The 72,089-nt window shown below is 35.4% G+C and overlaps 2 protein-coding genes across 2 annotated transcripts; both read left to right on the forward strand.

Moving 5' to 3' along the window:
- Positions 1-12,007: 12,007 nt before the first annotated feature.
- On the forward strand, positions 12,008-39,202 carry LOC127097408 (L-gulonolactone oxidase 3). Its single transcript, XM_051035904.1, has 3 exons — positions 12,008-12,869; positions 13,275-13,530; positions 38,288-39,202. The coding sequence occupies exons 1-3, from the start codon at positions 12,198-12,200 to the stop codon at positions 39,109-39,111; spliced, it is 1,752 nt and encodes a 583-aa protein (XP_050891861.1). The 5' UTR covers positions 12,008-12,197; the 3' UTR covers positions 39,112-39,202.
- Positions 39,203-48,393: 9,191 nt separating this feature from the next.
- Positions 48,394-63,583, forward strand: LOC127097409 (L-gulonolactone oxidase 3). Its single transcript, XM_051035905.1, has 3 exons — positions 48,394-49,222; positions 49,670-49,925; positions 62,669-63,583. Exons 1-3 carry the CDS (start codon positions 48,560-48,562, stop codon positions 63,490-63,492), a joined length of 1,743 nt encoding a protein of 580 aa, XP_050891862.1. The 5' UTR covers positions 48,394-48,559; the 3' UTR covers positions 63,493-63,583.
- Positions 63,584-72,089: the final 8,506 nt, after the last annotated feature.

A 72,089-nucleotide genomic window follows, 5' to 3' on the forward strand; every position in this document is an offset into this window, starting at 1 on the left:
AATTATCTTCCTTTCTTCCCTGGTATGAGCATCCACTAGCAAGTGGGTATCGATGAGGCACTTCAAGCATTTCCGATCGGCCTTATCCTAAGGAATACCACCCCAAGATAACCTAAGTATTTTAATACAACTCTTCCTGAGAAAGATCCCCCTACTTGTATACATACACCCCACAACCCAATAGGAAATGACTCTCGGTTTAGTACTTAAGAAACAACTTGACAGATTTACCCTCTATTCCATTCACAAAAGCGCAAATTATTGCACGAGCCTTTGGGTGGATAAGGGTATATAGAAAGAACCAGTCTCCAAAATCCTGCAAATTCTTAGAAAAATCCTCGAAGCCCCGAAGGGTCGGCAGTAGAGAAACTAAGCCTATACCCTGCGTACAGGTCACAAAGCCACATTGAACTTTAAAAAGATGAAAGAAAAGGGTCAGAGAAGGTTTCAACTTCAAGTATTCACACAAATTCTAGAAGAATTTCACATAAGCCTAACTCGCAGGATGAAGTTGTGAAGCAGCCATTACTAGATGCTAAAGAACTTCCATCTCAAAATCATTAAGAGGCAACCGAATGCCTAGGATTGAGAAGGGACATTTGTAAAAAGGTATGGCACAATCGCCATATTTGCTGCATATTCAGTCATTTTCTCTAGGGGTCAAGACACCCCAATTCGAAGAGGGGCTTACATCAAGAAAATCTCCATCAAATTTATCCTCTTTGGAAAAGACAAAAATAGTTGGAGAATAAGTAGAGTCCACCCACAAAGATCGAGCATTCTTCTAGGATTTTTGAGCATTCTTTTGTGATTTTTGAAATTCGGCTACGCAGATACCAGATGTCGTATACAATGTCACGACACCAGGATCAGGATATTGTCACACCAGAAACAATTACACTATTAGAGTAAATAGTAGGAAGTAAATAACACAGGTCAATTGTTAACCCAGTTCGGTGTAATGTCCCTTACATCTAGGGGCATCCAAGCCAAGAAGGAAATCCACTATAATAGTATTAGTTTGAAGTTCTCAACAACCTCTAGTTTTACAAACTTCTCCCCTAATCACTACCCTTGGAATTTCTATCTAAGACACTCCTAGATATGAAACCTTTCTTACTTCCCTTCAATCACACAATAGTGATAACAACTTCTAACAATAAACAGAAGACACACTTCCAATGAAATATAATTCACTCTTGCTTAAAAGCTTATGTCTGATTCACAAATACAACTCAGTCCAATTCAAGTATCTAAGTGATATAAGAATGACTCACAAAAACAATGAACAAACTAAACCCTAACAAAGACTATCTCATGTGCACCTTTGTTGTCTTCTTAGGTTTAGAACCGTCCTTTTATAGCCTCAGAATAGCATGGGCTTCAGACTAAATAATCAGCAGATCTGATCAAATCAAATCAAATCAAATCAAATTTGACATCTCCTTAAATGTTTTGACATATATTCTGCATAATCTTCTGCACAATCAAATCTAATGTTTCCTTAAATGTTTTGACAATCATTTTTAGGAAACAATGCACAACTGGAACCGATCTTTGAGCTTTAAAATAAGCACTTTGAACCACAAAATGCATGGAACACATTATCAAAGAATCTTCACTAAACACACACTGAAAACCAAATCTTCCAAGAAACTGATACAACAACGCGCCACGATGTCGTACAAGCATGTCAAGACATCTTGTCCAACATCTAGCTATTTCACTTGTTTTAATTAAATGCTGCCAATCACATAACCTAACAATCTCCCCCTTTGGCAAATTTTGACTAAAACAACCTTTGCAAAAAAAAATCTTGTAAACTCCAATAAACACACGAGAGCTTCTTAAAAAAACAATAAATAAACTTGGAACTTCTCTAAGATACATCAAAGACATACGCAGCAGAATAAGATAAAACCATCCTCACGGAGAATGTCCCATCAGATAGAAGTGAACTCTCACAACATAAACTTTCTACAGAGAAAAATAAAATCTCACAGCCAGGATGTCAAGACATTTGGTATGACTTCACAACAACACACATGGTCTATCACTAAGTAAGCATGTCACCATTAAGCTATATGAGAAAACATAAATTCTCCCCCTAAATATCACAATAGAGGCAAGAACTACTCTACCTTCATTAGTACTCCCCCTCAAGGGACAAAAGAAAAAAAAAAGAGCAACATACCAAACCAAACTATACCACTGCTCCCCCTTTTTAGCCAAAAAATGAAGAAAAAAATAGAATGATGCCATTCATTAGGAAAGTCATTCATTAGAACATATTAAAGACCAATAAAAAATGCACACATGGTGCACAAAATATCAAAGGCATAACCTACACAAAACAAATACTGAAGCAACAAACAAAACATATCAGATGTCAAAACTGGCATTTGTTTCTTCATCAGTAGCAGCATCTGCATTAACATTCTCATCCTCCTCATTTTCTTCTTCTTCCACACCATTATCCGTATTACCTTAAGTACCCTCCTCGGTTAAATCTTTGATCAGGCTTTCCAGTCCGATTTTCTTTTCAGTGCAAGTTTTGATGGTTTCATCCAAAGCCTTGCAGGTATCTTTCAGTTCAACAATTATTCCATCCTTTGAGGTTAAGCTAGAAGTTTCCTTACAAGATGTCATGAAAATGTATGGGACATGTTTCCTTGTAAACAGTCTATAATGAAAAGAAAGAGGAGATTCTCTCTTCTAGGTAACATCTGAACTGGTCAAAATCCTAGGGTGCTGACTCAGAATCACACCACAAATTAAGGAGGGAAATTCTATAAGTATCTTCACAGAAAAAGAGGTAGCATGCTTCATGGTTTGGTAAAAAACATAGGACCCAAAGTCAAACTTGGTTTTGGTTCCTACAACGTAAATGAACATACCCAACCCTGTAGCGATGTTGGGAGTATGATTTGTTAGAACCCAATTAGTAACTCCAATTCTATGAAGTACTGCATACTTCACATTGAGGAAACCAACTGACAACTTCTCTTTTCTTGGCCATTCCTTTACCTGTTTTGCAGTGATTTCCCTGCAAATGACATTGTCAGATACCTCCACTTCAGCTTGTTCCTCTTCACTTCTTCCAATGAACCCTATTAATGACTTTTGTAGAAAAATCCACACTCTCTCCTTTCACATACACTTTTCTGAAATCCTTACTCCTCTTGTTATCATATTCCTTAGAAATATTCATAATGAACTCTTTTACAAGCATCTCATAACACTAGTTAAATTCAATCACACTTTTCATCAACCCAACTTCTTTAATCAAATTCATCACTTCTTTGCACTCAAAGGCATCCTTGCCAAGTTCCCTTTCCAAAGCCAACCTTCTTTGGTACACAAACTTCCATTTTTCAACATTCTCAACAGAGTGAGAAGAGATGTTGTCAATGGGAACTTCAGGCACATTTGCATGGACCTTTTTCCCACCAGATTTCTTTAGAGGCGTGATGTCTTGAACATTTTGTTCGACATCATGCTCAGAGTCACTAGAAATAGAGGGGACTTTTTTCCTCTTTAGAGATCTTTTCTTGGTGGTAGGGGTTACAACCTTGATCCACCTTTTAGCAGGACCAACACTTGTACTTTTCTTAGGAACCTTGGGAGACTTGCTTGTAGACTCAACAACCTTCCCTTTTCTACTCTTTAACCTCTTAGATATCCCTGAAGCCAACCTCTTACCAACAGGCTCATCATCAGAATCCAGATCTTCTACATTTACAATGTCTATATATTGATTCTTATTCGCACCAACATTATCTTCTTTATTAGATATCTCAACAGACATACCATCAAAATCATCTTTCTCTTCAGATTTTTCATGGGACTTAACTGGAACAGGCTCACTATCAGACTTTCCATCAGATTTTTCAGGAGGGGTTTCAATAGAATGATCAGTTTGGGCCAATGATGTCGTGACATCCGGCACAACATCAGAATTAGATTCAATACCCAAAATTTGAGAGATTAACACACAAATACTTTTATCAACAATATTTTCAGCAACGTCATTCATACTAGATTGGCATACACTACACCAAAAACTGGAATAGACAGCGCACCTTAGAGGGCGCTTTATTACAAAAGCGCACTCTAAAGTGAAGCGAAAAAATAAGGAGCGAACAACTGGAATAGACAGTGCACTTTAGAGGGCGCTTTTGTAATAAAGCGCCCTCTAAGGTGAAGCGAAAAAATAAGGAGGAGATAGAGGGACAACAATACAGGGCGCTTTTTAGAAAGCGCCCTCTAAGGTTACCCTTAGAGGGCGCTTTTAAAAAAGCGCTCTATAAGTCCATGTGCATTTCCAGTTTATAAAGCGCTTTTGGAAAGCCTTAGAGAGCGCTTTCATAAGCGCCCTCTTAGGCCCCCTTTAGAGGGCGCTTTTTTTCCACAAGCGCCCTCTAAGGTCCCCTTTAGTAAACATTAAAATTATAACATACTGCACGTTTTGTTATTTCACTCTCTGTTATTTTCGTTCTTTTTCACGTTAGGGTTCTCACTGCTACGATTTTTGCTACTTCTAAGGCGTTCTCCTTCCACCTCTGTTAGATCTACGACGTTTCCTCCTTCTATTAATTCGTTGTTAGTTGTTCGATTTTGACACCATAGGTATTTTTCTAATCTTCATATTACTTGGTTTCTCTTCTGACGTTCGCTATTGTTCATTTTTGGTTTCATTTTTCTTGGTTCATACATTTATTGAGTATTCTCAACAATAATTATTGTGTTGCAATGCTAGCAATGGAGACTAGGCATTATGGGTTAAATTTCACCAACTGTTCCATTTGTTTCTCGATGTAGAAAAAGGAGGCAGCAATATCTAAAACACCTTCTACCAATCAAAGGTACACTATGCAGCTTATGAGTGTATTTATTCTAGCATACATAGCGTAGCTAGTAACTTAAGAAGTTTAGGTATGGATGTTATTTGATAGAGTAAATTAGAGTCGACTATTCTTCTGTTAGCTTTCAGTTAGACCATTATACAATTCTACATATATATTTTCTAGTCAATGTTTATCTTTTGTAAAAACTATATGATGATATATAACTATGCTACAAATTAGTGCATACCACTAATGCTTAATACATGGTTCATACATTCTCATGCTATTGAAGTCAGAGATATCTGAAAATGTTGAGAAACTAACTCAATAAACCAAAATTGTTTTGGTTTTGGGTTGTTGTTGGAGACATGAATGCCCTGCACAGAGACTAACTCAATAAAGCGAAATTGTTTTGTCTCATCCCATTTTTGGTTTCTCTTCTGAAATTGTTTTTTGTTTATTCTAATTAGTAATGGATAATACATGGATGTCTTCCAATCGATTGTCGAGAGAGTACGAGAATGGGGTATCAGAATTCGTTAAGTTTACCGTTGCGCACGCCGAAGACCCCAGTAGAATGATATGTCCTTGCTTTGGTTGTTGTTATGGGAAACGGGTTGACGCAGTTCAGTTGACATCGCATCTAATGAGGCATGGAATTGATCGAAGTTATACATGTTGGAATTTGCATGGTAGGAAAAGTAACGAGAATGTTGAACCGGGGGATAGTACGACCTATGCCTCAAACTATAGTGGCGCAGATACATACGATTGTGATCGAGTTGAAGAGATTGCAGAAGCACTTGAAGGAGATCTTAAGGATTGTCCCGAAATGTTTGAGAGGTTGGTAAGTGATGCAGAGAAACCTTTGTATGATGGTTGCACTAAATTCACAAGATTGTCTGCGGTATTAAAAGTACTATGCAGAATAGTGGTGTCACCGTGGTAGCTGAAGCAATGCACATATCAAGTGTGAAGGACTTAAACCCCAAATTTGCAAATCTGTCGTATTTTGGTGTTATCGAGCGCATTTGGGTGTTTGATTATGAGAAGTTTCAGATTCCTATATTTGGTTGCAAGTGGGTTGAAAATAATAACGACATTCGAATGGATAAGTCAGGATTTTTGCAAGTGGATCTTAATAGGGTGGGATACAAAGATGAGTCTTTTATTCTAGCCTCTAAAGCTAGACAAGTGTTCTATGTCAATGATCTGAAAAGTACAAAATGGTCTATAGTTCTTTTTTCCAACAAAGTAATTGATGAAAACACTGGAGATCAAGGTGATATTGATGTTGAGATTGAATCGTTTACCAGAAATGATCAAGATGAGAATATTATATCAAATGATTCATATATTAGAAATGATCATAATGAGGGTATTTGGATCAATCCAACCGTCCGTGTTGTTAAGAGACATGTAGAACATATTCCAACCAAGAAAAGAAAGAGAACTTAGTGAAAAAGGTACAGGTCAAATGATTTTAATTGTTTTCTTTATTACAGGTAAAATGACTTTTATTACAGCAAATCGAGTCAGTTGCATAAAAAAAAAGGTATAAGCACAAATATATGATATTTATGCATAGAAAATGTTAATTCTTGATCTTATACTTCACCTAACTAATTTTATGATATTTTAGGTTCATGCTATTGATATTGAACAAAAAGAGGTTGTTGCTAAGAAGAATGCGGCTAGCAAAAAAAACATACATCTCAGAGATGCTTTTGCTACTTAGTTTTATTTCTTTTTAAGTTATGAATTGGTTGTATATTTAGAATCTTTAGAAGTAAAACGATTATATATCAGTGGATTGTTGTATATGTATGGATTGTTGTATATAAGGCTTGTTGAATGCAATGTGTGCAAAAGGGCTTCAAATTATACAGTTTTAGGTGTACTGCTTCAATATACAGGTTGTCTAAAATAAATAAATAAATATAGCGTTTTTTAAAAAAAAAATTTAAATAACCACCCACTTTAGAGGGCGCTTTCCAAAATAAGTGCCCTCTAAACCCTTTAAATTTCCACTTTAGAGGGCGCTTTCCAGTAAAAGCGCCCTCTAAACCCTTAAAAGTTTCCACTTTAGAGGGCGCTTTCTTTAAAAAGCACCCTCTAAAGTGGCCCTTAAAGGGCTTAAAGAGCCACTTTAGAGAGCGCTTTTACCAGGAAAAAAAGCGCTGTCTTTACCTATGCCAGCGCCAGATTAGAGGGCGCTTTAAAGCGCTGTTATAGGCCAAAAAAAGCGCCCTCTTTTCCTTTATTTGGCGTAGTGATAGGGTCTTATCAGATCTAGGGTTATCTATACTTACAATACCATAGTCAGATTCTTATTTTTCAAAGCTTGGTTTTTCAGTTGATTCAACATTACCCACTGCTTTTGGAACAACATAGCCTTTAACTGATGCAACAACATCAGGTTCAACATCTGTGGGTTTAATCAGATCAAGATATAAGCTAGTCATAGAGTGAGGTTTCTTGACCGCAACAGAGGGCTCAATATTCCCAATCTCGCTAGAAGGAATTTGGATCGACCTAAAGGGGTTAGAATATTTGCTTATACCTAAAGGCCTATCCTTTTCCCCAGTAGGTGTTCTAGCCCTCCTCTTAGTAGGAACGTGTCTTGGAACCATGGAGAGAGGAACGATATCAGTTATAACATCTGAATAATCCATATATAAGTAGATAGGGATACCCAGTTTTTCTTCTTGATGAACCAAAATATAAGATTATTTCCTAAAAAGAAGCATCTTATATAAGTAATTTTTCTATCATTAGCATTACTTTCCCAATCTGCATCACAATACCCTATGATAATATAACATGCCATACTCACTAGTGCCATTGATGTATTTCAAGATCCTCTTCACTTGAGTAATGTGACTGATTTTAGGCTTAGCCTGATATCTAGCACATACTCCTACAATAAAAGTGATGTATGGTCTGCTAGTTGTAAGATACAAAAGACTACCAATCACACTCTTGTACAAACTTTGATCCAAATCAACACCTTTTGCATCCTTAGTTAATTTCAAGTGAGTTGTTGCAGGTGTCCTTTTGTGATTGGCACTTTCTAGGCCAAACTTCTTCACTATATTCTTAGCATACTTACTTTGAGAAATGAAGATAGTGTTATCCATTTTTTTAACTTGAAGACCAAGAAAATATGTTAAGTCACCAACAAGACTCATCTCAAATTCAGATTGCATTTGCTTGATAAAATGTTGAACAATCTGATTCGACATCCCACCAAACACAATGTCATCAACATATATTTGGGCTATCATGAGTTTCCATGCTCTTCTTTAACAAATAAGGTCTTGTCTGTTCCCCCTTTCTTGCAGCCATTATTGACAAGAAACTCAGTTAATCTTTCATACCAAGCTCGGGGTGCTTGCTTCAATCCATAGAGAGCCTTTCTTAGTTTGTAAACATGATATGGAAAACTAGGATCTATGAACCCTCTGGGTTGTTCAACACACACTTCTTCATTCAAGTACCCATTCAAGAAGGCACTTTTCACATCCATTTGAAATAGATTGAATTTTATCATACATGCCACTCCTAAGAGCAATCTTATGTATTCAAGATGAGCAACAGGTACAAAAGTCTCATCAAAATCAATCCCTTCAATTTGAGTGTATCCTTGAGCAACAAGCCTAGCCTTGTTTCTAGTCACAATTCCATTCTCATCAGATTTCTTCTTGTAAATCCATTTTGTGCCAATAACACTTATCCCTTCAGGCCTAGAAACTAGGTCCCATAATTCATTCCTTTTGAACTTCCCTAATTCTTCTTGAATAGAATTTATCCAGAATTCATCAGTCAAGGCCTCCTTCACATTTTTAGGTTTAACCTTTGATACAAAGCAATCATTGGATATCACATCTCTAGATCTAATGGTGATCCATTCATTAAGATTTCCAATAATAAGTTCCTTTAGATGATCTTTCTGAATTCTGATAGAGGTACCTTTATTGGCTGACGGTTATCTGATTTAGCCTTTGCTGGATCAATGTTGGACTCAATGTCTTCCATATTTTCTGAAGCATCAGTCTGCTGAGATTATGTTCCAACATCTTCATCGACATCAGTCCCTTTTACAAATAATTGAATCATCAACCACAACATTAATAGATTCCATCATGACCTTGGTTCTGGAGTTAAATACCTTGTAAGCTCTGTTGTTTGTAGAGTAACCAAGAAATATCCCTTCATCACTTTTGGGATCCATTTTTCTCCTCTGATCACGATCAACCCAAATATGCAATTTACTCCCAAACACATGAAAATATTTAACAGTAGGTTTCCTTCCTTTCCATATTTCATAGAGAGTAGATGAAGTACCAGCTCTCAGAGTAACACGATTGTGGATATAGTAAGCAATGTTCATTTCTTCAGCCCAAAAATGATAAGGAAGATTTTTTGCATGAAGCATGACTTTAGCTGATTCTTGTAATGTTCTGTTCTTGCTTTCAACAACTCTATTTTGCTGAGGAGTAATGGGAGATGAGAACTCATGACCAATACCTTCAGAAGAACAAAATTCAGAAAATTTTGTATTTTCAAACTCCTTACCATGCTCACTTCTGATTCTGACAATCATGTTTTCCTTCTCTCTTTGAAGGCGTTGACAAAGATTTTTGAATACCTCAAAAGTGTCTGATTTTTCTCTAATAAAATTCACCCAAGTAAACCTTGAAAAATCATCAACAACCACATAGACATACCTCTTCCCACCAAGACTTTCGACTTGCATAGGCCTTATTAAGTCCATATGAAGAAGTTCTAAAACTTTGGAAATAGTCTGATGTTACAACTTCGAATGTGACATCTTGGTTTGCTTCCCATGTTGAAACTCACCACATACTTTAACCTCCTCAATTTTGAGCTTTGGTATAACTCTAATAGCTTCTTCAGACATAATCTTCTTCATACCTTTGAGATTCAGATGCCCAAGCTTCTGGTGCCATAACTTGACTTCATCTTCCTTGGACATTAAGCATGTGGAATAACAAGTATTCTCTTGTGGTATCCATAAATAACAATTGTCTTTAGACTTAACTCCTCTCATCAGAACATTATTCTTTTCATTTGTAATCAAACATTCTGACTTGGTGAAATTGACTTTTAAACCTTGATCACATAACTGACTAATACTGATGAGATTTGCACTCATTCCTTTCACAAGCAGAACATCATCTAGTCTAGAAAGACCAGTGCAACCTATCTTTCATATACCCTTGATTTCACCTTTAGATCCATCATCAAACGTGACAAAACTAGAGGAATAATATTTAATGTCCACCAAATACTTCTTGACCCCTGTCATGTGTCTTGAACAACCACTGCCAAAGTATCAGTCTTCTCTAGATGAAGCTGTTAGAGAAGTATGGGCTATAAGACTAGAGACAACAATCTTAGGTTTCCACTCCTTTCTAGTTTTAATCATCATATGGTTAGTCCTAGGATACGTTGGATGTTTTGGATAACCATACAGTCTATAGCATAAGGGTTTTATATGTCCATATTTACCACATTAATGACATTCCCAAGGCAAAAACTTGACTTTAGTTTGAGTTCCTGATGTTTGGCAGGATGTTATAACATTTGATCGGACATCATGGACTCATACTTCCTTTTTGGAAGAATAAATTTTATCACATGGGTTTTTCCTTTCAGAGATTGATAATCAAAACCTATACCTTTTAAGTTTACAGTCCATTTTCCAGCTTGAAGAATCTCATCTAACAGATCAAACTCATTGTTCAACATTCTTACATATTTGGTCATGTTTTCAAGTTTAGAATTCAATAGGGTTACTTCATCTTGAAGATCAAAGATAGTAGGCAAAAGATTCTCTTTCTCAGCCTATAGTTGAGCTATGATTCTCTTATGCTTTTCTCATATCTTACACACCTTTTCACTTCTGACACATAGCTCTCTGTATGAAATAGCCAATTCTTCATAAGAAACATCCCCATCACATGAATCTTCATCAGATTCATATCTACTTGTGAAGGCTGTAACATGCTTAGCAGTTTCATCATCAATTTCACCTTCAGAATCCTCATCAGACCAAGTAACAGACAAACCCTTTTTTTATTTCATGAGGTACGTGGGACATTCTGATCTAATGTGACCAAAGCCCTTCACATCCATGACACTGAATACCTTTTCCTTGATCGAGCTTTTCCTTTGTTCTTACTTTTCTCTGAAAGTCATTGTTCTTACTGATGTCGAATGACATGTTCTTGACATTAGGTCTTGGCTTCTTATCTATTCTCTTCAAGACCTTATTGAATTTTCTCCCAAGAAGCACAATAGCATTAGAAATTCCTTCATCAGTCTCCATGTCACATTGAGCTTCTTCATCATCAGTGTTGGAGATAAAGGCTATGCTTTTATTCTTCTTTTCATATCTATCACTGATAGCCAATTCAAAGGTTTGAAGTGACCCAATAAGCTCATTCACTTTCATGTTGCAGATGTCTTGTGCTCCTTCAATAGTTGTGACCTTCATGTCAAACTTCTTAGGTAAATACCTAAGGATCTTTCTAACAAGATTCTCCTCTGACATCTTCTCTTCCAAGGTACTAGATGAATTGGCAATATCAAGGATATTCATGTGAAAATTATGAATACACTCATCATCTTTCATCCTGAGATACTCAAATTTGGTGGTGAGAAGTTGTAATCTTGACATTTTAACTTTTGATGTGCCTTCATGAGTGGTTCGGAGAATTTCCTACGCATTGTTTTTGCCACAATACAAGTATTTATTAACCTGAATACGATTTTGTTCAAATACTTTGTATTTCTCTAGAAATCGACATCATCTAGTTTAGGTAGCTTATCATATTGTTTTCTTTTTTCTATATACTACATGATTCTTCATGATTTTGCTAACCTTCATTTTATCGAGGTATTGTAATCCATAATATTGTTCAAATACTTTTAATTTGCTCGGGGTGTATTAAAAGAAATCAAAATCAATTTACTTTTTAAATCTACAGTCTCAATCAATTAGTAGTAGTTACTAATGTGCAGATGGCGTGAAAACTCAAAATTGTGATATTGGACAATCCAAATCCTAAATAACACACCATGCCACATGTTGGTATTAGTCTTGTTTTCCAAATCAAGAATCATTTTACTTCTATTGTATTGTTTATTCAACTTTTTGTCTTTAGAACTTTCATACTTGCACTCCACCCCACTCCACACATGTAATGCACCCCACACTCATATTGCTGTAACCAACTCAAAAGATTAAAAAAAAAAACTCATCAAATTCATAATCACAATTTCTCCATTTCAATACCTTTCACCACCATTATCATAACCCAAATGGGTAACACTAGCTACTATTTCATATTGTGGATTTTATGCATAGTTCCACTAATCCATAGCCTAACCCCAAAGTCACCAATCCAATGCAACAAAACAATCTGCACTCTTGAAAACTCCTACGGAACATGGAACGACCGCAAAACATGTTACGCTCTCAATGTAACATACCCAACCACAGAACAACAGCTTCGTTTAGCAGTTTCCTACGTTGTTCAAAACAACCTTAAAGCCAAAATCGTCACCAAATTCTCACACACAATCCCAGCACTCTCATGCCCACAACAGAATACTAACAATAATCATGCTTTTTTTATAAGCACGGAAAAATACGATTCAGGAATCGAAATTGATGCAGAAAATTTGGCAGTAACAGTTGATTCAGGTGTGAGACTTCGTGAGTTGATTGATGAGGTTGAGAAAAATGGGTTCAGTTTGGTTGCTGCACCTTATTGGGAGGGTGTTACAATAGGGGGTGTTATTAGCACTGGTGCACATGGGAGTTCTTGGTGGGGTAAAGGTGGTGCTTTTCATGAACAAGTTTTGGAAATTACTGTTGTTGTTCCTGCTTCTAAATCTGAAGGGTATGCCAAAATTCTGAAGTTGGATTCACATCATCCTCTCTTTAATGCTGCTAAAGTTTCTCTTGGTGTTTTGGGTGCTATCTCCAAGGTAAACTTTGTTTCTATTTTATTTCATTTTTTCACTATTTTGAATTCAAATTACTATCTCTTTTTTTTTTATATAAAATTTTTCTTAAAAAAAGTTAAAACAAACTCGTCTTATATCATTAAAAAAAACAAAAAAGGAAAGAGATATTCAAAATCGAATGTAATAAGGTGGGGTCAAGCCCCAGTGATCATTAAGCAACCACACACAGTCTAATTAATTTTAAGTGGCCCACCTTTTAAATTAAATTTTGGTCCATTTATAAATTAAAATCTAAATCTCCAACGTGACTCCTTCAAAGTCACTATACAAAATGATTAGAGTTTAATCACATATTATTCACGTGTTTGACATGATTGTAGGATTTGAACTATTTCTCAATAACTAAGTACTAATTGATGTATACAGGTGAAGTTATCAATTGAGCATAGATTTAAAAGAAGCGTAACATTCAATTTCACAGATGATAATGATATTGAAAATGTGTACATGGATCATGCAAACAAGTATGAGTTTGCAGACATAACATGGTATCCATCAAGACATACAGCTGTTTATAGATATGATTTTAGGGCTTCCTTAAATGCCTCCGGTGATGGAGTTTTTGATTTCTTTGGATTTCAAGTCAATTCCATTTTGATCCCTGAATCTGTCAGAGGAGCAGGTAAATAATCTTGACCTTATCCCATACTCTTCTAAAGTTAGTACTCCTTACTAAAGATAATGTTTTAAATTGAATGTGCGGTAGCAATTGTCTGACTATGTATCAGATGCTTTCATGCCATATCAATTGCAAATTTGTTGTCTAAGAACATTGTCATAGGCTTTCTCACTTCTATTTTTAGCTCTTTCAAAATTTAGACTATCCATATTGCTTGAAATGCAAATAGTGAGCCTAATATGTACTCAGACTCAGAAGTAGGCAATGCAACTACTGGTTGCTTTTTAGAGTACCACGATATTTGAGCATAGGAGAACTTGAACAAGTAGTTTGGGGTGCTTTTACTATCTTGTTTATCTCCACATCAATCTGCATTTGAGAAGCCAACTATATACATACAAGTCTGACCTGAATTTGCACGGAATATTACTCCATAGCTTAGTGTTCCTTTAATGTACCTCATGATTCTTTTTGGTGCAAGCAAATATGAGGTTCTAAACTCACTCATGAACTTACTAACGATTCCAATTGCATATAGGACAACTGACATGTCATGACATAAATACCTTAAGGATCATGTGATTTGTTTGAACAAATAGAATCCATTACCTCTTCATTTGCATCTTTCTCAAGTTTTGAATTGGTTTCTACAGGGGTTAATGTTGAATTGCACTCAATCATGTTGAACCTTTTTAGCACATCAAGACATACTTCTTTTGATCCATGGCCAAACCTTTTTTATGTTTCAAAAAATTCTATCCTTAGGAAGTAATTCAATTTTCTAAGATCATCTATGTCAAATTCAATCATCAGTTGCTCCTTGAAATTTGTAATTTTAACCATATTGTTGTCTGCCAATGATCAACAAATCATCCACAAAAGAGTAGATTAGAAAAATTCCTAACATCTTCACATTCTTCATGTGCACACCATATTCTGAGGCGCATTTCACAAACTTTTGGTGTATCGAGAGTCCATCTATCCTATTATTCCAAGTTGTCAGTGCTTTCTAAAGTCTTTATAGTGCCTTGTTTAGCTAGAATATCATTTCTTCCTTGTCGTTGATTTCAAATCCCGTAAGTTGTGTCACATACACATCTTTCTCCAAAGGTTCATTAAGAAAATCAGATTTCACATCTAAATAAAATAGAGGCCAAACTCTTCTATATGCAATTGATCACAATTAGCCTTACAGTCTAAAGCATTTTAACGTGAGGATACTTCATACTTCATCATAGTCCAAACCAGTTTTCTACATAAATCCTCTTGCAACTAATCTGACTTTGTGCTTGTCTATCTCTTCATTTGGCTTCAACTTCTACTTAAACACCTATTTCACATTTATGGCTCTTTTATTTATTGGTAACTTTGTCATCTCCCCATTGTTATTCTTTTCTATGACCTTCAATTCTTCAATCATTTCATCTTTCTATAGGTAACTAGTTCTGCAACAACAAGAAGGGAAAAGTTTACAAACTCACCTTCATCATTTATCTCATTATCCTGAAGAGTTTCATTGTTTGCCAACCTTGTTGACACAAACTTTTGTCTATGCGTGGTCCTTCTTTCTTAAACAAATTTTGTACCTGATACTTCAGTCCTCCCTTCATCTTGATCTTCTTATTCCTCATAAATCATAATTGGAACAATTAGAGTTGTACAACCTTGATAGTTGCTCAAATCCCAAGATTTTGACTCACACACTATTACATATATGCTCACTATGATTGTGTATTTGGTTGGATTGTATAGTCTATAAGCATTTGTTTCATGATACCCTACAAGTATCATAGGTTCACTCCTATCATCTGGCTACTTCTTTCTTTCCTCAGGTACACCTCTATAGCACAACGAAAGAAACACTCTTAGATGCTTAACAGACATTTGTTGAGCATATAGGTTGTAGTAGACATAACTTCTTCCCAAAATGTGCTTGGTATTTTCTTCTACTTGAGCAAACTCCTTGTCATGTCAAGCAAGGTTCTATTTCTTCTTTCTGCAAGTCCATTGTGACGTGGTGTATAAGGGGAACTCGCCTCTTTTACTATACCATTTGAATCACAATAGGCTTTAAATTCATTTGAGAAGTGTTACCTCCACCATCTTTTCTAAGAATTTTCAGAGTTCTGTCACATTACTTCTCTGCTAGAACTCTGAATTTCTTGAACATTGCAAATGCTTCACTTTTGGCTTTGATAGAAAACAACTAAATCTTCCTGCTGAGCTCATCCACAAATGTGATAAAGTACCTGTTTCCACCAAGTGGTGGAACTTCAAGAGGGTCACACACATATGAATGAACAAAATCTAGCACATCAACTAATCTATGTGCTACAAGTGACTTAAAGGAGTTCCTAAGCTACTCTCTCATATGAGGTTATTTTAGGCAAACCAAACACTACTTCCTCATCAACTAATTGAGAAAAAAATCCTAAATATAAATGGCCAAACTTGATATGCCATAACTAGCTATCTCAAGTGGACATTGTTGCATAGAGACACTTCATATCAATTACTCTCATGGATGTTTTAAATGTTATATCCTTGGCTTATGGTGACTTCAACACGAATATTTGATTCTTATCAAACTTTTCCAATGCATTATTCATCATTATAATTGAATAGTATTTTTGCACAAGTTGACAAACACTTAATAAATTGCATAACATACTTGAGATATATAGTGTAACACCCTTCTAAAATACCCCAATAATTAATTATCACAACAAAATATGAATCAGAGTAGATATGCAATTTCAGGGTGTCACACTTGACACTTCACACCATTCACCAAAATAACTTGTCATGCTCATTTATTAATCAAAATAAAACATTGCACAATTCGCAGCGGATAGAAATCTAACAACATGCAAACCATGTAACACATTTCATGTAAAATTGTTCAACAACCAACAATAAAACAAAGTAAAACATCCCATCCCGATGTTACATATACCAGAGCATGACCCACTAAGGAACTACACTAGACTCCAAGCACTAGCTTCTACTCAATCACTGCTCGTTACCTGAAACATAGTTGTAAGGGTGAGTTCCTCAATCGATATAATAAGCATTATAAAATATCATGTAATGCTAAGTAAATTAACACATTCATCACCCTAATCATATCACACATTCAGCAACGGCAACATCAACTCATAATCATACTCAACACAAACACAAAACACACGTATAATATTGGAATACATCCATTCATATTATACGCCATACATACATTATGAAATGAGACTCCATGCATGCGGTACCGACTATTCGTGAACACATAGTTCAACCTCACCGATCAAACCCAGATACGGCTACCAAGCTCACTAGTCCCACTCATTTGAGACCTAGTGACTCACTCACTAATTCCTCACCATGGGAATTAGCTACCACCATAAAGGCTATGCTATGCACGCTAAATCACCTAGCATGCAAACATCAACAACAATCCAAAATGGACATATGCTCACACTCTAAGCCATAAACAGTCCATCCACAATTGCATACATAATAGATATATTCACAGCATTATGCATACCATCATACATCATCAGCATATTTATCACAGAATCATATCATGTCATGCCAAATAATAAATCACAGTATTAGCACACTCTACTAATACCTATACTGCTCAAAACAACGGGAAATGATCCCTACTATATCATACATCAGCTAAATTACATCACTCAGCTGAAACGACCAAAACTGCACAACATTTAAATATCAATTTTTCACTTTTCAAACAGTGTTAACCGGTTAACGCCCTGGGTTAATCGGTTAACGCAAAACAGAACGCGCTTCTTGGCAATTTTTAACAGTGTTAACCGGTTAACACCCTGGGTTAACCGGTTAACGCAAGACAGAATTTAATTATTTTAATTATCATAACAGTGTTAACCGGTTAACGCCCTGGGTTAACCGGTTAACGCAAGACAGAAAGCTGTTCCTGCGCTAACAACGAACAGAATGCAGAATTACCTGCATTTTTCGCCGTTGGAGGACTTCCGGACCTCTGATTTCGATTCCGTAAAAAGCTACACGTCCAGAAAATTACGACTCATCCAAATATAGATTCATTCACGGTTTTAACGTAATTTATTCATCACAATTTGCAGCATTCATCATCCTGATTAGGGTTAATTCAATGGCTTATTACTACCCATTACATGTTAACCCATAATGCCCATTAAACGACGATAAACCCCCCTTACCTGAGTTAATCCGGCAAATCCTCAATCTTCAAGCTTTTCCCTTCTTCAACCCTTTTTCTCTTGCTCTTCCCTTTTGCCCTTTTTCCACTTTTTAGCCGCTTCTCTGTTTTCACGTGTAAAAACCCTTTTTACTAAATGGGACTCTTTACCGATTCCAACAATCGTTCCAATTCCAACTTTATTATTCCAATAATAATAATCCAATAATATTCCAATTATTTAATTAAATTAATAAATATACTAATAATAATATATATGAAGGGTTTATCTTTTATTTTGAAAAATAATACCCTCTCATTCATATTATCATCATAATATACTATTAAACTTAAATTAAATAATTATCATATTTTATCGGGGTGTTACAACTCTCCCCCACTAAAAGAGTTTTCGTCCTCGAAAACATACCTCAAGCGAATAACTCTGGATAAGACTCCTTCATCTGACTCTCAAGTTCCCAAGTCACATTGCCACCTGCTGGTCCTCCCCAAGCTACCTTTACCAAAGCAATCTCTTTACCCCGCAACTGCTTCAACTCTCGATCCTCGATCCTCATAGGTGATGTTTCAACAGTCAGGTTATCTCTCACCTGTACATCATCTACTTGGACCACATGCGACGGATCAGGAATGTACCTCCTCAACTGAGACACATGAAAAACCTCATGCAAATTCGCAAGTGACGGCGGTAAAGCGATACGATAGGCTACCTCCCCTATCCTCTCCAAAATCTGATAAGGACCAATAAATCGAGGTGTCAACTTCTTCGACTTCAAAGCTCGACCAACCCCAGTTATCGGAGTAACACGAAGAAACACATGATCTCCCTCTTGAAACTCAAGTGACTTCCTCCTCTTGTCGTGATAACTCTTCTGACGACTCTGAGCAATCCTCATCTTCTCCTGAATCATCTTAATCTTTTCTGTAGTTTGTTGAACAATCTCCGGTCCAACCACAGCACTCTCACCGGACTCATACCAACATAAAGGTGTCCGACATCTCCTACCATACAAAGCTTCAAACGGTGCCATACCAATGCTCGAATGAAAACTATTGTTGTAGGTAAACTCAATCAAAGGTAAATAACAATCCCAAGCACCTCCCTTTTCCAAAACACAAGCCCTCAAAAGATCCTCCAGTGACTGAATCGTCCTCTCAGTCTGACCATCAGTCTGCGGATGATATGCAGAACTCAATCTCAACTTAGTTCCCAAAGCCCTCTGCAAACCTTCCCAGAACTTCAATGTAAATCTAGGATCTCTGTCCGAAACAATACTCGACGGAATACCATGCAAACTTACAATTTTCTCAATATACAACTCAGCTAATCTCTCTAACGGATAATCCATTCTGATCGGAATGAAATGAGCCGATTTTGTCAATCTGTCAACAATCACCCAAATAGCTTCAAAATTCTTAATTGTCCTCGGTAAACCAGAAACAAAATCCATACTGATACTATCCCACTTCCACTCTAGAATAGCCAACGGTTGCATTAGCCCAGACGGCTTCTGATGCTCAATCTTTGACTTCTGACAAGTCAAACAAGAATAAACAAAACTCGCAATTTCTCTTTTCATTCCCGGCCACCAAAATAACTTTTTCAAATCATGATACATCTTCGTAGCCCCAGGATGAATACTCAGGCCACTACGATGTCCTTCCTCAAGAATACTCTTCTTAAGTTCGGTAACATCCGGAATACACACCCGATTACCAAATTTGAAAACACCATTCTCATCAACTCTGAATTCACCACCTTGACCTTGATTCACTAGAGTCAACTTATCAACCAAAAGCACATCGGATTTCTGACCCTCTCTAATCTCATCCAGAATACCACTCGTTAACTTCAACATTCCCAATTTAACACTATTGTGAGTACTCTCACACACCAAACTCAAGTCTCTAAACTGCTCAATTAAATCCAATTCCTTAACCATTAACATAGACATATGCAATGATTTCCGACTCAATGCATCAGCCACTACGTTTGCTTTACCCGGATGGTAATTCAAACCAAAGTCATAATCCTTCAGAAACTCTAACCATCTCCTCTGTCTCATATTCAGCTCTTTCTGATCAAACAAATACTTTAAACTTTTATGGTCACTGAAAACCTCAAATCTTGACCCGTACAAGTAATGCCTCCATAACTTCAGAACAAATACCACAGCTGCCAACTCCAAATCGTGTGTCGGATAGTTCCTCTCATGAACCTTCAGTTGTCTCGAAGCATAAGCTACAACCTGCTTATTCTGCATCAAAACACCACCCAAACCCAACAATGAAGCATCACAGTAAACCTCAAATGGTTCCGACGGACTTGGTAATATCAGAATAGGAGCAGTAGTTAACCTTCTCTTTAACTCTTGGAAACCTTCTTCACATTTTGAGTCCCAAACAAACGCTTGCCCCTTTCTAGTCAACATCGTCAACGGTAACGCCAACTTAGAAAATCCCTCAATGAATTTCCTATAATAACCTGCAAGTCCAAGAAAACTCCTTATCTCAGAAACTGACTTCGGAGCTTCCCACTTAGATACCGCTTCTATCTTAGAAGGATCAACAGCAATACCACCTCTTGAAACCACATGACCAAGAAAACTAACCTCTTCTAACCAAAATTCACACTTGGATAGTTTAGCAAATAACTTCTTTTCTCGTAGAACTCCTAAAACCACTCTCAAATGTTCAACATGCTCTTCTTCAGATTTCAAATACACCAAAATATCGTCAATAAACACCACAACAAACTTGTCTAGGTACGGATGGAAAATCCTATTCATATACTCCATAAATACCCCAGGCGCATTAGTCACACCAAAAGGCATTACAGAATACTCATAATGTCCATACCTTGTTCTGAAAGCAGTCTTCTGAATATCCTCAGTTTTCACACGTATCTGATGATACCCCGATCTCAAATCTATTTTGCTGAACACACTCGCACCAACCAACTGATCCATCAAATCATCAATCCTCGGTAAAGGATACCGATTCTTGATCGTCACTTTATTCAGTTGCCTGTAGTCCACACACAACCTCATAGTACCTTCTTTCTTCTTAACCAATAACACTGGTGCGCCCCACGGTGACACACTCGGACGAATAAATTTCTTATCCAATAGATCTTCCAGCTGACTCTTCAATTCAGTTAACTCAACAGCAGACATACGGTACGGAGCCATCGACATCGACCTAGTACCAGGTACCAAATCAATCGAGAACTCAACTTCACGCTCTGGCGGTAATTCATTCACTTCTTCAGGAAACACATCAGGAAAATCACACACCACGGCTAGATCGCAAATCACCAGTTTATCTTTAGCCTCCAAAGTCGCTACCAGCATAAACAACTCTGCCCCATCTGCTACTGCCTCACTCACCTGCCTTGCTGATAGAAACAAACTCTTTCCTTCCTCAATCTCAGGAAAGATCACAGTCTTATCAAAACAGTTGATATAAACTCGGTTAAACACCAACCAGTTCATACCCAGGATAACATCAACCTGCACTAGTGGAAGACACACGAGGTCCATCCCAAAGTCTCTACCAAAAATACTCAAAGGACAATTTAAACAAACTAAAGTAGTAGTCACTGAACCCTTCGCAGGAGTATCAATCACCATACTCCCATGCATCTCAGATATCTCTAATTTAAGTTTCACAGCACAATCCAAAGATATAAAGGAATGAGTCGCACCTGTGTCAATAATAGCTACAAGAGGAAAGCCATTAATATAACACGTACCTCGGATCAAACGATCATCTGCAGAAGTCTCAGAACCCGATAAAGCAAAGACCTTGCCTCCCGACTGGTTCTCTTTCTTCGGCTTAGGACAATGTGGACTGATATGACCCACCTCTCCACAGTTGAAACAAGTCATAGTCTTCAACCGGCACTCTGCAGCCAAGTGACCACCTTTGCCACACTTGAAACACTTCTTCTCAGTACTGGTACACTCATGGATACGATGTCCAGCCTGACCACATCTGTAACACTTAGCAGGGGCACTGGAGTCTCCCCCACTAGGTCTCTTCATCCCACTCTGTCTCTGGAAACCTTTGCCAGCTGCATACGGCTTCCCACGATCATTCTGATTCTTGCCTTTCCTATCAACCCTCTGCTGATAGCTCTCCGCTCTGGCCTTGGTATCCTGTTCAAAAATCCTGCAACAGTCAACCAAGTCAGAAAACACTCTAATCCGCTGATACCCAATAGCCTGCTTGATCTCGGGACGTAACCCGTTCTCAAACTTCACACATTTTGAAAATTCCCCAGTAGCCTCATCATAGGGAGCGTAATACTTCGACAGCTCTGTGAACTTAGCAGCATACTCAGTAACAGACCGGTTGCCCTGCTTCAATTCTAAGAACTCTATCTCTTTCTTTCCTCTGACATCCTCTGGAAAGTACTTCCTCAGGAATCTCTCTCTGAACACCGCCCAAGTGATCTCAGCACTCCCAGCAGCTTCCAACTCAGTGCGGGCAGATACCCACCAATCATCTGCTTCCTCTGACAGCATATGCGTACCGAACCTGACCTTCTGGTTATCGGCACACTCAGTCACTCGGAAGATCCTCTCGATCTCCTTCAACCACTTCTGAGCACCATCTGGATCGTATGCTCCCTTGAACATTGGAGGATTGTTCTTCTGGAACTCACTCAGTTGACGAGCAGCTCCCAATCCCACAACATTCGGATTCCCTCCAAGTACTCCAGCTAGCATACCCAGAGCCTCAGCAATCGCAGCATCGTCTCTACCTCTTCCAGCCATCTCTATTCTGAGAACCCAACAAGCTAAAACAATAAGTACTGATAGGGTTACACAACACCTATCACATACAGGGAAACAGAATAATTACGACTCGACTTGACCGACTATGCTCTGATACCACTAATGTAACACCCTTCTAAAATACCCCAATAATTAATTATCACAACAAAATATGAATCAGAGTAGATATGCAATTTCAGGGTGTCACACTTGACACTTCACACCATTCACCAAAATAACTTGTCATGCTCATTTATTAATCAAAATAAAACATTGCACAATTCGCAGCGGATAGAAATCTAACAACATGCAAACCATGTAACACATTTCATGTAAAATTGTTCAACAACCAACAATAAAACAAAGTAAAACATCCCATCCCGATGTTACATATACCAGAGCATGACCCACTAAGGAACTACACTAGACTCCAAGCACTAGCTTCTACTCAATCACTGCTCGTTACCTGAAACATAGTTGTAAGGGTGGGTTCCTCAATCGATATAATAAGCATTATAAAAATCATGTAATGCTAAGTAAATTAACACATTCACCACCCTAATCATATCACACATTCAGCAACGGCAACATCAACTCATAATCATACTCAACACAAACACAAAACACACGTATAATATTGGAATACATCCATTCATATTATACGCCATACATACATTATGAAATGAGACTCCATGCATGCGGTACCGACTATTCGTGAACACATAGTTCAACCTCACCGATCAAACCCAGATACGGCTACCAAGCTCACTAGTCCCACTCATTTGAGACCTAGTGACTCACTCACTAATTCCTCACCATGGGAATTAGCTACCACCATAAAGGCTATGCTATGCACGCTAAATCACCTAGCATGCAAACATCAACAACAATCCAAAATGGACATATGCTCACACTCTAAGCCATAAACAGTCCATCCACAATTGCATACATAATAGATATATTCACAGCATTATGCATACCATCATACATCATCAGCATATTTATCACAGAATCATATCATGTCATGCCAAATAATAAATCACAGTATTAGCACACTCTACTAATACCTATACTGCTCAAAACAACGGGAAATGATCCCTACTATATCATACATCAGCTAAATTACATCACTCAGCTGAAACGACCAAAACTGCACAACATTTAAATATCAATTTTTCACTTTTCAAACAGTGTTAACCGGTTAACGCCCTGGGTTAATCGGTTAACGCAAAACAGAACGCGCTTCTTGGCAATTTTTAACAGTGTTAACCGGTTAACACCCTGGGTTAACCGGTTAACGCAAGACAGAATTTAATTATTTTAATTATCATAACAGTGTTAACCGGTTAACGCCCTGGGTTAACCGGTTAACGCAAGACAGAAAGCTGTTCCTGCGCTAACAACGAACAGAATGCAGAATTACCTGCATTTTTCGCCGTTGGAGGACTTCCGGACCTCTGATTTCGATTCCGTAAAAAGCTACACGTCCAGAAAATTACGACTCATCCAAATATAGATTCATTCACGGTTTTAACGTAATTTATTCATCACAATTTGCAGCATTCATCATCCTGATTAGGGTTAATTCAATGGCTTATTACTACCCATTACATGTTAACCCATAATGCCCATTAAACGACGATAAACCCCCCTTACCTGAGTTAATCCGGCAAATCCTCAATCTTCAAGCTTTTCCCTTCTTCAACCCTTTTTCTCTTGCTCTTCCCTTTTGCCCTTTTTCCACTTTTTAGCCGCTTCTCTGTTTTCACGTGTAAAAACCCTTTTTACTAAATGGGACTCTTTACCGATTCCAACAATCGTTCCAATTCCAACTTTATTATTCCAATAATAATAATCCAATAATATTCCAATTATTTAATTAAATTAATAAATATACTAATAATAATATATATGTAGGGTTTATCTTTTATTTTGAAAAATAATACCCTCTCATTCATATTATCATCATAATATACTATTAAACTTAAATTAAATAATTATCATATTTTATCGGGGTGTTACATATAGCACTTTTTCAATGACGGTCATCTTCCCATCTTCATGATAACAGTCTTTCTCATTCCCTATCTTGTGAAGGTTATGCAGTCTCCTAGCTTCACTCTAGTTGACCTACTTATATCCAAATTTTCTAGCCAATATCTATGCCATGTCATATGATTGAAGCAACTAGTATCTAAGGACTAACCATTTGAATTGCAACTCACAATAGTGATTCTTATTACCATCAATAAGACATGGTATGAATCTGAATCTTCTGGAACGATATATTCTTCTTCTTTGATATTTGTTTGTTTTTATTTTCCAAGCCAATACTCAAATGGTTAATGTCCATACTTCTCACATTTGAAATATTGAATATTTTTATTTTCATAACCTTTTTTCTTGTTATGATTCTTGATGGACCCTCTCTCTTCTTCTTTTTGAAGATTGAGCTTTGTCATCAGTTCTTGTCTTTTCTTTAGACACTCTTACACTATATTTCTTTCATTTCTTCAAAAGTTATTTTCTTTGTTTGAGCCAACAAAGTCCGTTCAACATCCTCTTCACCTTTTCTTTGAATCACATAAGTTCTCTAGACTCAAGTGTTCCTTCCCACTCTTCCATCTTCATATTGTTAAAATACCTGTTTTTCTTCATCATTTCACACCTTTCCATTTATAGTTAGTTTGGAAGTTTGTTATAACTACTAGCTATTATAGGAAAGTTAGTTATAGGTGGTTAATTGGAGTTTGTTATGCAGTTGCAACTTCTTCTATCACCTATATATATTCTTCTCTTGTAATGTGAATGATATGAAAATAATGATGAGATCATAATGCTCAATTCTCTCCCTCTCTCTTCTTCTTCACTTGTTTTTTAAGCTCCATTAATGGAGTTTTTCTAAGGTGTTCATGACTCCATGAACCTTGTTCGGTTTCTCAACATGGTATCACAAGCCTTTATCGATCTACATCATTTCGTTCATCTTTGATTTTGTCTTCTCTGTTATTTCACCATGCTGCCTCGCATTAATCCACAAGCAGATGTCATCAGTCCCTACTATGTTGACCCTAGTGATGGACCTTCATCAGTCAAGGTTACACCGATTCTTGAAGGTTCAAACTATCATTCATGGGCCAGAGCTTTGGGAGGAAAGATGAAGCTTGAATTCGTTAATGGCACCATACTAGTTCCTGCAGATGACTTTGATCTTCCTTATCGTGCATGGAACATGTGCAACATGTTAATTGACTCTTGGTTAGTCAATTATGTATCTGAATCTATTGCACAATTGATTGTTTTCTTGGAAAATGTTGTTGATGCTTTGAATGGTCTAAAAGAAAGATTTTCACAAGGAGATCTTGTTAGAATCTCTGAATTGCAACAAGAAATCTATATCTTGAAACAAGATTCCAAAACAGTTACAAATTTCTACTCTACATTGAAAGTTCTTTGGGAAGAAATTGAAATCTACATGCCTATGCCTAATTGCAGTTTTATAATTAAATGTTGTTGTGAAGGTATGAGACAAGCTCTCAAGAATCACATTATACTTCATGGTGTTCGATTTCTAACTGGTTTCAATGATAATTTTTCAGAAGTTAGATCTCAAATATTACTCATGGAACCTTTACCTAGCATGAATAGGATATTCTCTATGGTACTTGTTGATTCTAAGTGTTAGCAGCAATTTTGGTAAAACAAAGAGTGTTCACAAGATGTCATGTGTGATGTCTTAACATGAGATATCCTATGTACCTGCTGGAGTTAAAGAACAGATGCAAGCAGGATTGTTTCAGAATGCCACATACAATGGCAAGGCTTCTGATATTGGTTGTACCTGCTGGAGCTTATATGGAAGACATGTTCATGCAGGATCGTTTCAGATGACATACACAATGTCATGGTATCTGATATGGTTGTACCTGCTATAAAAGGAAATTGGATTATGCAGGATTTTTCTAGGATGTCAGACCCGATGTCATGACATCCTGTACACAGAACATTCAGTATGAATGTCTGGTGTTTTGTGATTGCAAAATTAATGGCAATCATTGGTTGATTGAAGATATGGCTAGCCGGCGCATTCAATCAGGGATTACAACCAGATTTGATTATTTTCCAAGGAGATCTATACAGCTGTTATAAAAGATTTGATTGGAAAATAGTTTTAGGGTTTTCAAGATATCCAAGCCTAGCAGAAATTCAATCAGAATATTTGGTGAATATACAGTTTCCAAATATGGAGATCTTTTAGGAAATAAAAGATTGAAGACCTTGATTGTAGTAGAAGAATTCTGCCAGCTCTGTAACAGCAAAGGAAAGATTTGCTGCGATTTCTGAAGGCCCAAATCCAGTTGGGTGATTAGGTTATAAATAGTAGATTGTAACCTAGGTTTTGTAAGCCTCAAACAATGTAAAAATTAGGGGGGGGTGTGAGGTAAACCTCCTAACCTGTGGGAAGGTTACCAGGTGTTTCTCAGTGCTTGAAAGCATGAGATTATTTGTAACTCAAAGCCTGTAGGCAAGAGTTGTTATGTTCTTGAACGAAGCTGTGAAGCATGTTCAAGTTGTCTAAGCATTACATGGTAATTGTAGTGAAAGGAATGGAAACCGGAGGTTTCTATCTAGGAGTGCCTAGGTATAGATTGCATTGGGTAGGGATTAAGTGAAGAGTTGTAAACGGGGGAGTTTAACTCTGAATTAATACTGCTAATAGTGGATCTTCTTCCTGGCTTGGTATGCCCCCAGAGTAGGTAAAGTTATACCGAACTGGGTTAACAATTATTAGTGTTTTTACCTTCTGCACACTATATTCTGTCTGTTATAACTCAGTCTGGTTTTAGTCTGTTTATGAAGGGAATAACAGACCTGACACATAGCCTGCAGTCTGAATGCAAAACAGAATGTTATGACATTCATCATTGATTGCTAATACTGATGTATAGACTGGTTGGTCTGTTACAGTTCAACCATCTGTAATGTTGGAACAGGTGATGTTCAAATCAATGTTGAGACATCATGCTGTTAACTGGGCAGGATCAATAAACATAACTGTTATGTTTGATCTCTACTGTGCCTTTGTACTAGATGGACAAAACTGGATGTTCTTCTGTCCATGGTGGTATAGTAGCAGATGTCATGACATCTGTGACTGTGTGCATATGAGTACTGGGTTTTAATGTTTATAACTGTCTTGCTGAATTAGTAACAATGTTGGATCAGATGTCATGACTTCGTGTAGAACATCTGAACTCTGACTATACCAGAATTTCAATTGGTATCAGAGCAGGCATCCTGTTCTGTTTCTGGATGAGATCCATGGGTGATACTTTCTGGTATCTTGCAAGGAGTTATGTCAGTACTGTTGTTGGAACCTGTGGAAGGTTCTGTGATTCCCCTAAATGGTCCCTTGAAGTAGGTGGATGGACTATTCATGACAAGATCTGTGTGTACCTGTCTCTGGAGGTTGACAATTGGGCTTTGTGTGGGACAGCTCTGCTAGTATTGAATCATATTCAATCTTGGTATGATCTTGGAGGCTGATCTGGAGAAGTTTTTGTTCATAGGTTGAGTTGTATTATGATTTCCGCTGCATAATACCTGGCAAAACTCAAACTCTGATGTAGTTTCCCCTCATGTGGATGAAAGGCTGCTGTATTCGAGATTGTATCATAATCTACTGAAGATGTCAAAGATACTTGAGTATCCTCAAGTCCACTCATCATGACGTTCTCACTTCCGGATTGTAAGAATCACCTGATCACTGATTCTTTTACTCTCTTGGATAGTGTATATGAAGACCTTGAAGACTTTCAAGGAGGGTTTTGTTCCAAGGAGGTGGAACTAATGTTCAATGTGATGTTAGAACATGTTGTTCAACAAGTATGCAGCTACTGGTTGAAGAGCAGATGTGTTTAGGTGTCAAACAAAGGGATACGTTTGTTTGGAACCTACTCCTGACCTGGAAGAGGAGACATCTGTGTGTGCTAAGTTGACAAGGGTAGGGTCAACTGTATGTGTGCTCAAGAAGGTCACCTTTAGACGTTTGATCTCTAGAAGTGAAGCTGGTTGAGATGTGACATGGTGCAATTTCCTGCTGTCTGTCTTATTCCTATAGATTGATCAGGATTGGATAGTTGTTCCCTGAAGTATTATGTTGTGTTGGAAGACAAGTCCCCTGGATGATAGAAGTCAATACTAGGGTAACCTGATTGATAAGTCATTTGAGAGGATTGGGACCATGAATCTAGTCATTCAAACACCACGCTCAGAAGTGACAATTCTTTCAAGGAGTGAGAATATGAAGATTCAGAGATTGGTTGAGGTAGTATGCTCTGGCAATGCATAGCTACTATTGATGGGTGTTGTTTTTCTTTCACCAGTACTTATGGTCAACTGGAGTCTAATCGGTGTGATTGGAGTATGTATAGGTATAACTCATAGAGTTAATTGCCACCGATAGGGGTGATGTATGTCATGTTGAGACATTTGTGTACAATGCATGGATATTGGTGTGAAGTTTCCATGATTGTTAACTTAAGGGGGAGTTTTGGTTAACCTCCTCACGTTTGGTCAGCCTAGGGTCTGGTTGGCTGTTGACCTGTGTCACATGGGTTCTGGCTGTTGTGTGACACATTTGCAAGGAAGGATTCATCTCTCTCATTCTTAAGGGTGAATCTAATCTGGAAAGATTCTCAAAACTGTTGAGGTGCTTGCAAGCAGAAGATGTTGACACAAGAAGAGTATTTTCAAAGTATTCTTATGGTGGAAGTATCTGAAAGGAAAATTGGGAAAGGATTTAAGATCAATGTCTACTTGTGCCAAGTACAAGTATTTAATTGATTATCCTTGGAACTCAAGATAACTGATGTTTTTTTTAAAGATGTTGAACATCTTGTCTTCAAGACCCTGTGCAGAATCACAGGAAGGATAGTACATTAGTTTATGATTTATCACTTTGGTGGCAGCAAAAGCATATGATCTCTGAAAAGGTTTTCTGGCAAGAAACATGTTCAGCCTTGGTGTGTACAAGAAGAAGAAAACATCATAGTCCTGATGGTGGTTACTTGGATCAGTTCACTTCTGATCTAGGTAAGGAAGTGCATTAGCTAATGCACACTGTGGAGTCAAGAACAAGTGGCAGCGGTCTTGACATCATGGAAACAACTTTGCTTTAGGAAGTGGAATCCTTGGTATAGCTGAAGGGATAGTTTCTAACTGGTCCTTCTGAAGACTCATACATCAGAGTGTCTGATGTCTTTGGAGAAGAAGCAGGGATTCATCAAGGTGTGAGCTTGGATGATTTAACTGCAAACCTGCAGGATGGAAGATGTTTACTCAAACTTGGTTCCACAATCAAGTCTATGAGAACATTGAACTCTTGTTCTGTGAAGGGAGGAAGTTCTTTCAAGTGGCAGAAGAAGGAGCTGAATTCAACAGCTAGATGTTAAAACACAATGTTGTGACATTTGGTTCAACATCAGAATCTTAGTTGGTGAAGTGGCACATCAACTTGAGATAGAAGGGTCTACAGGGTTTTAGATTAGATACTTCAAAAAGATCGTTCTCGTTGCAGTTATTTGGAGTTGCTGGATGGAGAGGATGTTACATGTTCATGTCTTGGAAAATCTAAGTTTTGTTCAACATGTAGCTTGAAGTTCAAGTCTCACTTGGAAGGTCAGAATATCTTTGGGAGAAGTCTGATAAACGTGGAGAGGTCAAAGAATGGCATTTGACTTTTTCATATGAGGATTCATGACGGAGGTAATCAACCAGTGGCATTTCGTCTATCTTAGAAGTGAGTTCGAAGAATCAAGACAATCAACTTATGGCAGCTGATTATTCTTGAGGAAGGTCTGAGACAAATTACCTTGAGTAGAAAAGGAGTAAGTTGAAGACAAAAGGAGGTGTTTTCTATTCATCTCTTGGAGCTTGTGGAAGGAGTTCTGAGCTATCTATGGAAGATTATCTCTTGTAATGGGATGAAAATGCATATGTCCCAATTTTTGTCTGGATCAAGCTTATGATTCAGTGATATCTGAAGAATATCAGATGGTGTTATGTTGAGAAGTGGTTTTCTGTTCTGGTTAGAAGAGAGATAGTCACAGGGTGTGGATGTGTTCAGCCAAGAGGGTTGAACAGGGAGTGTGCTCTTGAAGACATGAATATGCGTCTTATGTTTTCCATTCATCAAGTGGTCTGGGTTCTCTTTGAATCAGGAAGTATGTGCAGGTCCAACTTTGGGGTGTTGGATATGTTCATGTGTGATCTCCAAGTTTTAAGAGGAGAGTTAGTTGTTCATGACAGGAGGAGTTCTGTCTTTGCACTGCAAGTAATCTTCAAGCTTGTGGTCTATGTGTTCTCAGATAACAAGGTATGGCACCTTGTTAGTTAGTGGGATGATGTGGTGTGTGTCAAGGCTGAGTGAGCAGAAGAATGTCTGACAGGATGTCATGACATTGCCTTGGACAATATTGTTATTTCCTTCTGAAACTTACAGTCATAAGGAAATATGGATGTGTTGTGTACTTCCTGAATATTCTATTTTAACATGCTTAATGTTATAACATCTGTTCTAACTTTCTCTGCTAGGCTAATAGACATTTATGTTGTCTGATTGGTCACCTTTGGTCAATTTTGACTAAAAAGGGGGAGAAGTGCTTGATATGGAAGTTGTATGTGGCTGGACTGGAGGACAACTATTATTGAAAGAGGTGCACAGGTGCTGATGTTGAAGCAAATGTCAGTATGACATTCTGGCTGGTATAGGTGCTGGAGTTACAGTAGCTGTTATTTGATGAATGCACAGTTTTAGGGGGAGAAGAAGTACCCTTGTGCATTGTGCATTTGTGTGTCTTACTAGTTGCATCCATAACTAGTAATTCTGATTGTTGCACAGATTTAGGGGGAGGAGAAGTACCCTTGTGCATGTGTGTATTACTAGTAGCCATAGCTAGTAATTCTTTTTTGCTTCTGCTGTTGATTAAACTACTGGTATTGTGTTTAACTGCTGATAGTTTGCCTTGTGAACAAAAAGGACAGATATATGTTTTAGCCAAAATTTGCCAAAGGGGGAGTTTGTTGATTCTAAGTGTTGGCAGCAATTTTGGTAAAACAAAGAGTATTCACAAGATGTCATGTGTGATGTCTTAACATGAGATATCCTATGTACCTGCTGGAGTTAAAGAACAGATGCAAGCAGGATTGTTTCAGAATGCCACATACAATGGCAAGGCTTCTGATATTGGTTGTACCTGCTGGAGCTTATATGGAAGACATGTTCATGCAGGATCGTTTTAGATGACATACACAATGTCATGGTATCTGATATGGTTGTACCTGCTATAAAAGGAAATTGGATTATGTAGGATTTTTCTAGGATGTCAGACCCGATGTCATGACATCCTGTACACAGAACATTCAGTATGAATGTCTGGTGTTTTGTGATTGCAAAATTAATGGCAATCATTGGTTGATTGAAGATATGGCTAGCTGGCGCATTCAATCAGGGATTACAACCAGATTTGATTATTTTCCAAGGAGATCTATACAACTGTTATAAAAGATTTGATTGGAAAATAGTTTTAGGGTTTTCAAGATATCCAAGCCTAGCAGAAATTCAATCAGAATATTTGGTGAATATACAGTTTCCAAATATGGAGATCTTTTAGGAAATAAAAGATTGAAGACCTTGATTGTAGCAGAAGAATTCTGCCAGCTCTGTAATAGCAAAGGAAAGATTTGCTGCGATTTCTGAAGGCCCAAATCCAGTTGGGTGATTAGGTTATAAATAGTAGATTGTAACCTAGGTTTTGTAAGCCTCAAACAATGTAAAAATTAGGGGGGGTGTGAGGTAAACCTCCCAACCTGTGGGAAGGTTACCAGGTGTTTCTCAGTGCTTGAAAGCATGAGATTATTTGTAACTCAAAGCCTGTAGGCAAGAGTTGTTATGTTCTTGAACGAAGCTGTGAAGCATGTTCAAGTTGTCTAAGCATTACATGGTAATTGTAGTGAAAGGAATGGAAACCGGAGGTTTCTATCTAGGAGTGCCTAGGTATAGATTGCATTGGGTAGGGATTAAGTGAAGAGTTGTAAACGGGGGAGTTTAACTCTGAATTAATACTGCTAATAGTGGATCTTCTTCCTGGCTTGGTATGCCCCCAGAGTAGGTAAAGTTATACCGAACTGGGTTAACAATTATTAGTGTTTTTACCTTCTGCACACTATATTCTGTCTGTTATAACTCAGTCTGGTTTTAGTCTGTTTATGAAAGGAATAACAGACCTGACACATAGCCTGCAGTCTGAATGCAAAACAGAATGTTATGACATTCATCATTGATTGCTAATACTGATGTATAGACTGGTTGGTCTGTTACAGTTCAACCATCTGTAATGTTGGAACAGGTGATGTTCAAATCAATGTTGAGACATCATGCTGTTAACTGGGCAGGATCAATAAACATAACTATTATGTTTGATCTCTACTGTGCCTTTGTACTAGATGGACAAAACTGGATGTTCTTCTGTCCATGGTGGTATAGTAGCAGATGTCATGACATCTGTGACTGTGTGCATATGAGTACTGGGTTTTAATGTTTATAACTGTCTTGCTGAATTAGTAACAATGTTGGATCAGATGTCATGACTTCGTGTAGAACATCTGAACTCTGACTATACCAGAATTTCAGTACTTCAACATGAGAGACAAGGGAACTTTGCTTCTACCGAAGAATCACATGCTTTAATCAATGTCGTAGGAAACAAGAAACCATATGTTAAGTATAACAATTCTACCCATCCTTCTACTACTTCCAGATCCAAAGTTTGCACACATTGTGGTAGAATTTGACACACAATTGATGTATGCTATGGAAAACATGGGTTTCCACCTCATTTTGGCAAGGCATCCATGTCAAATAATGTGGCCACAACTGAAGGTGAAGATAGTAGCTTCAATACCTCTGTATCCAATACTAACAATGCTTCTCCTACCATTACTCAGGACCAATATGAGGCCCTAATGAACCTCCTTTAGACTTCATCCATCAACCAAGGTAATATTCCTGCAGTTTCCAACCAAGTTGTCTCATCCACAACTCACCCACATTTGCACAATAAAGGTATTTCTCAAACTTTTGCTTATAAATATTGCTCTTCAAACTCTTGGATCATTGATTTCAGGAGCTAGTGATCACATTTGTTCATCTCTCTCATGGTTTCAAACATATAAAATATTCCACCAATCAGTGTCAGACTTCCAAATGGGCAAATTGCATTAGCTAAACATGTTGGTTCAATCTTGTTTTCTTCAAATTTTGTCCTCAATAATGTACTCTACATTGCTGATTTTTCTGTCAATCTTATTTCAGTATCACAATTATGTAAACAATCCAAGTACAAAGTCAGTTTTACTCATGACAATTGTTTTATTCAGGATCCCACCACCATGCAGATGATTGGTTTGGTTGACAACAATGAAGGACTGTGTCACTTAATCCTCAAAGACAAGCATGGTGATGCTCATGCTACCTACCATTCTTCAACCTGCAATTTTCCTGACATTGCCTTATGGCATTTTCGATTAGGCAAGCTTTCACCTAGTAGAATGCAATCCCTTCATACTATCTTTCCTTTTATTGTTGTATACCAAAATGTTGCTTGTGATGTATTCCATTATGCCAAACATAAGAGAAATCCTTACCATTATAGTTTCAATAAATCCAAACACCCTTTTGAATTGATTCACTTTGACATTTGGGGTCCCATAGCTGTAAAATCTTATCATGATCATTCATATTTCTTGAATGCAGTTGATGATTTTAGCAGATATACCTGGATTATTTTAATGAAATCCAAATCTGAAACTAAGCAAAATGTCATAAACTTTATCAAAATGATTGAGACCCAACACAATTCCAAACCTAAATTCATTAGAAGTGATAATGGCCCTGAGTTCATCATGCCTCAGTTTTATGCCTCCAAAGGTATTTCACACCAAACAAGTTATGTTGAATCCCCCCAGTAAAATGGTAGGGTGGAGAGAAAGCACCAGCATATTCTTAACATTGCTCGAGCCCTTTTGTTTCAAGTCAATACACCTAAAACCTTTTGGTCATATGCAGTCACACATGATGTATATATCATAAATAGAATACCTAGCCCTATCTGAAACAATAAGTCTCATTACCTTACGATATTCAATACAGAACCTAATCTGCATTCCCTAAAGGTGTTTGGTTCTTTGACATATGTTACCATTTTCCAATCACAAAGAACCAAGCTTGATCATAGGGGAAGAAAATGCATTTTCTTGAGATTTAAGCAAGGTACCAAAGAAGTAATCCTTTTATATCTCAATAATCATGACATATTCATATCTCTAAATATCACTCACCATGAACACATATTTCCTTTTAATCCTAACTAGAAATACTATCCTAGCCACCAACCTGCCAATAATCAAAATGACACACCTCCACACACAACTTCCATACCCTTAACCACTGAACATGATTCTGACCTCAGCTTTGACACTTCACCACACACTGATATCCCTTGTGAGGAACAAAACCACAACACACAGTTAACTAAGCCTGGCGTACTACCTCATACTGACACAATTCCTGACCCTAACAGTTCCACCAAAACCAGTAGGAGCAGACATCCATCTGCTTATTTTAAGGATTATGTATGCAACACTTCAAACAATCAGTACATTCCTTCATCTCCAGGTTTACACTATCCTATATCCTTTTTCCACTCTTTTAACTTTTTATCTCCTAGTCACAAATCCTTCAGTTTTTCTGTCACTCTTGATCATGAGCCAAGAACTTATAAAGAAGCATGCACGTATAGGAATTGGATCAAAGCTATGAAATCTGAACTAGAGGCCTTTGCTATCAATGGTAATTGGAAGTTGATTGATCTTCCATCTAATGTCAAGCCTATTGGCAGCACGTGGGTATATAAAATCAAACACAAGTTTGATGGCACTATTGAAAGGTATAAGCCAAGACTAGTTGCAAAAGGATACAATCAAGTTGAAGGTATGGATTTTTTGATACTATTTCCCTTGTAGAAAAACTGCCCATAGTTAGCATCCTTCTTGCTGTAACAACCATCCAGAATTGGCATTTACATCAGCTTGATGTGAATAATGCATTCTTGCATGGTGACTTAGAGGAGGATGTTTACATGAGTGTTCCTTAAGGCATTACATGTAACAAGCCCAACCAAGTTTGCAAACTTTCCAAAAGCCTATATGGATTGAAACAGGCCAGTAGAAAGTGGTATGAAAAGCTCATATCACTACTGCTCAATCTTGGTTACACTCAATCCAACTCAAATTATTCCTTGTTCACCTTGGCAAGGAATAGTCATATTACAACTCTCCTTGTTTATGTTGATGATGTAATCCTGGCAGGTACATCATTATCTGAGTTTGATCAAATTAAACAAATTCCGCATAATGCCTTCAAAATCAAAGACCTAGGAAACTTGAAATACTTCCTTGGCCTTGAGGTGGCACATTCAAAAGAGGGCATTGTCATTTCACAACGCAAGTATTGCCTAGACCTGTTGAATGATACAGGATTATTGGCTTCAAACCCGGTTGATACAACTCTCAATCCTACAATAAAATTGCATCAAGACAATAGTAAGCCCTTTGAAGATGTCACTGCTTATAGAAGGTTGATTGGCATATTATTGTACTTAAATAATACCAAACCTGACATTACTCTTGCCAGACAACAACTGAGCCAATTCCTGCACTGTCCAAGCCAAGTCCACTATCATGCAACATGAAGAGTGATCAGGTACTTGAAAGGAAATCCTGGTAAAGGCCTCATATTTCCTAGAGCTCCATCATTACAGATACTGGGATACACTGATGTAGACTGGGCAAGATGTGTTGATTCCAGAAGATCTATATTAGGTTATTGTTTTTTCATAGGAGCATCTCTTGTTTCATGGAAAGCAAAGAAGCAACATACCATTGCTCAATCTTCTTCATAAGCAGAGTATAGAGCTCTTGGTTCAACCACATGTGAGTTGATTTGGATCTCTATATTTTGAAGGATCTCCACATTACATGCTCCAAGATTCCATCCTTGTATTATGACAATGAAAGTGTCATCCACATAGCTTCCAATCATGTGTTTCATGAGAGGACAAAACACTTTGAAATTGACAGCCATCTTGTGAGAGAAAAGATTAAGCAATGTGTCTTAAAGTTCCTCCCACTAGCCTCTCAAGAACAGCTTTCCGATTTTCTCATAAAATCTTTGACCACAAGCAAGTTTTAGAATTTCATCTCTAAGCTTGGCATGATAGATATATACCATGCTTAAGCTTGAGGGAGGATGTTAAAATACCTACTTTTCTTCATCATTTCACACCTTTCCATTTATAGTTAGTTTAAAAGTTTGTTATAACTACTAGCTATTATAGGAAAGTTAGTTATAGGTGGTTAATTGGAGTTTGTTATGCAGTTTCAACTTCTTCTATCACATATATATAATCTTCTCTTATAATGTGAATGATATGAAAATAATGATGAGATCATAATTCTTAATTCTCTTCCTCTATCTTCTTCTTCTTCACTTGTTTTTTAAGCTCCATTAATGGAGTTTTTCTAAGGTGTTCATGACTCCATAAACCTTGTTCAGTTTCTCAACACATATTTCTCAAATTTGTTGTCTCCTCGATTGTTACTATAATCATGTCATGTTGGGAAGTAAGAATGTGCAAAACCTTCTCAATCATCACATGTTCTGAAAAGATTTCGCTCGAGTTCTTCATTTGGGTTTTCAAGGCAAGCAATCTTGAAAAATAGTCTACAACAAATTCACTTTATTTCATTTCCAGCATTTCATAATGCCTTTCCAATGATTGGAGCCACGACTTCTTGACTTTTGCATCATCACCATAATAATTCTCAAGCATATCCAAGCCTTCTTTGAATGTAAAACAAAACATTTTGATTTCTTTTTCGACTCTTTGGAGGTCGCAGACTGAGCTTCTGTTGGATTATCAACCAAAGATCGAAGAACTTCGATCACATATTCACTAACATCTTGAACATTGAATATCACTTTTATTTGTTTGCATCATCTGCCCCAATTATGGCCATCAAGAATTGGTAGATTTGTTGGAAAGTTGTTGTTTTCCACTCTAGCTTCAATCACTATTCTTTCCCACAAATCGAACATAGTTCTTGGATATCAATTTATTAGTGCAAAGCAGTTAGAAACATAGGAATAATTGAGTGTAAAACAAAACATTTTGATTTCTTCTTCGACTCTTTGGAGGTCGCAGACTGAGCTTCTGTTGGATTATCAACCAAAGATCGAAGAACTTCAATCACATATTCACTAACATCTTGAACATTGAATATCACTTTTATTTGTTTGCATCATCTGCCCCAATTCTGGCCATCAAGAATTGGTAGATTTGTTGGAAAGTTGTTGTTCTCCACTATAGCTTCAATCACTATTCTTTCCCACAAATCGAACAGAGTTCTTAGATATCAATTTGTTAGTGCAAAGCAATTAGAAACATAGGAATGAATAATTGAGTGAATGTGTGTTAGTTTGTATTGATCACAAGATAGTATGTTTATACAAGCAATTAGACGTCCCACATCGGGCACAACCAAAAGAATTAATGCTAACTACCTAACTAACTCACTAACTAACTCACTAACTCACTAACTAATTTATATATATATGCCATAACATATAAACGCTGTGATGCAGAGAAATTGCTGGAAAATACAGGAAACTCAAAAGGAAAATGCTTAACAGCATCAGCTTCATTGGCATTCAAGAAATTAACAGCCAATGGTTTAAAAAACAATGGTCAAATCTTCACTGGCTATCCTGTAATTGGTTACCAAGGAAAAATGCAAACTTCAGGTTCATGTTTATATTCATCAAGAATCGACACATCATGTGCTTGGGATCCAAGGATCAAAGGATTGTTCTTCTATGAATCATCAGCAATTTTCCCTGCTTCCAAATTTGGAGACTTTATCAAAGATGTGAAAAACCTAAGAGACATAAATCCACAAAATTTCTGTGGCATAGACAACTATAATGGAATTTTGATACGTTACATTAAAGCCTCAGAAGCATATCTAGGACCATCCGAAGATTCTATAGTGATTGATTTCAATTACTATCGCGCAAATGACCAGTTTACGCCTAGATTAAACCAAGATGTTTGGGAGGAATTGGAACAAATGGCATTTTTTAAGTATGGTGCTAAGCCACATTGGGCTAAAAATAGGAACTTAGCATTTTTAAATGTGCGACAAAAGTATCCTAAGTTTAATGCTTTCATTGATGCTAAAAACCAAATGGATCCTCAAAATGTGTTTTCTGGTGATTGGTCTGATGAGATATTGTATGGGAAGGAGTTAGTGAAATTTGATGGATGTGCTTTGGAAGGAATGTGCATTTGTTCTGAAGATAGACATTGTAGTCCACAAAAAGGGTATCTTTGTACTCATGGACTTGTCTATAAGGAAGCTAGAGTTTGTAGGCTTTTATCAACTTCTGTGAACACTGATTCACTCTAATGAGATACTATGATGTATTCAAGCAGTTTGAAGCATTTGAATAAATATTTGATGAATCACATTCTTACTCTAGTAAATCAAGTTTGATACACATTTGAAGTTTTCATGTTTTAGTTTGACATGTTTTAAGGATATATCAAATTATAAGTTTTTATTGTAAAAAGTTTGATGAGTTACTCAGATAAAATTTCAAAAGTTCGAAGAATGTTTATAGAGATGCATATTTATGAGGACAAAATAGATGTTGAATCATTACTATATGTTGTACTTGAAATGCTAATAATATATTAGAACTTTAATTGAAATGTATAGACAATATAAAAGAACTTTCTACAATCAGTTAATTATAGATATTGGATGTCGAAAGAAATTTGACTTTTACTTTTAATACCTATAAAGTAATTCAAACGGATTATGATAGTGAATTGATCGTACAAAACTTTTTACACCGATAGTATATAATAATTAATTTCATATATAAAATATACAAATTTAATCAAATGGTAGAAAACATAAAAACTTAAAAATGAACTCTCGATTTAAACATTTTTTATAAGAATCCATTAGAAATGAAATAGTAATAAGAGAGGTTCTTACTCTCCTTAGGGTTTATGTCTTTACAATGATTAAATGATTTATTATTGTGTTTTCTCATAAATCCATGATTGAATGCTGATTTGTAATGTTTATATATGTGATTGTGTGGCTGAAAGTGTGTTGATTTATCATGAATTTATGGGTATGAATTTCTGTCATTGATGAATGTGTGAAGGTTGTGACCATGAAGTTTGTTAATAGTGATTTAGAGAAGATGAACATGATGCATTGTTAAGTTAGATGTTAAGAGATGATAAAAATATATATCTTTTCATGTACCATGATGTAGGGTATGATTTGAGACTGTTAGAGGTCAAAACTGGGGGCTTAGGGTCGGATGGACGGCTGAAAAACAAGAGCAATCGCACAAAATCGCGAGAAATATATGGTTTTATGGGTTCTACTACGGTCCGTAGCGCGTGCTACGGGCAGCCAAAAGGCGAGCCAAAAACAGGATTTTTGGCTAGGAAGCGCTACGGGCCTTAGCACATGCTACGAGTTGCCGTAGTAGCTTCCTTGATTTGTAACAAGTAGGACATTTTCGAGCAGAACTTGAGTTTCGTGACTTGGATTGAGGCACGGTTCGAAGCGTTGGATAGATAACACACAGGTCTACCTCCTTTGTAAAATAATTGAGTAACATTCAGGTGTCTCCTATAGGGATAATTGTGGAGGTCTGTATGATTGACTAAGAAACCATTGAGTTACAATAATGAGGTGTTGATGTATGTCGAATTAACATGATCAAATACTTGTGATTATGATATTATTAAGTTGCTAGAGTTGATGCTGTTGTTGGTTGTAATAATATTGATTAATGTTTGTGTATGGTATATGATGTTATATGTTGAGAATAATATTGATGATGTTTTTGTGATTGGTGAATAACAGTTCGGATAGGGAGGACTATTATTGTTGGGTCAATGCTTGTTTTGTTTATTACCGGGAAAAGACTTTAAATATTATGTTTTTGTTGCATTTACGTGTTTGACATGCATTCATGATGTCATTGTTGTTGATGAAAGAGGCAAGTTGCAATCCGAGCAAGGTGGATTGGTGACTTTTCCCGAATTCGAGCAGGGTGAACTCGGTTTGCTAAGGAACCTCTTGGTGATATGGTATCACATGAGTATGAGTTGTTGTCATTGTCATGAGTCGCATAGCATAAATGAAATGGATGCATGAAATACGATTATGTATGATTAAGATGATGTTGTGTATGTTGTTGATGATGATTATGATGTTGTTGTGTATAACGGTGTTGATGATTTGGTGTGAGAATATGTTGTTGTTGATTGTGTAAGAAATTTATAATTGTTGTATGTTTCTCTAACTTAGCATTCGTTATACTATTTATATTGAATGTTGTTTCTGCCTCCTTTGTTTGAACGTTGCCTTTACATAGGCATAGTGTAGATCTCACTAAAGTAAGTGGAAATTGGCTCTTAGAGTACTTCCTTAGTTTATCATTTTGGTTAGTGGTGTCTTGCTCTGATTATGTAACATCGGATTGGAAAAACTTGTTTTACTTATTGTGTTGCTTATGTTGAAGTTAAATACCATTTTTGTTTCTTGGAGATTCCAAATGATTCGTTCAAGTTGATTGATACAACTCTTTTTATTTATGTTATGAAAGTTAAAGTTTGAGACTAAATTTCATGAGATGTTATACCTTTAATAATTATTTAATGATGACTCTGCCGCGGTGATATCCTATGTGAAAGTGAGCATGCGATGATAGGTTTTATGTGAATTAATGTAGCCCATGTTACGGAGCAGGATATGTTTGATGTTTGTGACACCCTATGTGGTTGCACTTTTTATTAAATTATGTGATAATTTGTATGTGGGGTTATAGGGTGTTACAAATAGCTCCGCCACTCCGCTCCTGACAATCTTCTAGTGAGATAACTATATTGCCGGAATCGCTTCTTCCAGATCGACTCATCCCCAATATCGCATCGTCGCCCGCATTCCCACGTGTAACACCATAATCCCCAAAAATTATATAAAAATAATTATTCGACAATTTAAGGTTTCACAATTGGTTTATTTATGATTTGAATGTTTGACTTTTGAAAAGACAATAACTTGACTGGTAATGTATATGAACAAGGCCATGAAATGAGACCATAAGGTTAGGGTTTTGATATAATATCCATGAACCAATGGCATGACTAGAAAATGGCTTGAAACACAAGGAGTTTGGTTGTTTAGATGACCAGGACCAAAGATGGATCCACAACCATATGAATAGCACCAATGACTTTGGACCAAGACTAATGCTCAAAGAAAGGTTAGGCCATGCATGTTGATAATGTGTGAAGATTTAAAGGTCATGGATGCACAGTCAGGCCACCAAGTTCATCTGACTCACCCTCTCCTGATTAGGATTTTGAAGGCCCTAACAAAGCTTAGGGAAGTTCCAAGAGATCAAGCCTTGAGACATTAGGGTTTTGAAGACCCTAGAGAATTGTCTGGTCACACATTTGTTGACTTCAAGCCTTCACCACCACCATTAGGGTTTCACATCGCCCCATGTTGATGACATGGTTAGACCATGCCTTTGAGCCTTGATACAACAACCATCAATGCCAATCTCAAGGGAGCGCACATAATCTATCAATCCCACCAGCGTGACCAAGGAGAACGCAAGGCAATGTAAATCAACATGGCTTCTCTAACCGACAAACTCAGAAGCATGGACATCTGTCCCCCAAGAAGTGGTTAGGCAAACAAAAAGAAAACAAAGAGAATAAGTCGTTGTTATCCCTCCTGACTATGCTTTCTTTATTATTCGCATTAAATTTTATGTATGTATAATCATTTTCCTCGCATGCAAGATTAATTCTCAAGTATGAATGAAATATTGCAAGTTCTAAATTATTAATTTCTTTTTCATTGTATACAATAACAACAAGTTCGGGATACGATCGACGAGATCAAGGCATGATAAGTGCATTTACATGCACATTCTTTCACTATTATGTTGCAACAATTTAGAGTGTCTTTTGTTACTTCTACTATTTTAGTGTGTTTCCTTAGCTTAGTTTATTATTACATTTATTTTAATTTCGTATGGTATTTTCTGAATAAATAACTATTTACACCCTCTCGCTTCATAGGTCATAACTTGGGCTACGAGAATCGAATTGACGCGTTCTAATAAACGTTGGAAATCTGAAAGGATAAGCTAAAAGTTTCATGTTGAAGTTATAAGCAGACTCTGAGTGTAGAAGACTAGAATAAATCATTTTAGTTTCAGACTTTAGAAAATAATTAGTTTTTGGTCGATTTTTATGTTTTCCGATCCGATTTGACTTAAGACCTGAATCCTTGTCCTCTTTAACCTAAGTCATATGCGGTACTATTTAATCCATAATTAAGTATTCATTATTTTAGGTTTGCTTTGTAATTTTTATGGATAACTAATCCCTAAGGCGAATTCTGTTGATTACGGGTTCCACCGCTTTGAGGTTAAAATAATTCCAATGTAATTTCTATTCCTTTCAATTTTATTTTGTGACTCTTACATGCTTAATTCTATTTTCATAGAGTCTATTGGTTTAATTCTATTGTTGTATGATCCTTAACTTTAATCACGTTAGCGTAGCTTTTTCGTTATCGTATTTGATTAAGTCGTGTTTGCTTAACGCGAGAGCTTAGATCCATTTGCTTAATTCGGATAATAGGGACTTACATCATACAAACCCAATTGCGTTTGTCAGTGAGTTTTATAATCAAATAGGAATAGATAATTCGCTTAAGGGATTGGAATTTTAATAGCCAGTGATAAGTCAGAACCCAAAATAGTAGGATTGTTCGTTTTAGCTTATTCGTAATCAAATTCTTTTTACTCTTTTTTTATTCGAAACATAAACCTTAAAACTTCCATCGTTTTCAGTTGGTAAAATTCAATATGAGAGTCATTGCGATACGACTCATGGAGTGTCGATTTTCTAAACTACAATTTTAATTACTCGTTTTTGACCTGTGTGCGACAACTGATCAAGACTCCATAACATAAAGCACATACACAAAGAAAGTCACGGGTGTTATCGTAAATGTCATGTATTGTGACTATAATAATCAATTCCACAAAACTTAAAGCACACACAAAGAATGTGAGGGTGATATTGCAAATGACACATGTGTGTGATTACAATAGTTAATTCCCCACAAGGTAAATCACACACAAAGAAATCCAGGGGTGTTATCACAAACGCCATACAAGTGCGACTACAACAATAAATTCCCCACAAGAAATAATTGTCTACCCCTCTGGAAGCTAGACACTTCAGATGCCCATAATGGATTGGCCACATGTCGACCTTAGACCAGGTTTTAACCTAGGCGGGGGAAAAGGAATCAACCATTGACCGAGAACAACCCCAAAGACGTCCAGTAAACTTCAAAGGGAGACCTCGTAAGTTCGCACGAAATTCGGAGCTCCACACTCGGGATCACACAAACATACCTCATACAGGTAAGCAAATACTTCATTGCAAATATGCACACATATATTTTTCTGTTATAAAGGTGTTATAGATATAATACACAAAAGTGTGACAGGGCTACCCTAGTAGGGAGACAACCTCCATATCGTTAAGCATTTGATCCAGCCAAACTTGCTCCCTCGAAAAACGCAGAGGATGGTGAAAATGCTCTACTTATTTCAAGGCATTTTCAAAATACTCTGGAACTATCCCAATGCTAGCGGTCGTACAGTCAGCCAAACGCCGAGTCAAAGAAACATCTCTTTCAGAAAAGACTCACACATTGTTTACACAAAATATTAAAATAAAAATCAAATTCCCTAGAGATATAGATAAAAATAAAATTCCCTAGGGATCTTGATGAAATAAAATTCCCTGAAGATCTAGATTTTATATCTTCAAATTATTGAATCTTGGGGAAGATCAAATGTTGGGTGCAAGATTATTCTCTACGGATCTTGCATGCATTTGATTCTGAAGTAAAATAAAATAAGGGTTAGATAAATAAAATCAATATTTAAATATATGATTTTATGCTCACATAAATATTTAAGAAAACAAATCTTAAACCCAAGTAATTTTTCTCTCTTTCAATCCATCTTAGAGAACTTTTCCAAACGTCTTTATGTTTCAAGCGCTTCATGTTCCATATAGGTTTGACTTTCAATATTCATCATGCTTTATAATGGATGTCCCTTAGCCGCGGATCACTAATGGTAGATTCTCGAGCGTTGATAAACATTAAATGGACGACAATATTTGTTTAAGGGCGTTGAATATAGTAAAAAAACGCTTAACTATCCCCTCGGTCACGAAGAAAACCGAGGTGAATAAGCTATTTTTTTAAATTATATTGTTTACACTGAATATTAAAAATACATTGTAAAATTTGTGTCCCAATAAAAAAAATTGTTTTCCATGCCCAGGTCCCATGCAAGATGCTAGAGATCTGTTTTCTTATGAGAATTTTTGTTTTCTGCACTTACAATCCATCCCAGAGATTTGTAGTAGCAACTCATGATCAAATGGACAGTGGTGAATATCTTTTCCAACAGATATTCATCAAAAATATTCCAACACATCTCTAGGGTAAATGACGTTTGATGAATATCTCTTTGGGGTGGCTACATATAAGTTAGTCTTATGGTAAAATCTGTTTAACGAGTGTTTTTATAGTAAAATGTGATTATTAAACACAACGGTTTTATTATAAAACCGAGGTGAATAATTCTTTTTTTTTTAAGTTACATTGTTTACAACAAATCTTTGATGATATTCAAATTTTGTTGCATACCCTTTAAAACATTTTTTTAAAACATGAATGATTTTCTGCACTTGTAATTTATCAACTGAGTACTCTTCAAAGGTTGAGCTCTCTTCTTTAACTGAGAGTTATTCCAAAAATACAAAAATGACAACATTAACACCATTATGTGAGATAGATTGCAAGGGCAGAAAAAATGTTTTGTTTAAGATAGAAGAACATTGAAAAAAAATTCTGTCTTGCAATCCATCCCAAAGAATGATGTCTGCGTGTTTGGGCGGCTTCATATTAGTAAGGATTGAGGTAAAATATGTTTAATGAGTGATTTTATAGTAAAATATTATTATTTTATATCTCGGTTAAATAGAAAACCGAAGGGTTAGAACATTTTGTTTACACTTATAAACAAATAAAACCATAAACTACGATAGCTGGGAATCGAAGCTTGTACTGAGTTATTTTTTCACCTCGGTGTTATGAAAAACCGAGGGAATATATGATTTTTTATTTTTTAAAATAATAAAAAATAGTGGGCCTTGGCTTTATACTTCAGTTTTCTATTGTTCGAGGTGAAAGCTTCATCAAGAAAAACGTTATTTGTTGTAGTGCATAGGACTCCGAGGTAGTAAAAGGACTTGTTATGGTTCCTACTGGCCACACCTCCCACCTTAAAACTGGAGCGCTACTTCATCCTTCATTGAATTTGCATGCAACATCAAATATGTCCTACATAAGCAAGTTGAAAGCAAAAAAGCCAAGAACTTTCAAGACTTATAAAAAATTATCTTCCTTTCTTCTCTAGTATAAGCATCCACTAGTAAGTGGGTATCGATGAGGCGCTTCAAGCATTTCCGATTGGCCTCATCCTAAGGAATACCATCCCAAGATAACTCAAGTCTTTTGATACAACTCCTCCTAAGAAAGATCTCCCTATTTGCATACATACACCCCCACAACCCAATAGGAAATGACTCTCGGTTTAGTACTTAGGAAACAACTCAAAACATTTACCCTTCATTCCATTCACAAAAGTGAAAACTGTTGCACGAGCCTCTGGGTGGATAAGGGTATCCAGAAAGAACCAGTCTCCAAAATGTTGCAAGTTCTAAGAAAAAGCCTCGAAGGGTCGGCACTAGAGAAACTAAGCATATATCCTGCGTATAGGTCGTAAGGCCACATTGAACTTTAAAGAGATGAAAGAAAAGGGCCAGAGAAGGTTTCCCCTTCAAGTATTCACACCAATTCTAGAAGACTTTCACATACGCCTAACTTGCAGGATGAAGTTTTGAAGGAGCCATTATTAGATGCTTAAGAACTTCCATCTCAAAATCATAAAGAGGAAGACGAATGCCTAGGATCAAGAAGGGATATTCGTAAAAAGGTATGACACAATTGACATAGTTGCTGCATATTCAGTCATTTTCTCTAGGGGTCAAGACACCCTAATTTGAAAAGGGACCTACATCAAGAAAAGCTCCATCAAAAGTTTCTCTTTGGAAAAGACAAAATTAGTTGGAGAATAAGTAGAGTCCACCCACAAAGATCAAGCATTCTTCTAGCATTTTTTAGCATTCTTATGTGATTTTTGACTCATGACGTACTATTTTTTTCAGACACAAGGAAGCGAAATATCGAAAGAAACGAGATAACAACTAACTAGGAGAGGTAACTCAGAAAAATGAAAAGCTAATCTTCAAGAACCGAATGCTAGCATGCAAAAGAAAATAGACTTTATCAACGCTTCAATTCACTAACACACAACACTTAAGTGTTCTAGTTCCCAAGGGTCATAATGAGGATACCACCGAAAAAACGTTTGTGACATGGGGCATTAAAAATGCGAATTCTCAATTAAAAAAACATTTAATCTTGCCCTTCCAGAATAAATAAAAGAGTGATCAACCACTGAGGTTAAAACGACAAATCATTTATGTGCCACAAATAAATAAGGGTTTGAGGGGAAACTGTTATGGACCGACCATATGGATCCCCGACCGACCATTCGAAAGGAGCTACAATCCTTCCAGAACCTTGTCAGCACACGAGAGTCGTCCTGTATATAAGCATAGAGAGTCCAAACTCTATATACATCCAACGACTATATGCAACTCACGCCTGCCAAATAACTTATTGTTATTTTCTCGTTCCAAACTTGCGATTGTCTTTGCATGTTGTCAGTAATCTTCAATTGACTTTGCATATAGACTTTATGAAAATTATATATGGAATGAGGATTTATGCGAAGATTTCCTTTAGTATCGTGGTTGATTGTTGAATACTCCCTCTGTCTCATAAAAAGTGTCTCATTTACATTTTTTTTCTTTGTTTCAAAATAATTGTCCATTTACATTACCAATGTAGCATTTATTATTCTTTTTTCACTACTATACCCCTATTCATTAACTTTCATTTTATTCAACTACTTTTTTAATTATATTTAATAGGAGTATTCTAGTAAATGACAATAATTTTTTTTACTAAAACTAACATTTCTAATCATTTTCTTAAAAATCGCGCATTGCTCAAATAAGATATTTTTTATGAAACAAATGGAATAATTCTTTTTATTTATTTTTATGTATTTCTATAGAAATCCACGTCATCTACTTAGGTAGTATATCATATTGTTTTCTTTTCTCTTTTTTGTAATGATTCTCGATGATTTTGCTAACCTTCATTTTATTGAGGTATTGTAGTCCATAGTATTGTTCAAATACTTTTAATTTGCTCGGGGTGTATTAAAAGAGATCAAAATCAATTCACTTTTTAAAATCTATTATCTCAATCAAATAGGAGTAGTTACTATATGTGCTGATGGCGTGAAAACTTAAAATTGTGATATTGGACAATCCAAATCCTAAACAACACACCATGCCACAGGTTGGTATTATTCTTGTTCTCCGAATCAAGAATCATGTGCATTTACTTCTATTGTATTGTTTATTCAACTTTTTGTCTTTAGAACTTTCATACTTGCACTCCACCCCACTCCACACATAGAATGCACCCCACTCATCATATATAATAATATTGCTGTAACCAACTCAAAAGATAAAAAAAAAACTCATCAAATTCATAATCACAATCCCAAATGAGTAACACTAGCTACTATTTCATATTGTGGATTTTATGCATAGTTCCACTAATCCATAGCCTAACCCCAAAGTCACCAATCCAATGCAACAAAACAATCTGCACTCTTGAAAACTCCTACGGAACATGGAACGACCGCAAAACATGTTACGCTCTCAATGTAACATACCCAACCACAGAACAACAGCTTCGTTTAGCAGTTTCCCACGTTGTTCAAAACAACCTTAAAGCCAAAATCGTCACCAAATTCTCACACACAATCCCAACACTCTCGTGTCCACTACAAAATAATCATGCTTTTTTCATAAGCACGGAAAAATACGATTCAGGAATCGAAATTGATGCAGAAAATTTGGCAGTGACAGTTGATTCAGGTGTGAAACTTCGTGAGTTGATTGATGAGGTTGAGAAAAATGGGTTTAGTTTGGTGAATGCACCTTACTGGGAGGGTGTTACAATAGGGGGTGTTATTAGCACTGGTGCACATGGGAGTTCTTGGTGGGGTAAAGGTGGTGCTTTTCATGAACAAGTTTTGGAAATTAGTGTTGTTGTTCCTGCTTCTAAATCTGAAGGATATGCTAAGATTTTGAGATTGGATTCACATCATCCTCTCTTTAATGCTGCCAAAGTTTCTCTTGGTGTTTTGGGTGCTATCTCCAAGGTAAACTTTGTTTCTATTTTATTTCATTTTTTTAATTTAAAAGTATATAATTTTTAAGATAATTAAATGAAAATTGTATTCACTTATTTTCTAGATAATCAAATAATCAATAAAAAGTATTTTTCCTATCTTTTTATCAAACTTATTATAAGAAAAAAAATACAAACCTATCATACTTTAAATTATTTTTAGTTTTTTCTTAAAAATGTGATTTTTTTTACTTATAATTTAAGACGGGAGTATAATATTACAATTTAAAATTTATTTTTTTACCTAATTTTATACATTTTAAAATATAGTACTAATGAACAATTCATTTTTATTACCTGGATTTTCAATTGGCGTTGTAAAAAGTCAACCACTATATAGAATAAGTTAGGAAAGGTGTTGAAAGCAAGCAATTGCCATGAGTTAAGAACTGTTTTATTACCATTGTTTAATGAACAGGTAAAGTTATCGCTTGAGCATAGGTTCAAAAGAAGCATAACATTCAATTTCACAGATGATAATGATATTGAAAATGTGTACATGGATCATGCAAACAAGTATGAGTTTGCAGACATAACATGGTATCCATCAAGACATACTGCTGTTTATAGATATGATTTCAGGGCTCCCTTAAATGCTTCTGGTGATGGAGTTTTTGATTTCATTGGATTTCAAGCCAATTCCATTTTGGTCCCTGAATCTGTCAGAGGAGCAGGTAAATAATCTTGACCTTATCCCATACTCTTCTAAAATCATGCACATTAGTACTCCTAGTCCTTACTATAGATAAATGTTTTAAATTGAATGTGCGGTAGCAATTGCCTGACTATTGATATTCTAGGAAATTTTAGACATGTGGGTCATACAAGCATAATCATGATAACAATAAGATCTAGTAGACCACAAATTAAATTTATAATGGGTAATCACATGCTCAGTCAAAAGTAACTAGTAACTTTTACATTATAACTTGAATTACAAGAAAGTTAACATTCTCCCTTAATTCAAGTTCTATAAAGATATCACACCAATCTCCTTCTCAAGCCTTTCAAAAGTGTCAATCTTGACTTCTTTGGTGAGCAAGCCTGTCAATTGCTTTTCACTTGAGCAATGAACCAGTTTCAACACTTCTTTGTTAACTTGCACTCTAAGAGTGTGTTTGAATGAGATAAATGATCATTTTTAAGGAGTTCAAAATTCCAAACAATTCAAATGATTTAATGTAATTCATTCATTTTTAAATTATTTTATTTGGATGGAATATTAAAATGATTTATTGTTAAATTCTTTTGGGCCATTTTCATAAATTTTAAAACTTTTAGCCAAATTTAAAATATGAAAAAATAGGGACTAATTTGTAATTTTTGAAAATTTAAAGAGACCAATTTATAAAATTTGAAAATTAATAGGGTATTATTTGCAAATTTTAAAATTTTTGGAGGATGAATTTGAAACTTTCCTAAAATATGAGGACCATTTTGTAAATTTTGAAAAAAATAGTAAATAATTTAACATTCGCATTACATAGAGTGACAGAGAAATTTCAAATTCTTTACTTTTTGGTGTTATTTTAAATTCTTTAAATTTAACTTGAATAAAATACCTCATAAATTTACATTATTTTAACAATTCTCCATATTTTTTTATTCAAACAATAAATTTTGTTCAAGTCATTTTAAATTCCTTCAAAAAATTATTTTTCCTTATTAAAATAGTTCATCCAAACACACTCTAAGAAAATTAAATTTTGCTTCAATGTGCTTGCTTATACCATGTATCACATGTTTTCATGCCATATCAATTGCAAATTTGTTGTCTAAGAACATTATCATAGGCTTTCTCACTTCTATTTTTAGTTCTTTCAAAATTGTGGTTATCCATATTGCTTAAAAGGCAACTAGTGAGCCTAATATGTACTCAGACTCGCAAGTAGGCAATGCAACTACTGGTTTCTTTTTAGAGCATTGTAATATTTGAGCATGGTAGAACTTGAACTAGTAGTATGAGATGCCTTTCCTATCCGCATTTGAGAAGCCAACTATATCCATACAAGTTTGACTTGAATTTGCATAGAATATCACTCCATAACTTAGTGCTCTTTTAATGTACCTCATGATTCCTTTTGCTGCAAGCAAATATGAGGTTCATAACTCACTCATGAACTTATTAATGATTCCAATTGCATATAGGATAACTGACATGTTGTGACATAGATACCTTAAGGATCCAGTGATTTGCTGGAACATATAAGATCCACTACCTCTTGATTTGCATCTTTCTTAAGTTTTAAATTGGTTTCTACAGGGGTTAATGTTGAATTGCACTCAATCATGTTGAATCTCATTAGCACATCAAGGCATACTTCTTTTGATCCATGGCCAAACCTTTTTTCTGTTTCAACAAATTATATCCTTGTGAAGTAATTCAATTTTCCAAGATTATCTATGTCAAATTCAATCATCTGTTACTCCTTGAAATTTGTAATTTCAACCATGTTGTCGCCAGTGATTAACAAATCATCCACAAAAAGGTAGATTAGCGAAATTCCCAAGCTTTTCACATTCTTCACATACACACCATATTTTGAGGCGCACTTCACAAACTTTTGGTGTACCGATAATCCATCTACCATATTATTCCAAGTTGTAGGTGCTTTCTTAAGTCCTTATAGTGCTTTATTCAACTAGAATATCTTTCTTCCTTGCCATTGATTTCAAATCATGTAAGTTATGTCACATACACACCTTTATCCAAAGGTCCATTAAGAAAAACAGATTTGACATCTAAGTAAAATAGAGGTCAAACTCTTCCATATGCAATGACTACAGTTAACCTTACAGTCTAAATCATTTTAACATGAGTATACTTCATACTTCATCATAGTGCAAACTAGTTTTCTACATAAATCCTCTTGAAACTAATCTGACTTTGTGCTTGCCTATCTCTTCATTTAGCTTCAACTCCAACTTAAACACCCGTTTCACATATATGGCTCTTTTATTTACTAGTAACTTTGTATGCTCCAACTTTGTCAGCTCCCCATTGTTATTCTTTTCTATGACCTTCAATTCTTCAATCATTGCATCTTTCTACAGGTAACTATTTATGCATCAACAAGAAGGGAAAGTTTATAAACTCACCTTCATTATTTATCTCATTATCCTGAAGAGTTTCATTGTTTACCAACCTTGTTGACACAAACCTTTGTCTATGAGTGGTCTTTCTTTCTTAAACTAATTTTGTACCTGATACTTCAGTCCTCCCTTCATCTTGATCTTCTTATTCCTCATAAATCATAATTGGAACAATTGGAGTTGTACAACCTTGGTTGTTGCTCATATCCCAAGATTTTGATTGACACAGTATCACATCTCTGCTCACTATGATTGTGTATTTGGATGGATTTATAGTCTATAAGCATTTGTTTCATGATACCCTACAAGTATCATAAGTTCACTCCTATCATATGGTTACTTCGTTCTTTCCTCGGGTACACCTCTATAGCATAACTAACCAAACACTCTTAGATGCTTAACAGATATTTATTGAGCATATAGGTTGTACTAGACACAACCTCTCCCCATAACGTGCTTGGTATTTTCTTCTACTTAAGCAAACTCCTTGTCATATCAAGGAAGGTTCTATTTCTTCTTTCTGCAAGTCCATTGTGACGTGGTGTATAAGGGGAATTCACCTCTTGTACTATACCATTTGAATCACAATAAGCTTTAAATTCATTTGAGTTGTCTTACCTCCACCATCTTTTCTAAGAATTTTCAGAGTTCTATCACATTACTTCTCTACTAGAACTCTGAATTTCTTGAACATTGCAAATACTTCACTTTTGGCTTTGATACAAAATAGGTAAATCTTCCTGCTAAGCTCATCCAAAAATGTGATAAAGTACCTGTTTCCACCAAGTGATGGAACTTCAATAGGGTCACACACATATGAATGAACAAAGTCTAGCACATCAACTAATCTATGTGCTACAAGTGACTGAAAGGAATTCCTAAGCTACTTTCTAACTAGATAAATTTCACAAACCTTCTCATATGAGGTTATTTTAGGCGTACCAAACACTACTTACTTATCAACTAATTGAGCAAAATTCTTAAATATAAATGGCCAAACTTTATATGCCATAACCAACTACCTTAAGTGGACATTGTTGCATAGAGACTATTAGAAAAAATAGGTAAAAGCTGTTGTGTTTTATTCCTCAGTCTTAGGCTGGTTTATATAGTGAAGATACAATTATTACACTTGATTTTCTCCTTAATGGAGAATAAAGAAAAATAAAGGTAGTATTAAAGGCAATAATAAAACCGGAAATAATATATTTTCCAACACCCCCCTCAAGTTGGTGCATAGGTATCTATCATGCCCAACTTGTATATCAAATGCTCAAAAGTAGGTCTTGCTAAATTTTTAGTCAGGATATCTGCAGTTTGCTTACTTGAAGCCACGAAGGGTATGTTGGTGTAAGCCCTAGAGGCCAATACATTTTGGTACTTGTATCGAATAATAAAAGGCATTCTCTTTATTATGGTTGATTAATAAAGTCCCTGGAATAGATAGTCCGTTTAATGTATTAAGTGTGACTTAATCATGAGAACACATTAAACATAAGGACACTATTCCTAAAGTATCCGTAGTCGAGCTTTAGTGTGAAGTGGGATAACATTAAAGCATTAAGACTATTATGTTTGTAGACTGATGATCACATCTCATGGATCATGGATAAAGAGTTATCAAGTCTTAAACATAGGTATGAATATTAGGAGTAATATTTATACCGGATTGACCCGCTATGAGAATACTATATAGAAAGTTATGCAAGGTGTCATAAGTTATTCTCATGGTGATAATAGTGTATTCCACTCTTCGACCTGAAACCACTATGGACCCTAGATGTAGAGTCGAGTGCTTTATTGCTGATCCAACGTTGTCCGTAACTGGATAACCATAAAGATAGTTGATGGGTACTCCACAAAGCATGCTGAGGGACATGAGTGACCTAGATGGAATTTGCCCATCCTGCATAACAGGATAAATGTCTATGGGCCCAATATTGAACTGGACAAGGATGACACGGTCTATGCCTTGTGTTCAATATAGACATAAGGGCAAAAGGGTAATTATACACATAAGTATTATCACAGAAGGAATTGTCAGATCACATGACATTTTCGTGTCTTGGGTAGCAGTGATGTGTTGCTAGATACCGCTCACTGTTTATTATGGTAAATGCGTGATTTAATATAATTGCCAACGTCACGAAAACCTACAGGGTCACACACAAAGGACGGATTGATGAGAGATAGAGTAACTAAGGAATACCGTAAGGTACGGTGCCCTTAAGTGAATTATAGGATATCGTAAGGTACGGTGTACTTGAGTAGAATACGAAATATGGTAAGGTTCCATGGGCTTAAGTGATTTTGGGCATATTATAAGATATGGGCCAAAATACACTTAAGTGGGCTTTTAGCTTGAAGCCCACACAAGTGGTTCTATAAATAGAACCCTTGTGCAGAAGCAAAAATTTGCGGTTGCATTATTTTCGTTTTCTCACACTCTCTCTCTCTCTCACTCAAAGCCTTCATTCGTACCAGCTAGCACTGAGACTGAAGGAATCCGTTCGTGTGGACTGAGTAGAGACGTTGTCATCGTTCAACGTTCGTGATCGTTTCGTGGATCTGCATCAAAGGGTTTTGATCGTTACAAGAGATCTGCACCAAAGGTTTCAACCGTCACAAGAGGTAAATATTCTATCACTGATCATGACCATTCGTAAGGATCTCTAAAGGAGAAAAATTTTAATTTCCGCTGCGTTTTGGACCGCAATTCTCCTTCAGGGTAGACATATGATTCCTGCATCTAACTTGTCTTTTATGAAGTGTCGATCAATCTCGATATGCTTGGTTCTGTCATGTTGAATTGGGTTATGAGCTATGCTAATAACAATTTTACTGTTAGAGTACAGTTTCAATGGAAGCTCAATTTTCATCTTAAGTTCTTCTAGGACTCTAAGGATCCATAATCCTTCACAAATACCTTGAGACATAGCTCTAAACTCGGCCTCTGCACTACTCCTTGCTACAACTCCTTGTATCTTGCTCCTCCATGTCACAAGATTATCCAAAATATATGTACAATATCTAGAGGTTGATCTTCTATCTATGGTTGAACCTGCCCAATCGGCATCAATGAAGATAAACACATTTCTTTCACTAGTCTTCTTAAAAAAATCATTTTCCAGGATTTCCCTTCAAATATCTCAGTATCCTATAGACTGCCTCAAGATGTTCCTCGAAAGGAGAATGCATAAACTGAGTCACTACACTAGCTAAGAAGTAATATCAGATCAGGTGTGTGATAAATAAATCATTTTCCCAACCAATCTCTGATATCTTCCAATATCAACAGAAACATTACCTTCTCCCCGAAATTTAGCATTAGGATCCATAGGGGTATCTGCAAGACAACATCCACTCATTCCTGTTTCTTTCAACAAGTCTAGAATGTATTTCTATTGTGAAACCACAATACCATTCTTTGATCGGGCAACCTCCATACCTAGAAAATATCTCATGAATCCCAGGTCCTTGATTTCAAAGTCTATTGCCAATTTCTCTTTTACTCTTGCCATTTCCACTGTATCGTCTTCAGTAAGGACAATATAATCAACATACACAATCAGGACAACAACTTTCCCATCGTAGGAGAACTTTGCGAACAAGGTGTAGTCAGTCTATCCTTGGATGTACCCTTGTTTCTTCATGGACTGAGTAAAATTTTCAAACTAAACTATAAGATACTGCTTTAATCCATACAAAAACTTATTTATTTTGCACACATTTGATCCAAATTTGTTTTCAAAGCCGGAAGGAATGTCCCTATATACTTCTTCTTCTAGATTGCGATTAAGAAAGGCATTCTTAACATCTAACTGATGCAAAGGCCAATCCATGTTAGCAGCAAGAGACAAAAAAATTCGGAGAGTGTTCAATTTTGCAACAGGAGCAAATGTCTCTGAGTAATCTATACCATAGGTTTGAGTAAAACCTTTATCCACCAAGCGAGCTTTGTACCTTTCAATTGACACATCTGAATTATACTTCACAATAAACACCCATTTGCATCTAATTATCTTCTTGCCATCTGGTAGTGACGTAACACTCCAAGTTTTGTTCTTTTCAAGAGCTTTCATCTCCTCAAGCACAACTTCCCTCCACTTCGGAATTTCTAGAGCAACCTGTACACTTTTTGGAATTTCTACACTAGACAATTTTGAGGTGAAGGCAGACATAGATGAAAACAAATTTGAATATGATATAAAATCGGACATGGGATGTTTAGTGCAAGATTTGATAGGTTTTCTAATGGAAACATGATCATCTATTTCAGGATATAAAATACGACTCTCATAAACAGAGATAGAGTTACCTTTCCTTTTGTTAGGAAGTTGATCATTCCCCGGTTTAAATTCCTGGCAGTGTTGAGATGTGGACTAATCCTTTCCTTTATGGTGATTTTTCACAAAAAAAACTTTCCTTTACAAGTCCTGTTTCCTAATTCAAATTTGTTTTCTTGAAGTGACTCATTATTTTATGGCATTTCAATTAGATCATCATTATCATCGTTTTCAGGATTCTCATTGTTTTCTACAAGAGAAAATGTAGGCTCATATTCATAAGGTTCCTTACTCATAATAGGAGTAAGATCAGATAAAGAATCATGACCATTTTCTATTGGTGCGGGTGAAAAAGTATCAGAATTTTGTGAAACTGGCAAAGATAAGTTATTTAAAAAACTCATATCCTCAATTTGAAACGAGTCTTCATTTATCTCCCCCCTTGAAGATGAGTCTCATAAAAAAAAAGCTTTATTTTAAAAGAATGTAACATCATTAGTGATAAACACTTTCTTATTTTTTGGATCAAAACATTTATATCCTTTTTGGGTTGGAGAGTATCCAACAAACACACATTTTATAGCATGTGGCTCAAGTTTTTCAACATTTTTATGTTCATGAACAAAGACCGTGCAACCAAAGATTTTTAAAGTCAAATCAGTTAAAACGCGAGTACTAGGAAAACATTCTTTGAAGACATTAATTGGAGTTTGAAAATTGAGAATTTTTTAGGGCATTCTGTTAATTAAACAAATAACTGTTAGAACAGCTTCGCCCCACAAATAATTTGGTACTTTATTCGAAAAAAGTAGAGCTCTAGCAACCTCTATTAAATGTCTATTTTTTCTTTCGGCCACTCCATTTTGTTGAGGAGTATTAGGACACGAACTTTGATGTACAATTCGATTTTTTAGAAAAAAATCATCAAGGATAATGTTAAAATATTCTTTGCCATTATCACTTCTAAAGACTTGGATATTTGTTTGAAATTGGTTCTGCACCATTGAAAGAAAATCTTTACAGCCTGACAAACATTTGATTTCCCCTTTAACAAGTACACCCAACATACTTTTGTATGGTCATCTATAAATGTGATAAACCATTTTTTAAGAGAGTGTACTTGTACAGTTAGGGCCCCAAACATCACTGTGAATAATAGAAAAATGTTTTGATGGTTTATAAGGTTGTATTGAAAACTAGGAACGATGATGCTTTGCAAACTCACATGTTTCACATTTAAACGAAGAAAAGTTCTTATTATGAAATATTTTTGGAAACAAGTGTTTTAAGTAATGAAAACTAGGATGACCTAATCTTAAATGTCATACCATAATGTTGTCATCTTTATTATTCAAAACAGAAAAAGACTCAAAGCAGGAACTTATTGTTTTTGAAGGTAGTTGTGATGCATATCCAATGTTAAGATAGTAGAGTCCTCCACTCTCCTTAGCACTTCCAATCATCTTCCCCGAGTTCAAATCCTGAAAGACACAGTGAGATCGGAGAAAATAAGTTTGGCAATTTATATCTTGGGCTAATTTACTGACGAACATTAAATTACAAGATAAATTTGGAACATGAAGGACATTTTTAAGAGTTAACATTGGAGACAACACAACATACCATTTTACCTGCAATGGCTGAAAAAGAGCCATCTGCGATTTTTATTTTTTAATTACCTGCACATGGACTATATGAAGAGAACAAAGTAGATTCACTTGTCATATGATCGGAGGCACCTGAATCTACTATTCAAGTATGACTGGGGCTGACACAAAGAAATAAAAAAATACCTTTTGTTGCTATAGAACAAGAAGGGGTTGGAGACTCGAGGAGTTTGTATAGTTTGTCTAGTTGCTCCGTAGTGAGTGGAAACTGAGACGGAGGGGGTTGCTGCCCTTGATCAGAATTACTAGCTTGAAATGCACGACCATTTTTCTTCTTCCAGTTAGGAGGTTTGCCTTTGAGCTTCCAACAAGTTTCACATGTATGTCATTCGCACTTGCAGTATTCATACCAAGGAATTTTGTCTGACCTTCTTCCCTCGTCAAGGTTCCTAGTAGCCAGAGTTGAGCCTTCAGATTCAGTGCTTCGTGGTGTCTTGCCCATCATAATTCATTGTCGTGCCTCCTCCCTTCTTATTTCTGTAAAAGTTTCACAAAGAGTTGGCAATGGTACTTTTCCTAAAACTCTACCTCTTACCTTATCAAGGTCTTTATTGAGCCCAGCGAGAAACATGAATACACGATCATTTTCTTGCCTCTTTAGAAACAAAACATTGTCTTCTGTACACCTCCAATTATCATTATAACAGAGATTTAACTTTTACCACAATGTCAACAATTCATTGCAATAAACAGTTACACTCCTATCACCTTGTTTCGCATGTCATAACTTTGATTTTATACCAAAAATTTGAGAGGAGTTTTGAATATCAGAGTAAGTTTCCTTAACAGTTTCCCACACATCATTTGCGGAAGGTAAAAACATGTAAGGTTTACCTATTCCAATTTCCATAGAGCTTACCAGCCACGCAATAATCAAGGAGTTTTCCGACTTCCATTGTTTGTAACGAGGGTCTCCTGTTGTCGATTCAGCTACTGCTCCTATTAAGAAACCAAGTTTCTCTTTGATATATAATACCAACCAAACAGTTTGAGCCCATTCATTATAGCTATTCTCATTCATTTTAGTTATTCTCATTCATTCTAGGGATATTGAGCTTGAGGGAGTATGAGGAACCCTCTTGATCATTATCGCCTATGTTGGAACAACTGTCGCCAAAAACAATGTTGTTCCTGTTTCCATTGTTGTCGTCATTGCTGCCACTGTTTATGACCACCGGCGGTTCCTCTTGTACGTTGTTTCCGTGATCACCGTCGTTTCCACGGACGACGCCCAACTCAGGTTGCGGTTGTTCGACATGGTTGGATCCGGTGTAGGCCTGTGATGGGGAAGATCACCTGTTTTTGTTATTCTTCATAGGAGTCTAAACGGGTATGTGAATCGGGTCGGATAAGAAAGTGGGTCGAACAATTTTTTTTCTAGTTGTGAAAAGCTTTACAGTAACCCATAACCCAGTGTTCTGATACCATATTGGAAAAAATAGGTAAAAGATGTTGTGTGTTATTCCTCAACCTTAAGCTGGTTTATATAATGAATATACAATTCTTACACTTTATTTTCTCCTTAATGAAGAATAAATAAAAATAAATGTAGTATTAAAGACAATAATAAAATCGGAAATAATATATTTTTCAACAGAGACACTTCATCTCAATTGCTCTTATGGATGTTTAAAATATTATATCCTTGACTTGTGGTGACTTCAACACGAATATTTGATTCTTATCAAACTTTTCCAATGCATTATTCATCATTATAATTGAATAGCATTTTTACACAAGTTAACAAACACTTAATAAATTGCATAACATTCTTGAGATATATAACACTTTTTCAATGATTGTTATTTTCCCATCTTCATGATAACAGTCTTTCCCATTCCTTATGTTGTCAAGGTTATGCAGTCTCATAGCTTCACTCTAGTTGACCTGCTTGTATCCAAATTTTCTAGCCAATATCTATGCCCTATCATATGATTGGAGCAACTAGTATCTAAGAACCAACCGTTTGAATCGCAACTCACAATAGTGATTGTTATTACCATTAATAAGACATGGTCTGAATCTTCTTGAACGATATATGCTTTATTTGCCAAGCCCATACTCAAATGCTTAATGTCCATACTTCTCACAATTGAAACATTGAATCTTTTTCTTTTCATAACCTCTTTATTGTTATGATTCTTGATGAACCCTCCCTCTTCTTCTTTTTGAAGATTCAGGTTTGTCACCAGTTCTTGTCTTTTCTTTGTACACTCATACACTATCTTTCTTCCATTTCTTCAAACGTTCTTTTCTCTGTTTGAGCCAACAAAACCTGTTCAACATCCTCTTCACCTTTTCTTTAAATCCCTTAAGTTCTTGAGACTCGAGTGTTCCTTTCGGCTCTTCCATCTTCATATTTCTTAAATTTGTTGTCTCTCAATTGTTACTACAATCATGTCATGTTGGGAAGTAAGAATGCGCAAAACCTTCTTAATCATCACCTGTTCTGATAAGATTTTGCCTGAGTTCAAGGCAAGCAATCTTGAAATATAGTCTGCAACAAATTCAATTTCTTTCATTTCCAACATTTCATAATGCCTCTCCAATAATTGGAGCCATGACTTCTTGACTTTTGCATCACCACCATAATACTTCTCAAACATATCCCAAGTCTTCTTTGAAGATGTTGCTTCTGAGATTTTGTCAAATACCTTCGTATTTACACATTGGCGAATGTAAAACAAAACATTTTGATTTTCTTCTTCGATTCTTTGAAGGTCGCACACTTAGCTTCGGTTGGATTTTCAACCAAAGGTCGAAGACCTTCAATCACATATTCACTAACATCTTGAACATTGAATATCACTTTTAGTTGTTTGCATCATCTGCCACAATTCTTGCCATCAAGAATCGGTAGATTTGTTGGAAAGTTGTTGTTCTCCACTATAGCTTCAATCACTATGAACAGAGTTCTTGGATATCACTTTGTTAGTGCAAATCAATTAGAAACTTAGGAGTAATTGAGTGAATGTGTGTTAGTTTGTATTGATTACGAGGTAGTATATTTATACTAGGGGTGTTCGTGGTTCATGAACTGTACTGAACCAAACCACATTTATAGTTCAGTTCAGTTTATAATAACCATTTTTAAAAAAATGCAGTTAATTGCTAAAATGGTTTCAATTAAGTTTAAAACTAATTTATAACCGGTTTGCATTTATAAACTATTTTATAATCAGTTTGCAATTATAAACCAATTTTATAATTTGAACTCTTTTAAAATCAATTTTTTAAATTTTATAAAAAAATAATTAATTTAAAAAAATAATTATATTTGAAAATATTTATTTTTTTAAAAAAAACTTTTATTTATAAAAATTAATTAAAAATTTTATTTTTCTGGAAAAAAAATCGGAATAAATATTTCATGCAAAAAACAAAAATTTAAAAAAATTTGATTTTAACTTTTTGGGGAAAAAATCCAGAATAATTTTTTTTTCGAATTTTATTTTCGGAAAAAAAATTATTTTATTTTTATATTTCAAAAATTTTGGAGAAAAATTTCACTACAAAAAATATTTTATTCTGAAATTTTTATTTTAAAAAAAAATATTTTTTCAGATTTCTTTTATTTCAAAAAACAATAATTTTTTATTTTTCTGAATTTTTTTTAATTTTATATTAAATTATATTTTTTTAATGAATAAAAAAATGATTTTCTGGAAAAAGTTATTTTTTATTTTATGGAATACAAAATATTTTTTTTTCAGATTTTTTTTCTAAAAAAACTATATATTTTTTTTATAATTTTATTTTTAATTTTCAATAAAATATTTTTTACTTTTCATAATTATAAATATTTTTAATTTCCATTGTTTTTACTCTCATTAAATTTTTTTTATTAAAAAAAATTATAATTAAAGTAATTTATAAAAGAAAACTGGTTATGAACCAGTTTTAAACTGAATTATAATTGGTTAATTTAAATGGTTCAGTTCATTAACCATTCAAGTGGTTTAGTTATTTTATGGTGCAATGCAATTCAGTTTAGGCATATAGTTTGGTTAACCATATTTTTGCACACCCCTAATTTATACAAGCAATTAGAAGTCCCACATCAGGACACAACCAAAAGAACTAATGCTAACTACCTAACTAACTCACTAACTAACTTTTAAATGATAACTTAAATTACAAGAAAGTCAACAAAACTGCAATTTAAAATCTTCAATATAGCTTAACGTGTGTGTATATATATATATATATATATATATATATATATATATATATATATATATATATATATATATATATATATATATATATATATATATATATATATATATATATATATATATATATATATATATATATATATATATATATATATATATATATATGCCATAACATATAAACGCTGTGATGCAGAGAAATTGCTGGAAAATACAGGAAACTCAAAAGGAAAATGCTTAACAGCATCAGCTTCATTGGCATTCAAGAAATTAACAGCCAATGGTTTAAAAAACAATGGTCAAATCTTCACTGGCTATCCTGTAATTGGTTACCAAGGAAAAATGCAAACTTCAGGTTCATGTTTATATTCATCAAGAATCGACACATCATGTGCTTGGGATCCAAGGATCAAAGGATTGTTCTTCTATGAATCATCAGCAATTTTCCCTGCTTCCAAATTTGGAGACTTTATCAAAGATGTGAAAAACCTAAGAGACATAAATCCACAAAATTTCTGTGGCATAGACAACTATAATGGAATTTTGATACGTTACATTAAAGCCTCAGAAGCATATCTAGGACCATCCGAAGATTCTATAGTGATTGATTTCAATTACTATCGCGCAAATGACCAGTTTACGCCTAGATTAAACCAAGATGTTTGGGAGGAATTGGAACAAATGGCATTTTTTAAGTATGGTGCTAAGCCACATTGGGCTAAAAATAGGAACTTAGCATTTTTAAATGTGCGACAAAAGTATCCTAAGTTTAATGCTTTCATTGATGCTAAAAACCAAATGGATCCTCAAAATGTGTTTTCTGGTGATTGGTCTGATGAGATATTGTATGGGAAGGAGTTAGTGAAATTTGATGGATGTGCTTTGGAAGGAATGTGCATTTGTTCTGAAGATAGACATTGTAGTCCACAAAAAGGGTATCTTTGTACTCATGGACTTGTCTATAAGGAAGCTAGAGTTTGTAGGCTTTTATCAACTTCTGTGAACACTGATTCACTCTAATGAGATACTATGATGTATTCAAGCAGTTTGAAGCATTTGAATAAATATTTGATGAATCACATTCTTACTCTAGTAAATCAAGTTTGATACACATTTGAAGTTTTCATGTTTTAGTTTGACATGTTTTAAGGATATATCAAATTATAAGTTTTTATTGTAAAAAGTTTGATGAGTTAGTTAGATAAAATTTCAAAAGTTTGAAAAATATTTATAGAGATGCATATTTATGAGTAAAATAGATGTTGAATCATTACTATATGTTGAACTTGAAATGCTAATAATATATTAGAACTTTAATTGAAATGCATTGATTATATAAAAGAACTTTTTACAGTCAAATTATAGATATGGGTGTCGAAAGAAAATTGACTTTTACTTTTAATACCTATAAAGTAATTCAAATGAATTATGATAATGAATTGACCATGCAAAACTTTTTACATTGACATTACATAGTAATTAATCTCATATATCAAATATAAAAGTTTAATCAAATAGTAGAAAGCATAAAAACTTTAAAATGAACTCTCGATTTAAACATTTTTTATAAGAATCCATTAGAAATGAAATAGTAATAATTGATATTCAATTAGTCATAAGTGTAATTAGCTTATTACCTATTGTGTATAACCATATTAAGATATAAACATACAATATGTGTGATCATATTCAACACACAAAAACACACTATGATTTCAGAGCTGGTTGACCCACTATCTTCCACTCAAAAAATTATTTTCTCATTTGCTTTTTTCGGCCACAATCAACACTGCACCCATTAGTGTAAAACCCGTTTTTTGATAAATAATTTTGTTTAATTTAATTATGTCTTTTGTGTCATTTGTTTACTTGTTATGTGATTGTGGGGGTAAGTGTACTTGAGGTGGAGGGATAGGGATAGAGAGTAAGATGTTGGATAATTGTTTAGAATTGATTAAAGTTTTAATTAATTAAGATTACAAAGATATTTGATTTGTTGTGGACAGTAATTAATTAAGGGTGGGTCATAAGGGTACATAACCTTGAGGTTAAGACTTCAGAGAGAATGAAGATTATTTAAAATTAACTAGAACTAATTTAATAATAATTGAATAATAGGATGTTATTTAATTTATTTAAATTAAAAGAAAAATAATGAGTTTGAGGTGGAAAGTGTGAATTATGGAGAATTAAAATAAATAATGTAAGTTAGTAATAAGTTGGGCCTTACTGTAATATTAGAAAGATATAATTAGGTTTTTATTTATAATGCAAGGAGTGAGGGAAAAAGTTCATAGTACGTGAAACTTTTGGAATTAGAGAAAAAGAAGGTTAGGGCAAGAGAAAGAGAAAGAGAAGGCTTATGAGAGAAAAGTTCAAGAAACGATCAATTATTACTGAAAAATTTAGGTAAGGGGGGAGAAAGGGCATTCAATCTACGTCTATTGCATGGAGTAAAAAGAGAGGTTCTTACTCTCCTTAGGATTTATGTCTTTACAATGATTAAATGATTGATTGTTGTGTTTTCTCATAAATCCATGATTGAATGATGATTTGTAATGTTTATATATGTGATTGTGTGGTATGAATTTCTGACTTTGATGAATGTGTGAAGGTTCTGGCCATGAAGTGTGTTAATAGTGATTTAGAGATGATGAATGTGATGCATTGTTGATTTAGATGTTAAGAGATGATAAAAATCTATATGTTTTCATGTACCATGATGTAGGTATGATTTGAGACTGTTAGAGGTCAAAACTGGGGGTTAGGGATGTTCATGGGTGCGAGTCGACCCACGAACCCGCTGACCCAACTCAACCCAACCCATAAATTACTCAAACCCATTCATTTACGGGTTGCTCAACCCAACCCGTATAATTTTGGTTCGATATCGGGTTTTAGTTTTACAACCTGCGGACCCGTTGACCCAACCCATTAATGTGACTTTAGTAATTTCTTGTTTTTTTTTATTATTTTAAATAACACTATAAAATTAATAACTTAGTAATAACCATAATTTTTTCAAAAAAAAAATTATTCTCCACCAATAATACTACTAGACCAATGATTTTACGTAATTCTAAGATTAAATATTGTTTCTCATTTTCTTTTATATCATTTTCAACTTATGTATTTTATGGAAATAACGCGTCTTGTTGAATTTTATACTATTATAAAGTATTATGATGTATTGATGAATTTTATTAGATATTATATGATGTGTTTCATTGAATTTGAGTGTTATAAATGAGTAAGATTGTATTGAATTGTGTTACATTTTTATAAAACCTACAAAAAGAATCATAAAAAAATATATTTTTTATTTGAAACACAACCCGCGAACCCAAACCAACCCAGCCCATTAATGAACGGGTCGGTTCGGATCGGTTTTGACAATGAAATTGTGGGTTGGACGATGGATCCAACCCATTGAAGTTTGAATGGGTTGGGTAACAGGTTAGGCCAAACCCGATCCAATCCAACTCGTGTACACCCCTAATGGGGGTTTGGGGTCGAATGAACAGTTGAAAAACAAGAGCGATCACACAAAATTGCGAGAAATATGTGGTTTTCTGGAATATGCTACGGGGCATAGCGCGTGCTACGGGCGGCCGTAGCAGCCCTCTGGTTTGTGGGCCAGAGGCGAGTCAAAAATGGGATTTTTGGCTGGGAAGCGCTACGAGTCTTAGCATCTCGTAGTAGTTCCTTGGATTTGTACCAAGTGAGACGTTTTCGAGCGCAATTTGAGTTTCGTGACTCGAATTGAGGCGCGATTCAAAGTGTTGGATAGCTAATGCAAAGATCTACCTCATGGTTGTTCTTGGTGAAATAATTGAGTAAAATTTAGGTGTATCCTATAGGGATAATTATGAAGGTCTGTATGACTGAGTAACGAACCATTGAGTTATAATAATAAGATGTTAACGTATGTCGAATTAACATGATCGAATACTGGTGATTATGATATTGTTAAGTTGTTGGAGTTGATGTTGTTATTGGTTGTAGTAATATTGATTAATGTTCGAGTATGGTATATGATGTTATGTCATGATGTTGAGAATAATATTGATGATATTGTTGTGATTGGTGAATAACAATTCACGTAGGGAGGATTATTATTGTTGGGTCAATGCATGTTTTGACTATTATCGGGAGGGGACTTTAAACATCATATTATTGTTGCATTGACGTTTTTTACATGCATTCATGATGTCGTTGTTGTTGTTGATGAAAGAGGCAGGTTGCAATCCGAGCATGGTGGTTTGGTGACTTATCTCGAATTCGAGCAAAGTGGATTCAGGGTTCGAGTAGGGTGAACCCGGTTCACTAAGGAACCTTTTGGTGATATGGTATCACATGCATATGATTTGTTGTCATTGTTATGAGTCGCATAGCATAAATGAGATGGATGCGTGAAATACGGTTATGTATGATTAAGATGATGTTGTGTATGTTGTTGATGATGATTATGATGTTGTTATGTATAATGGTGTTGATGATTTAGGTATGAGAATATGTTGTTATTGATTGTGTAATGAATGTATACTTATTATATATTTTTATACATTAGCATTCGTTACACTTTTATATTGAATGTTGTTTCTCACCCCTTATGTTTGAATGTTGTCTTTACATGGGCATCGTGCAGATACTCAGGAGTAGATCTCGCTGAAGTAAGTGGAAGTTGGCTCATGCAGTACTTCCTTAGTTTATCGTTTTGACTAGTGTGTATTTATCTCATTATGTAACATCACGTTGGGAACGCTTGTTTTACTTATTATGTTGTTTATGTTGAAGTTAAATACTGTTGTTGCTTCGTGGAGATTCTAACTATTTCATTCGAGTTGATTGATCTAACTCGTTTTATTTATGATATGAAAGTTAAAGTTTGAGACTAAATGTCATGAGATGATATACCTTTAACAATTTTTTAATGATGATTCTACTGCGATGATACCCTAAGTGAACATGAGCATGCGATGATGGGTTTTATGTGAGTTAATGTAACCTGTGTTACGGAGCAGGATATGTTTGATGTGTGTGACACCCTATGTGGTTGCACTTTTTATTAAATCATGTGATAATTTATATGTAGAGTTATAGGGTGTTACAACTAGCTCTGTCGCTCCCGACGATCTTCCAGTGAGATAACTATACCACCAAAATCGCCTCTTCCAGATTGGCTCGTCCCCAATAGCGCTCGCCACCCGCCTTTCCACGTGTAACACCCTAATCCCCAAAACTTATATAAAAGAATTATTTGACAATTTAAGGTATCACTACGATAACCAACCAACAAACATTCAAAAAAATTTAATTCAAAACACCTGTCATCACATGATCGCCTTTACTTAGGCTCGTTGCAGCAGAATTAATCATAAAAAGACAACTACTCAATCAAATAAGTTTAAATGCAACACTCAAACAAAACGATAAACTAAGAAATACTCTTGATTTCTTAATCATGAATGTAAATGAAATGAGAAATGCTCTTGATTTATTAGATGATATGTAAATGTGTTAAGAAATACTCTTGATTACTTAAATGTTATGCAGGTTAAGAAGTACTCTCGACTTCTTAATTATGAAATGGTGTGAATTAAGAAATACTCTTGATTTCTTAATCATGAACGTAAAGGAAATAAGAAATACTCTCGATTTCTTAAACATGAATGTAAATGAACTAAGAAATGCTCTTGATTTCTCAGATGATATGCGTATGAGTTAAGAAATACTCTTTATTTCTTAATCATGAATGTAAACGATTGGGGAACAGAGAATAATGTTCAACTGCTCTTGACTGACAGTAGATCTCTAGGATGGATTTATTATAAAGTAACATGCTCGAGTGTTCCCCAGACATTCTTCGTTGAAGGTAGACACTCCTGGGGGGAACAAATGATCATATTCAACTACTCTTAGCTAAATATGTCATATTCAACAACTCTTGGTCGAAATGGATCATATCCAATTGCTCTTGGTTGAAGACAAATTTGTGCAAAATAAAATAGTATTCAGTTGCTCTTGACTGAAACCAATGCATTCAACTGCTCTTGGTTGATGCAATCTACATAAAATAAAATGGTGGTCAGTTGCTCTTGATTGAAACCACTGCATTCAACTGCTCTTGGTTGATGAAAACTGCATAAAATAAAATGGTGCTCAACTACTCTTGACTGAAACCACTACATTCAACTGCTATTGGTTGATGCAAATTGCTGGGAAATAAACAAAAAGACTTTCTTTAGGGAATAACTGCATATTCAGTTTCTCTTGGCTGACAGTAGACTCCTTTGGGGAATAAGAAGATCATAGATACTAGTTAGGGAGTGAAATGTTAATACTATACAAAAGGCGTAACATTACTCTTAACTATTGGACTGACACGTCCAATCCAATGCTTCGTCGAAGAGCATATCAATATGGAATGCTAACTTTGCATGGGATTGTCAGAAGTAAACTGTTGGGGAATACAATAGACTCTCTGGGAAATAAACTCACAAGAGACTCGTTGGAGATACAACATATCAACTTAGGGGTTGAGAAAGTAAATACAATATCGACTCGGGGGTCGAGAACAATACTCTTTATTGTCACCCTCTAAAACTCTGAAAACAAGATGTAATGGAATGAACGATGCATTGAGATTGAGAAATCAAATCTTTTGACTTTTTAATCAACCGATGATTGAATGAGTGTCATCAAGATCAGATAAAATACCATAACTCTTGACTTTTCATCTAAATCCTGATGATTACTTTTCACTGATAAAATGCATGACAAAATGGGTTGATTTATGCTATGAACGATGCATTGAGATTGAGAAATCAAATCTTTTGACTTTTTAATCAACAGATGACTGAATGAGTGTCATCAAGACTAGATAAAATACCATAACTCTTGACTTTTCATCTAAATCCTGATGATTGCTTTTCACTGATAAAATGCACGACAAAATGGGTTGATTTATGCTATGCTGGTGCGAGTGAAAAACTCAGGTAAAATTTATGGTATGACGGGTGCTAATACCTTCCCCTAGCATAACCGACTTCCTTACCCCTTTTCTCTTCCCCTTGGATTTTATCGATATTTTCTTTTTCCTTCGAGAATGAATAAAATTCGGTAATGAGTCTGTTGTATCTTCGAGCGTGCGACGTGTTAAGGTATTTTTCACGGAGCGACAACTCCCACTTGCATCTATTGAGGTATCCTCTTTAGGAATTACAACAGAAACTTCTGAATATTTTCCAGGCCCCACGAGGCCTTTTGTTTTGAGAATCATAAATGTTTCACTCTTTCTCATATGAACTATTCCATGCTTTATTTTTTTCCTCTTTGAAATCATACTTTTTACCTATGATGATAAGTAAGAGTTAAGACATTCATATGTATGTGTAAAACTATATGAATGCTAAATTTTTTACATAATCACACTTATATGATCACTAGTGTCATAATGCAAAAAATACCACGAGCGCTCGCACGCTATAAATAATAGAGTCGCCACTGAAGTTGATTCAATTCAGTAGAAAAGGGAAAATATCAATAAAACCCTTAAAGAAAAAAGAAAATGGTCGTCGCAACCAAATTCGGGTTCAGGAGTCGATTATGCGAGGGGAATATATTAGCATCCCTCACATCCGTTATACTCAGTGTGAACTATTTAGTTAAATATACGATTATAATGTTAGCTTATGTCATTTTTTTCTTTGAGTGGTAAAAGATTAAAAATAAAAATAAAAAGGGGTCACAAAAAGGTTTTTATTAGGGTGCTTGACGAGATTACTGATCTCACTCCTACGTATCCTCAAGTACAATGAGGAATTCAAAGGTTATGTAGTTCTTCATAGAAAATGTTTAGGAGTTGGTCGATTTTACTAAACGAATCTTTAGATCACGTTCTAGCGGTAAAATGTAGTTCGTAGTTGGAGACTTGAAGCATTTGTTTGCATCGCAGGAGAATAAATTAAACAGTGTTCTTTTGTAAAAAGGTTTTTGATTGCACGACGGTGAGAAAAGAGGTTTGATATGTTGAATGTTTTTTAAGAGAATGAGGAATGCTCGGTAGGACAAAGACATGTGCCTTGGGGTCGATTATTCGAGGTTTTCATGGAATGGGAAACTCTAATGTACCTTTTTCATTCAAAGCGTTTATGAAAATTTTTACGGACAATGAACATTCAGTAAGACTAAGATGTCTGCCTCGGGGCCGATTGTTCAAGGTTTTCATGGAATACAAGACTCAAATGTCCCTTTTTTATCCAAGTTTGAATTAGATATTTTAGAATGAAAGAAAGAATAATTTGTAAATCCAAGATGTGTGTCTCAGAGACGATTATTCGAGGTTTTCATGGAATGCGAGACTCCAATGTTCCTCTTCTTTAGATTTTGTTATAAAAATATTTTTAATGTTACGTTTAATCGGAAGATTTGATTTGCATTGATTCGAAATTAATAAAAGCAAAACGGATTTTAAAAATCCACTTGTCGTTGGACCATAGATTTTAATATGATGAAAAAATTTATTTATTTATTCCTTAATTATATTATTAATTAAAAATAATTAATAAAAAAAATAAAAAAAATAAAATAAAATAATAATAATAATTAATAAAAGAAAAGTGGGGTGCAAGTAGAAGTAAGAGAGAGATAGCAACAAAAATAAAATAAAAAAGATAAAACTAAAAGAGTGGCATAAATCCCACTTCAAATAAAGAAAAAAATGATTAAAAAAAGAAAAACAAACAACAAAATGGGGGGGGGGGGGGGGGGGCTTAGCAATCTACCCAAATAAGAGCCCACATGTGCCTAGCCAACAACCCAAGTGTTGATGTAGTCTTTCCACCACTGGATAAGCGTGGACAGCCATGATCTAAGCAGCTTAGCAAGCTCACATGGGGATCTTGTACAGGATCCCCTCCCATTATAGGCCACTCTCAGTGACACATGGTGCGCATATAATGCTTCGGGAAAATAAAAAAATTTAACCGGATGTCTATGATGGGATCTGGAATTTGTTCTCCCTTTCCACCAATATTCATCATATGGTCATCATATTTAACAACATTCATGAGCAAAAATCCAGAAATGACCAAATCTAAGAATTAAATTACAAAAAATATATCGTTGGACTTAGATTGCCGCCCCGAATCCAAATATGCAATTAAAATTAGAAGAAAAAAAGCTATGGTTAATGAGAATCAAGGAAAAAAGTGGACGTAATCCATAATTAAAAACCATTTGATCCGGCCAAAATACACATCCAAACACAAAAGTAATTACATATTTGTGATCAGCGTAAAAAAAGTCGGTTCAAATGGTATATGAGTTTGCAATTTATGGTTGAGATTCACATTTTTTCCATCTTTGTGTTCTTGAGTTCATGAGTGTTCTTGAGCAATTTTCTGGAAATTCAATTTAAATGTGTTTTCATGCAAGTAATGATTGAAATAAATTCCTTAAGCATGTATAAACAACATAACACATATAAAACACAAGAAAAAACAAGGATTATAATTACTTTGACGAAAACCTCAAGAACTTTTCGACAACAATGGTGGACATGGTGGCTCTCTGATCAAGTTGCGACGAAGGTCCAAACAAACTTCCAGTTCATA

This window comes from Lathyrus oleraceus, chromosome 6 (genome assembly GCF_024323335.1).
Source record: "Lathyrus oleraceus cultivar Zhongwan6 chromosome 6, CAAS_Psat_ZW6_1.0, whole genome shotgun sequence".
In the NCBI taxonomy this organism is placed as follows: Eukaryota; Viridiplantae; Streptophyta; class Magnoliopsida; order Fabales; family Fabaceae; genus Lathyrus; species Lathyrus oleraceus.

Coding starts and splice junctions, on each gene's coding strand:
- LOC127097408 (XM_051035904.1), top strand. CDS start 12,198: ATGGGTAACACTAGCTACTATTTCATATTGTGGATTTTATGCATAGTT. Junction 12,870..13,274: donor TTTTGGGTGCTATCTCCAAG/GTAAACTTTGTT, acceptor TGATGTATACAG/GTGAAGTTATCAATTGAGCA. Junction 13,531..38,287: donor TGAATCTGTCAGAGGAGCAG/GTAAATAATCTT, acceptor GCTGTGATGCAG/AGAAATTGCTGGAAAATACA.
- LOC127097409 (XM_051035905.1), top strand. CDS start 48,560: ATGAGTAACACTAGCTACTATTTCATATTGTGGATTTTATGCATAGTT. Junction 49,223..49,669: donor TTTTGGGTGCTATCTCCAAG/GTAAACTTTGTT, acceptor TTTAATGAACAG/GTAAAGTTATCGCTTGAGCA. Junction 49,926..62,668: donor TGAATCTGTCAGAGGAGCAG/GTAAATAATCTT, acceptor GCTGTGATGCAG/AGAAATTGCTGGAAAATACA.